This window comes from Patiria miniata, unplaced genomic scaffold (assembly GCF_015706575.1).
Source record: "Patiria miniata isolate m_02_andy unplaced genomic scaffold, ASM1570657v1 HiC_scaffold_26, whole genome shotgun sequence".
In the NCBI taxonomy this organism is placed as follows: domain Eukaryota; kingdom Metazoa; phylum Echinodermata; class Asteroidea; order Valvatida; family Asterinidae; genus Patiria; species Patiria miniata.
The window spans coordinates 3063246-3127647 of record NW_024037065.1 but is presented as its reverse complement, the minus strand read 5'-3'; the positions used below and the strand labels follow the sequence as shown (position 1 = coordinate 3127647).

At 40.0% G+C, this 64402-nt stretch overlaps 7 protein-coding genes and 1 long non-coding RNA gene across 8 annotated transcripts; 6 read left to right on the top strand and 2 right to left on the bottom strand.

The window, feature by feature from the left end:
* Window positions 1–6166: 6166 nt before the first annotated feature.
* On the bottom strand, window positions 6167–7460 carry LOC119734131. Its single transcript, XM_038207487.1, has one exon. It carries the CDS (start codon window positions 7346–7348, stop codon window positions 6284–6286), a length of 1065 nt encoding a protein of 354 aa, XP_038063415.1. The 5' UTR covers window positions 7349–7460; the 3' UTR covers window positions 6167–6283.
* Window positions 7461–8378: 918 nt separating this feature from the next.
* Window positions 8379–11886, bottom strand: LOC119734130. The gene is made up of 5 exons (XM_038207486.1): window positions 11783–11886; window positions 10590–10797; window positions 9994–10070; window positions 9626–9731; window positions 8379–8492 (listed from the first exon to the last, which is right to left on the bottom strand). The coding sequence occupies exons 2-5, from the start codon at window positions 10710–10712 to the stop codon at window positions 8379–8381; spliced, it is 420 nt and encodes a 139-aa protein (XP_038063414.1). The 5' UTR covers window positions 10713–10797; window positions 11783–11886.
* Window positions 11887–25148: 13262 nt separating this feature from the next.
* On the top strand, window positions 25149–25955 carry LOC119733774. The gene is made up of 4 exons (XR_005271973.1): window positions 25149–25183; window positions 25339–25446; window positions 25593–25700; window positions 25854–25955. It is a non-coding gene; the product is annotated as an uncharacterized LOC119733774 (long non-coding RNA).
* Window positions 25956–26067: 112 nt separating this feature from the next.
* Window positions 26068–27332, top strand: LOC119733829. The gene is made up of 3 exons (XM_038207199.1): window positions 26068–26094; window positions 26215–26295; window positions 26863–27332. The coding sequence occupies exons 1-3, from the start codon at window positions 26068–26070 to the stop codon at window positions 27304–27306; spliced, it is 552 nt and encodes a 183-aa protein (XP_038063127.1). The 3' UTR covers window positions 27307–27332.
* Window positions 27333–30056: 2724 nt separating this feature from the next.
* Window positions 30057–31710, top strand: LOC119733828. Its single transcript, XM_038207198.1, has 2 exons — window positions 30057–30380; window positions 30766–31710. Exons 1-2 carry the CDS (start codon window positions 30057–30059, stop codon window positions 31708–31710), a joined length of 1269 nt encoding a protein of 422 aa, XP_038063126.1.
* A 14176-nt stretch (window positions 31711–45886) lies between these two features.
* Window positions 45887–47725, top strand: LOC119733827. The gene is made up of 2 exons (XM_038207197.1): window positions 45887–46340; window positions 46626–47725. The coding sequence occupies exons 1-2, from the start codon at window positions 45887–45889 to the stop codon at window positions 47723–47725; spliced, it is 1554 nt and encodes a 517-aa protein (XP_038063125.1).
* Window positions 47726–47770: 45 nt separating this feature from the next.
* On the top strand, window positions 47771–49876 carry LOC119733826. The gene has a single exon (XM_038207196.1). It carries the CDS (start codon window positions 47771–47773, stop codon window positions 49874–49876), a length of 2106 nt encoding a protein of 701 aa, XP_038063124.1.
* A 15-nt stretch (window positions 49877–49891) lies between these two features.
* On the top strand, window positions 49892–50389 carry LOC119733825. Its single transcript, XM_038207194.1, has one exon. The coding sequence runs from the start codon at window positions 49892–49894 to the stop codon at window positions 50387–50389; it is 498 nt and encodes a 165-aa protein (XP_038063122.1).
* Window positions 50390–64402: the final 14013 nt, after the last annotated feature.

Below are 64402 nucleotides of genomic sequence, written 5' to 3'. Positions count from 1 at the left end.
CTGCCAGATGTCAAGCGCGATGTACGCAAATGGGCTCGTGAATGTTCTCCTTGTCAACGGTCAAAAATTCATCGTCATACTAAAGCACCGTTGGGCACGTTCCAGATGCCTGATGCCCGTTTCCAACACGTCCATATTGACCTGGTTGGACCGATCCCATCATCCAATGGTTTCTCATACCTGCTTACCTACATAGATCGATACACACGGTGGCCTGAAGCAATCCCTATCAGTGACATCACAGCCGAGTCAGTAGCCAAAGCATTCATAGACAGATGGATCTCTGTTTTTTGGAACACCAGCATCCATCACTACAGACAGGGGACGTCAGTTCGAGTCGGCACTGTTCACATTCCTTACCAAACTTCTTGGGAGTACTCGCATTCGAACCACCTCTTATCATCCACAGTCCAACGGTGTGGTAGAACGCTTTCACCGTCAGCTCAAGGCATCTCTGAAGTCTCATCTCGACCCATCTCGATGGACCGAGTACCTACCCATCACACTGCTGGGCATTCGTGCAACGGTCAAGTCTGACATCGGTTGCTCTCCTGCTGAACTGGTTTACGGCACTACAATGCGTCTTCCGGGCCAGTTTGTTGACCCTGCCAAGGATACCACTCTGCTGGATTGCAGCTCATTCGTAGATCGACTACAACATCACATGGCTCAACTTTCACCAGCAAGGACACGCTTCACAGGCACTGCTGTTCACATCCCGAAAGATCTGCAGTCGTGTACACATGTTTATGTCCGCTGTGATGCCGTCCGTAAGCCCTTGCAGCCCCCTTACAACGGACCTTTCCTTGTACTTGGCCGCAAAGACAATTATTTCACCTTGTCTATTTCCAACAAGCAGGAGCAAGTCAGCATTGATCGTCTCAAGGTGGCGTACACAGAAGCTACAATTCCTGATGAGAATACAACCACTTCTAACTCCTCCGGCACTCACCAAGTCGTACAGGATGTTCCTGCACATGCCAACACTTCTTCACCACCACGAGCACTACCTTCACAACTTGCAGTGACACCTCAACTCCCAGCATCACCTCAAACACCACCCGTCACCAGGACAACCAAGTCAGGGCGTCATGTCCGTTGGCCCAAGCGTTATGTGGAAGTTATTGACATTGGCTGAACCTCGCTTTTTTTTTTCTTCTATCGCTGGTTCATTCCTTTTTACCCAATTCACCATCTGGGAGGGGGCTAATGTGGTGCCCCTTTTCAACTTTGACCTTATGCATTTAATGAGCGTGCCTGGTCAGTCATCTTTTGTTCTCGTGTCACCGCGTGGTGAAAGTCCTTCACAGTTATCGGAACTTTCTCCGTGATTTATTCCACCTCGGAACTTGCTGAAAGTATCAGCATTTGAACAGTTGTATCCAGTTTTTATTGTACTTTATTTTGGATCGTGCAGTTGACGATCTTTGAGCGAACTCACCTCGTTTGAGGGAGACTTTTTCTCGCGAAATCGAGAAGCACTTTCGCGGGCCAACTCGCCCCCACGGACTCGCGTGTGCTCGCCCCCATTGGATTGCTATACATTCGCGTATTACCCGGAGTGTTTCGACTTTGTCGTCGGTGTCCATAAAACGAACTATAGGGTGAGTTGTTGCGTTCTTATTTATGTAGCTAACCACTACATATTCATGTCTATTGTCCCTATCAAAGTTATCTGCACATAATAATGCACCAGTTAAACATATTGAGACAATGAAACAATATCGAGAAACAGTTGTAAAATGGACACATTTGAGGAGAGAAAGTCTCACCTGCGACAGCAAGAAGCACGCACGGCAAGAGGCCGCAACGACGTGCCTGGGTGAATCGGCCCGAAACGTAATTATTCCGCCATTCACAAAATATCCGTCACCTATCGACTTATTCTCTCAGGTACTACCAATAAACACAAGTGTGTCTTTGGAATGATATAAACAAGCTTCTCGACAATGTTTGTCCCTTGGAAGAATCCAATAATGCATTCTTAACCAATAACTTGGAACTAACTAGTGAGGCGTAGATATACGACCCCAGATAGGTGTCACAAATAACCTTGCCAGTCCCACTAATTAACCGGCTGACCTTGGGTGTGCTATTATAAAATGTCGTGCCCCTACAATAACATTGGTCGTTGTATTGGTAATCATAATTTAAATAATTACCCTGTATCATGGACGGGTTTGTGGTTTGATGACTCATCTTAGAGCTTAGAACACTATATTGCTGCCAAATTAATTGGGCAAAATGTCCGAGAAATTAGAGGAATTTCAGCTGAAGCAATTATAGTGTATCTTCATTTCCTACAAACCTGTTAAGTACAAGACAGAGGTTGTATAGCATACTATTGGCAGTTTAAAACAACATCTGTGGCATCATTCTTATGATCACAAAACCAGTCAATATGAAGGTAAGCATCTAGTTATTTGCATTTGAATTTGATGGAGAAAAGAAAAAGACTTAATCAGGACTTGAACCTGCCACATCTGGATTACCAGCACTCTACCACCGGAGCTACCCCATGATGATGGCATCCTTGTTATAATAGGTAAAGAAAATATTCCATACCTGGACATTTAGCGACTTAATATCAGCCATGAAAACCAATGACATGTCCTTAAAGTCAAATTTAGCAGTGAAAATATTTAGGCATTTATACTCAGAAACATAATTTTTCAGAGCAGTCTCATAGGGTATGTGCACAGGATGACAAGTATTTCTCGTGTATTAAATTCTGTCCATACTCAAATTTCTTCTTGGATGGGGTGTGCCAGTCAGAAGCCATGTCCCATGATACATGTACGCCATGTGGTCACACAACATCAAAACAAATATAAACCCATGCAATTACTGCAGCTAGAAAAATGGATTGCAGCTATAGTGATCAATTCATATGAACATGAAATGCTTCTGATGTTTCTAAAGAGTAACATTTCTGTGGATTCTCTTTTTCATTTCATCTTAATTCAAATGGAAATCACTGCATCCAAACCTCATTCTTTGCGCAGACAAATGAATTTCCATCCATCTGAGGTGGGCTGGGTCTTTAGTAAGTACTAAACAGTGCAATATCTCCTTGGTAAATGGTCAGTAGAACTCAAATCAAATCAACACAATTTACAAATAACTGAGACATAAATGTATGCTTTATTTTTCCAACCTCTTCAAAACTTGTCAACATCAGCTGCTTGAAGTGTATTCATGAAGAAAAAAAGTCTCTTTGCAACATTTAAGCAACTCTAGTGCACATTTACAACAACAATTGTTTTTGAAAACAGGAAAACAGTATTTTTTTCAAGAAAACATGTAAATGAGAAAGCCGATTTTTGCATGATGGGGGTTTCACTTGTTGAGCACACTCTGCAGCACTTTAGAATTTCTACTGGAGGTAAAAATATTAACAATATAGGTGCAATTGCGTCCATTGTACAATATCCAATCATTAAAGAATGGCTACGCTGGAACATACCGGTATGCCAACCCCCCCCCCCAACACACACGCACACACAAGCTCTCATCAAGTAAAAATGGCTAAACTGTGAAAAGTATGTAAGAATGCCAAGTAATAAATACCCGTGCTTTCTCAACCAGTACAAAAGGCTATGCTGCATAACGACAAACAAACATGGTTAAACTTTCTAGGGATCGAGTGTATGAATGCCAAATAAATTTATGTGGCTTAGTAGTCCCAAGGTCTTTATGAACATAAGTTGGTAAGATTAATTCAGAACCCCGGGAAAGTAAATCTACATCATGTATGCATGACATGGGTTTCATTAGTGACAAGAAGGCCATAATGATGCAATGCAGCAATCTGTCAAAAGTGCATTTCAGGTTTGTGTTTACTTGTACATAGTTTCTATCTTGTAACAATTTGATGTAATTTGAATATACAGTCAAACCTGTCTATAAAGACCACTCATAAGGGAGACAGGAAATGTGGTCTTTGTAGACAGGCGGACAGGTTTGAGATGGCTTTTTTAACCTGAGACCTGCACGCATTTTTTTTTAAATTTTAACTAATGAGGATTAGGCCTTACTTATTTTGTGAGGCCTATTAACCTGATATGTGTCATTTGAAAGCCAATGAACACCACTTTTGAAGACAAGATTTGAAAAAAATGGGGCAGTTCTGGCCACTATACACAGTGTGAGATGGACCACGGGAGACAAAATGAGTGGTCGCTGGTCACATAAGCAGGTTTAACAGGAATTTTGATGGGAGGAAACTTGAATGGACATGTGGCCTTTCTGCGCAAGTGGTCTAAGACGGGTTTGACTGTATTGCACATCCTGAAGTTCTGGAGAGCATGTCTTTTAAATATACGTATGTACAGTGAATGTAAGATATACAGGTAGATTATACATCTAAACATGATTAGTTTTATCAAAGAGTACAGAACAACAGGAATTATTATAATCACGAATATATCAGCAAAGATAATAACTGAACACTGTGCAAATCAGCAATAAACGTAGTTATACATGTATTAATTTTTGTCAGTAATTATTTAGGTTGATGAAGCAAAAATATTCTTTAAAACAAGAACATGTAAGTGACCATACATGCTAAAACCTGAAGTGTTGAATCAAACACATTAACAGTTAACAGATGGACACAAAAACATTGTAGAAAACGATTCAGTACATGTATGTGCAACGCATGAACAGGGGATATATAACAAATGTTAATAATCTTAAAAGAAAATTATCATGTTACATCGCAACACCTTCAAACCTGTTCTACACTATAATCAAGCCGATATTCTATGGGAATTAAACTGGTGAGGAATCTCCAAATGAATCTTAAATGCTTCTTTTGGAAACATCATCATATAGTTATCAGAAAGCTTTTGTTTTATTTTGTTTTTAACAACTTGTAAAAGCAAACAGCAATGATATGTACATGTACATGTACAGAGTACTTTTACATGTGTACATGTCATTCCATAACACATTTTTTTTCAATATTTTTGCGTTCTGATTTGCCTATTCTCACTAGCCAAAATTTAGCGTACAATGGCTTTTCAGAAAAGAAATTTTTTCAATGTTGTATTTCTAACTTTCTGTTTACAAGGTGACTAAACCTTTAAGGTCACAAACAATCAAAAAGTAATGTTGCTATTTCAAGAATTACTGTTTAACTCCAAAATGCAGATATAAAAAATTGTACATTAACCACCAACTTGAAAACAACCACCCCCCCCCCACAAAAAAACCACACACACACATAATCCTGACAACCGCAATGCACACGATAAAACCGCGAAACCTAACCATCAACACTTATTGATTTTAATATGGGCTATGAGATATTCCAGTGAAACTACATTTACTGAAAGTTAAAGAAGTTATTCTGCACCAAAAGGTAAATCTTATTTGACATATTTTCAAATAGTATCTTTTGTCCATGAGAATATTTGCATATCAAATGTACATAACTACATGCATGACATACTGATAGAATTGAATCACAAGGGTAACCATAACCCCAAGCCCCACCATTCAAGCTTGCATATTTTTATGGGTGCATGTCATGTACAATAATGTGGCACATGAATGGAGCTTTGGAAAGTAAGAACCATATTACAAGTATACTCCAGCATTTTCTTTATCTGCCTTCTTTCTCTCAGCTTGGATGAGATTCCATACTTTTGACTTTATTTGGGAAATGGTTCTACCCGCCAAAGCTTTGTACGCTTCCTTTGCGTCCTTACAAGTGTTGTGTTTCGGGGTTTTGCCCAAAAGAAAACTTTGTCTTAAGCCTGGGTGATTTGTTACGGCTGAAAGTTCCTCGGCAGTCCATGCTGTTTTGGTGCATGTGCATTTTGAGTTCTTACATTTCAGATCTGGGGCTACTGTTTTCTTACTACCCAAAGCGATATGTGTTTCACACTTCTTTTTCTTGGCTGCTTCATCATCTAGCACTACCGCATTAGGAAGCTGCGCCATATCATCAAGCACAACTTCATCAGTAAGCCCTGCCTTATCACACACTACCCCATCAGTAAGTGGAACTTCATCATCAAGCACAACCTCATCTAATGTTTTTCCTTTGAACTTATGTAACTTTCCCTGTTCCAGAGCATCCAGAAGTTTCCCCACCTTACCAAGAATCACGGCCTCATGGGGTAGTCTGTAATATTCTCGATGGACGGATACATCGTGACCATGCTTCCTAAGTCTAGTTGAGGTGATTGTTTCAGGGTGTTCAGCTTCACACTTGTGCGCTTGTAAACGTAAACAATCATAGCCCCTATGTGGTCCCAACGAATCTGCACTGGTTCTAGCAAACACATATGGATTTTCTGGTTTTTCCGACTTCCTCACGTGATCCCACTAGAACATCTACTGACTCCCTAACACTAGGAGTCAGTAGAAGCGGCACTCCTCTGTCTCTCTTTCCCCGTATGTACACTACACTAAGTCTTTCGATAGAAAGTCTTTCAGAGAGGGACAGAGAGTCCACAACATCACTATTTGCGTCCATTCCACGTGATTTCTTTTTTCTGTAGGTCTCAACCTTCAGAAATTGTGTCTCTCCTGGGCGTCGTCGATTGTAAACAATCAACTGGGCCAGGGTTAACTTTGCCAATTGTGAAAAGGTCTCCCAACTAATTCCATACTGCTTTGTTTGGCCCTTTATTTCACGCTCTTCTTTGCACATATGTTGATGAAGCTTCATGATGTCCTTTGTAAGGGGAAGCCTCTTTGGCTCATTCCAATTAGAGTTGGCTGCCTGCCGCAAAGCATGACCTGACACCCTTGTTGGCCATTCCAGCTGCATGAGTCTTTTAAACCCTGCACCACTGTTATCAGAAAGCCCCGTTTTTAAAGCCACTGCACAAATTATCTCAGCCATTCTATTCAGTATGTGTCTATGTTTCCTGGCTAGGGATGGAGTTGAAAACTCAAATGTGCTGTCATCAAAGTTTGAGCACTTTAAAGTAGCCTCAACTACTGTATCGAAATTTCTTGGATTGACTAGATCCTTTGCGATACAGATATTGTCATCAAGGGTGCGTGCAGTGTTCAACAAGCGGGCAGCTTCTCTCATTTTCTGAGATACATAGTGGTTGCTGTTATTGGTATGTCCAGCAGCTGCAGCATAGTGTTCACACAATTTTAATATCAAGCTATCATTTCTTGCAATTAGACTGATTTGGTCATGTTCCATTCCATCCAGGACACCATTCAGATGTCTTGTAACATTCTCTGATACTGGCATGAGAGCAGCTCCTGCCCTCAAATGCCTTGTCCTTTTCTTGTTAGGTTTATGACGTGGGCACATCTTTTTGTGCCTGTACAGAGCAGTTTTTTTGTACAGACCTCTACAATCTGAGCAAAACATGTACTGTTTAATATGATGTTTCTCACCATACTTTGGACGTTTATGGACAATAAGCTCCCCCTTTTCACAACCAGCTAGGACATGTCTGTTGTGCTCATAATAACCTGCTTTTCTCAATTCAGCTATGTGATCCCTCCTCGGTTTGATTTTTTTTCAAGGGCAAGTATTTTTGTTATCTCTGTCTCCTCTGAATGCTTGTCTTCACAATGTTCTGTTATCTTCTTATAAGGGTTGTGACAAAAAATACAATAGTGTCGTTTGTCCCACACCCTCTCTCCACTTTTAGATGTGCTTGCTGATGACACAATCCCAGCAGTTGTTGTTTTTTGTGCCATTGGCTTCTTCCCATTACTTCTTTTCCTTCTTTCTGACCCTGAAATGCATGTTTACGTTTGTTGTTTCCAATAGGTGCACTGCAAACAAGGTTACCCTCAGCGGATTCCGAGGCTTCATCAGAGGACACAATGCCAGGTTCAATTTCACTGGGTGTATTTGATCTCCCAGGAAAGTCATGCTCACTGACTGAAATCTCACTGCTCTGTGAGTCATCTTTGCTCCACAAAGAAGGCTCTGTTACCGGAGAATTGCCCATTACAATTGCTACATACACAATATACGGGAAACTCCTCAAAATGTGTACATACAACTCCTCAATAGGTATGCAGTCTTGGGCCAAGACCTAAGTGATCGATAGTTATTTGTTCATATTATTTCACATTCATTTGCAACTATATATACTGCCCAAATAACAACATCATTAGACTAGCACACCAGCTTACACTAATATTTTGGGAATCTTTTAGCAGAAGGGGCGTGGCTGTGCCACATCTGTGGAAAAAGACATTATCTGCTCACTGTTGCAGACAAAGTGTTGGTGTTAGAGTATGGCAGAGAGCACCCAAAAGTGGATGACCAAAATAAAACCAGTAGAGCAAATGATTCTGCTTTTGGAGGCATGGTTACACAGTAAAAAGAGAGGGAATATCTAGGGTATTTTGGCATCCTCATTCAGTCATCTCGAAATAAGATCTCACCTTGATGATGCTGTAGTCTCCCCACTTACAACAGAGATCGGCAGGCATGGCAAGTTGTGGTCCGTACTGGTGGCGGAGATGGTGGTGATGACAGACGTGTGCACATCACTGGAAAAAAGAAATCATCATGTCATTGTAGCAGTCATAGTGTTGGCATTTGTCTAGGGCAGAGAGCATTCAAACCGATGGGTGGAACGGAAACGGCAATTCTCCAGAACAGAGGCAAAATGGTCAAAATCAAATGTACAGCAATGTTTCCAACTGATTCTAGTCCGGAATTTCATGGCCAATCCAAGTCACAGTGACTTTTGGGCACACTAGGGTTGCGACAGTGTGATTTGATCCATTCATGCAACTGTCTGTTCATTGTCAAACAAAAAATGTAATATTGTGAAAGTACTGCACGGAGTTTGAAACCTGAATGATTAAAAGAAATTTCAAGTTTCAATAGGCACTGTAGTTTTCAACATTAGTAACAGACAATCCCTGCTTTGTATGTGACTGAACCTCACACTGTTTTAGGTTTCAAAATAAACAGCAGGCGTACAACCTTTGTGGCTTATTTGTTTAGCAATAAGTAGAGTAATTGAAATAAAACAAAAAAAATGCCCAGGGACAATCAATTCCATTACGAAAATTCAGTCCCACATATTGCGGGGATGCACGTTTTGATTTTTGTTTGTTCTCTCATGAGGGGGGTCTTAGCTTTGAATTCCTGGTAGCCAAAAACTCAAACACATTATCTATGTGATTGTAATATACTCAAAAATGTAGTCAAAAATAATTTCGTTACCGAAGAATTGCCCATTAAAATTGATACATACACAATGCACGGGAAACTCCTCAAAATGAGTACACACAACTCCTCAATAGGTATGCAGTTTTGGGCCAAGACCTTAGTGATCGATAGTTCTTGGTTCATATTATTTCACATTCATTTGCCACTACTGCCCCCAATAACAACATCATCAGACTAGCACACCAGCTCACACTAACATTTTGGGAATCTCTTAGCAGAAAGGGCGTTGCCGTGCCACATCTGTGGACAAAGACATCATCTGTTCACTGTTGCAGACAAAGTGTTGGTATAAGAGTATGGCAGAGAGCACTCAAAGGTTGATGACAAAAAAAAAGTAGAGCAAATGATTCTGCTTTTGGAGGCACGGCTCCACAGTAAAAAGAAAGGGAATATCTGGAGTATTTTGGCATCCTCATTCAGTCATTTCGATATATGATCTCATTTTGATGATGCTGTAGTCTCCCCACTCACAACAGAGATCGGCAGGCATGGCAAGTTGTGGTCCGTACTGGTGGCGGAGATGGTGGTGATGTCAGACGTGTGCACATCACTGGAAAAAAAGAAATCATCATGTCATTGTAGCAGTCATAGTGTTGGCATTCGTCTAGGGCAGAGAGCATTCAAACCGATGGGTGGAACGGAAATGGCAATTCTCCAGAACAGAGGCAAAATGATCAAACTCAAAAGTACAGTAAAGCAATATGATTCTGTTGTTGGGGGTACGGTTCTACAGTAAAAAGAGAAGGAATATAATTAGGGCATTTTATTTGGCATCTTCATTCTGTCACTTAAAAATAAGATCTTACATGTACCTTGATGGTGCTATCACCTGTGTATTGCCAGTCTTGCTGCTACATGTAACAGTGATGTTAGGGATATAAGGCTTCACCTGGGGGCAAGGAGTTGATTGAGCAGATTTTCAATTTTCTCAACCACTGCTATTTTAAGGTTTTTTTTGGTACTGTAATGTATTCCATTTTGCAATTCAATGGGTGTAGATAGTAGTAGCATAGCCAAAAGTTGTTATAGTCCATAAACTCTTCGCATAAGTGGTGAAGGACAAAAATTTCTCGAAGCATTCTGGACAGAAATATTTCACAGATTGACATCTTTACAACATTTTTAAGCATTATCTAGTAGTCCCATATTTGTTACTTTACCAATGGTGTACTCTGCCTTTTAAATGCCCAAAGCAGGTAATAATTGTCTTTCCTGGTGTCAGGAGCAACATTTTTGATTGTTTGTTGTTTTTTTTGTTATTCATTGATTTATTTTATTTTGTTATTCTTTTTTTTAAATGTAGTATTGGTACTGTGACAAATCTCCAAGGACTAGTGCAGCATAACATATTAGGCCAAAGAAAGTTTAAGTGGACCATGCAATCCATGAACTGCATACATGTACAAACCTGATTGCTCTTCCAAGGAAGTTCATTAACTCCATAGTCATACAATATTTCTGATCCATTCACGATAGGCTCGATAGATAAGAGGCAAAGTGCTGGTGTGTTTACATTCATGATGACTCTCATCTTTGCATTATCTTCGTTCTTCTCCCCATGGTTTACGAGGCGTCCTAATCTCTTACCCCTCTGCGGTTCAGCTGTAGCATCAATACTACATTAAATACATACAAACAAATGAACAAACAGCTTCATCAAGTCCTAAGTGATTTTAAATATGAAAAGAGTAGTCAAAATTATTGTTACGTACATAATGTAGTTAGGTTTACAAACAATTGTACACACAACTTCTCAACGGGTATGTGGTCTTGGCCCAAGATGTTGGACTAAGAATTTTACACTGTGCAGAACAAGATTGTGACTTTTCAGAACCCTACAGCTTCATGGTATTGCAGGGTAGGCCATCTGGAGGATGAGCAGGTAGTCAAGAAATGTTGCAATCCACTACAAATCTTCTGGGGAGGTGTATGCATTTTGATCTCTATAAAGGTTGGTGTTGGGACTGAAATCCGAATATTTGAATAACCGAAAAACAGTCGAAGTTACGAACTTGAATTTCGAAACCAAACCGTATATACGAAACTGAAAATAAAAAAAAATCGGGACTTGTCTGAAGTTGAGCGAAAGACATTGCCCCATTCAGCTGACACATCCCAAGAAACACTTTCCGGGGTTTGTTATGCCTCACGAAACGGGCACAATGATAGCCTCAAACACATGTATAGCTTGTCATTAGTGTTTTGTAAACAAACTCTTGTGATTTCATTGATTGTTGAAGCATTGGTGGAATTTCTTTGTGGTCATCACCGTGCGGCAATCATCAAAGAATAGCCATGCATTGAACCTCTTTGTTACATGTAGCACATACACATATGAATCTCAGTTTTTTCTCCAAGGTCCTTCAGGCATGCATATATGATACCATGCGCAAGCTTTATTTGCACTTTTAAAAGCCATTGATAAAATTTAATAACCGAATATTCGCTGCTTATAAAATCAAATATTCAGATTCTTTAAAATGTGTTTTCTGCCAACACTTTTCTGCCATACCTAATAAAGGTATATCACCGAGGTACTTAATTGTAAGTGAGAACATGCCTTTACTGTTTAGTCGCATGTAGATGAGGAACATCACTTACCAGTACTTTTTGTTCCGAGCACTGAAAAAGTACCTGTACACACTTGCTTGTGTCTCTTCTCTTTCATCACCCTCTTCTGCTAATATATTAACTGCCCTGCATATTCCATCAATGCTGAGATTTTGGTATGATTCCCATACAACACACAAGCAACAATGTGGTGACATGTCTTCATGAATATTTACATGTACTTCATGAATATAATGTGAATGGTGGTTGCGGGGGTAAGACGAATATGTTTAAGATTAGCCATTCAATTTTTTTTTTTTAGATTCACATCACCTGGACTGGAATGTTTTATATTAATGAATTTAACTCCTTCACATCAAATGAAGAGGGCGATTTCCTATAGTTCCTAGACCTACATGTATGGTACTTGAACCATTCGGGTGACACATGACTTCGACCATGCGTAATGTCGTGGCGGCGCGGCTGATTCAATAGCCATTTGCTGCCGTTTTATACAACTCATCGCACAATTTTTTGTATGCAAATACACGCGACATCATGATTTGTGTAGGACGCTCACGTGACATGGGAACGCATCACACAACTCCTATTTGTGGACACATAATGTTTTTCACTGTTTGCATGCTAGTCATTGTGCCTATTTTTCTGTGTGAGAAATTTGTATGCAAATACATTTTAATGAAAAAAAAATACAAAATCGGGGCGGCCGTAAACACGGCTGTTTCACTTGTAAAAAAAGTACGCCCTCTGTTGGTCATTTATAGATAGTGCCTAAATCACGTGACTGCTAAGCGCGTCTCATTATTCAGGGCGTGCCGCGAGCCGTTTTTCCATTAGTGGGATTTACATAGCCCGCGAACCTCGCCTGATATCATTGGTCTAGGTCGTGAATAATGCAACAGTGATCAAATAAGGCTTTGGAAGTCTTGAATGAAGCTCTGTCCCCGGCTAGCCGGCTAGAATGCGTGCTTCCCTGGTATACAAGAACTTTCGCCATGTTTTTCGCTCGTGACGCGGTACCAGTTTGTTATGGATCCGCGCGATTTCTGTCGTCGCGTCAGCCGTTGAAAATCGTAAAATTTAAACAGAAATCCGGTTTTCTGAAGTTATATTCATGAACAGATTACTAAAATGATAATTAGTTTTTATGATAAAACTGACAGGGGTTCTAGGACAGGTCGCGTTCATTATGTTTTGGCCTAAGTTTACTGTACATTTCAAGCTGCCGTTCGTCAACAACGTGGTCAAGTCACGCGGTCGCGTCGCGTGCACCATGCACGCAATCCGTTGGGAGCAGAGACAGGACCTTCGAAAAAAGTGAACAAGTGATCTGTTTTCAATTTTAGCCAATTCTGAGAACGTTAGTTGTGTCTTGATATGCATGATGTGCATTTTAATTTTAGTTAAACACAACAGAGCACGAAACAATCACTTGCGCTTACGGAACATGAAACAGTCATGGGGTAGATGCATTGCGCTGAGCGTGTTCGTTTATTTCCCCGGCGCTTACTCGTGCAAGCGCGACTATGTTCGATTTGACTGTCACGTGACTTCACGCGCTTACTCGGGCCTGACCCAAGTGACCGACCATTGATCTCCATATACACAGACTGGATAGGACATCGCGTACGAACGTGCGTCCGCGCGCGCGTTTTTTGAAAAGGATAAAGAACACGATTTCGCATTCGAGTTGTGTACACTTTCGAACGGAGGATTAAAAAATGAAGTTTGGTTTTCTTCGGTTTCTTTGTCATTTTTGAAAATATGAAAGAAACAGAGATCTAAATTGATCAAAATCGAAGAGGAGTATAGTCAAGGTGTGCGCAGCATTAGATTGCTGGAGTCGGGAAGTAAGGAGCGTTGAAGAATAGGACAATTATTCGCAAGTAAGTTTTTTTTTTCAACGAGGCCTATACAACATGGCATGGAGGAATATAAACATAGCAAATTATAATATCGTTAGTGTTGTCGCTCTGAGTTTGAGGGGATGGAGGCCTGTGTGGTAGCTAGCGAGATATTCTGTTCAAATTCCATGCGATCTAGACTTTTCATGCTGGTCGCCGTCCAAGTTTTTTTTAAGACATAGGCCTAAACGTGCATGACTGACCCGGCAATGGCAATGAACAAAAGTTGATTTGTTTAAAATAGTTTATTCGAATAACCTTTATAACTTTTATATGCAAAATCTGATTGAATTATGTCTGCCTTGGCTTTAGCTCTACTCAGTGAAGCGCTGGAACTTCGGTACCCTCCGAGCTACCTTGGCTTAACGCCTACTCCAGAAGTTGTGGAGTTCAATGCAAGTATGTTTATGAGCTTCCAAGATGACTGTCACATTATCGACAGTTTGTATGGTGAAGAAAGCAATGAGTACTTTTACGGTTTGAAATTATGTTGTGTACGCCGTTATATAAGATTACTAGCTATAGCCATATACACCGTCATATTCGCTCACAAAAACGATTCCCATTTCACTAACAAGTAATTATATTTATTTTCAGAAGTATAGCTAAACATTTAATGATAAACAAGACCGTGCGTAGCTTGAATTATTCTTTGACATAATAAGTATAGTACTATTTTGGTTTGTGATTCATCTCCTTTCACACAATATCACAAGAGGTGAATGATGTCATTCCCTGATCAATCTAGGGACGGGAAGAAGTTTTTACTGATTACTTTGTAAAATTAAGGTTTGTTTACCTTTTAGATTGTAATTGATGTATATTCAGGTTTTTAAATAAATATATCAATCATTTGAATGAATATCCATACAATTTCTCGTGTGAGTGTTCAGTTAAAAAAATATGATGTCATTTTAGCATATTATTAATACAATTATTCATTTCGTTGATGGAGTAATTCAGTGTGCTCTAATGACCAATGTGCCAAAAATGAAATGGAAATTTACTTACAATCATTTTTGGGAGGAGGAGGGATTTAAAAAAAAATAAGGGAAAGGGAAAGGGGTGGGGGGTTCTTGAATTTCGAAAATGCATAATAAGAAAGTGTATATCAAGAAAGTGTGGAAAAGCTGTTTGGAGGGATTGAGGGTAACTCTTCATCGTTCAGTTATTTTTTTTAAAGATTGTTTTGGAGGAACGCTTGAACTCCCTTCTGTAAGAAAAATTCCACACAATAGTCCATTTTTCAAAGTAAACAAAGTGAAAGCACAATGCGCGTTTACCCGTCTGACAGTAAACGCGCCGCCATTGTTCGGCCGCGCATTCGTGCACAAACACGGCGCGATGTCCTATCCAGTCTGTGTATATGGAGATCAATGTGACCGACCCGCCGAGCCGGTTACTTAGGGAAGTATCCCACAATACAGTGCGAAAACATGGCCGCCACCGATGCAACAGCGGAGGGAAATTCAAAACAGAAGAAAATATTAGTCCAAATTACCATGACTGATGGACGAAGTTTTGATACGTATGTAAAAAGTTCGTCAGAACTAGCATGGCTACAGTCAAGTAGGTGTCAACTTCAATCCATTTGTTAGTTTAGCCTACTTTAAAACGGGGCTACGATCATGACGATCATTTTTAAAAGCCACTAACGTTAACTTAAAAGTTTAAGTCGTGCAAGTTCAACCATTACCATGGATTCCTCCATGCCATTAACATGGACATGATGGAGCTATAATAAACACATACGTACATAACATAGGCATAAAATTACTGTAACAATACTGCTTGTAGTCCAGTAACAGTACACGAGTAATTTTGGCTGGAGCTCAAAAGGGAAAGATTTCACTTTACATAGGGCCTACATGTACATGTACCCCCACTTTTATTAACCCCATGCACAAACCCTGGATCTCGTCTAAAAGAATCTGTCTTAAATTTTTCCAATGAAGGAATAAGGGTAAAATTAGCGTAGTGGCTATCGTTACGGCAGCCGTAACGCAACCTTCAAATGCTATCGTTACAGCATTGTAAAATCACAATGCGAACGTATATAAAGAACTACAACTCCACATGTTGCTGAATTGTACCGGTGGCTCGATTGGAAGAGAGTTGGACTGATACTCTCGTGATCCCTGGTTCGAATCCGAGCCCATGGTAATTTCTTTTTCCTTTTTTTTTCAAAAAGATTTCTTAAGTCGTAGGTTTTAATCAAATAATGATTTTTATTTAAGTAGATTAAATTTTCTTCCCTTTAATTTCCATGGTTTGGAGGATTATTTAAAAGGCAAATAAAGTCCGATAACCATTTGGTTGATAGTCTGGTTCCCAGAAGCAAACATTGTGATATTGAATACCAGTTAAGTACACGTATTAAACTTTCGGGAAATGATTGCTGGCGCATGGTGCTGGCCACAGAGTCCAAGTTTTGTCTCTGAGTGTTAGATCTATTAAAACACTTTAAAAATAACAGGGTTGATCATGCTTGGCTGTATATCTGACATTACTAGTACTGGTACATATGTGTACTACAGTACTAATAAGTATCATTCACAAATGACCTTTCAATTAATTCCAGATTTGAAAGACGTGGTACACTCATTGAAAACAGCTTTCCCATTTGGTGACCCGCCCACTCATCCAATTGAGCTTTCACTACCTGCAGAGGCTTGTAAGTATATGCCTATACTATACCACAGATTATACATCTAAATGATCTATTGGGTCCGACCCAGAATGCCATTTTCTGGGGGTTAGGCAGCCACTGTCACTAGTCCAAGTATTTGTTTATTCGCAATAGAGTCAGCATTTATTTATTATTATTCTTTTTTGGCATGGATGCATCCCTTTTCAACAAAAGTGTCAGGCCCGTAACTAATAGGAAACCCTTTACCCTTGTAGCCCTTTGCAAAACCGAATCTATTTACATGTAGTTGTTTAAATTGTGCAGTACATAACTAGCACCAGCCCCCTCCCCTGAAAAATACCAATAAAAAAAAAATAAAAAAATGGAATGTTATCTAGCAACTGTATGACTTATAAACACTTTATACTTTTATTTCGAAGCCCTCGCAAGCAGTCCTCATGTTTCCATACCTGTGATCACCCAACAATCTTCCAAGTCTGAAACAAAACCACAAAGCGGTGAGTTTTATTTTCTAAAACCTCTTTCACATATTCATCATTCACATGATGTCCATTTACAAATGTATACTACATATACATCCACTGAAAATCAAATTCAATACATTTCAGGAACACGACATGAGTGGACTACCCTACAGACAAGACGGTTGATCAACACGATCGAGGACAGATTGGAGAAGCTGAAAGCGTCAAAAAACAAACAGAAAATGTGGCAAGATATTGCTGACGAGTTTGATGAATCAACCATAACAGGTGCAAAATGTAAAGATAAATGGAAGAATTTGAGAAAAGGTTACAAAGATTATGTCCAAAAAACTAACTGTACAGGAACGAGTCCCTCCAGGTTTGAATTCGCTGAAGAAATGAGCCAAATAATGGGCAGTGTCCGGCCAAAGATGACCATTGACTCTGATTCCGTTGTTACTGGAGAGTCAGTAACTGATGGATCGGGATGTTGTGACGACGAAGATGATGATTTTGAAGCGGGAGTGACAAATAAAAATACAAGAAAACGTAAACGCTCTGTCAGGCCAGTTGAAAAGATTCTGGATTATATGAAACAGAGGGTTAATACAGTCATGACTGAAATGCGTGCCATGCATCAGGACAATTTACAGGTTCTAAACAAAATTGCGGATAAACTTTGAAAAGTGTGAAATGCTTTGCACCATCCCATCATAATAAGAACTTCTCAACCATTCAAGTTCAAGTGAGATGTGTTTTGAAAAGTTCCGTCATTTTTCTAAATTACTAATTAAAAAACATTTCCAGTTTCACTAACCAATGGAAAGGTATGCCATTTTTTAATTTTTGTATTGTGCAAATATGTAATACTTTAGTAGTACAGCATGCGGTCATCTTGGCCTATTTGGATATTTTTTTTTATTGGTGGGGGGGTTCACCTTGACAAAAAAAGGTAATTCTTCATAAAACTGCATCTTTTTTTCCCCTGGAATCTTAGATCTTTTTGATGGGTTGGGCATATGGCAATTATTTTGAATTTTAAGAATATGAACTGGAATGATCTTAATTTCAAACACTTTACCCCATCTCAAATAGCAAAAGAAATGCTCTCAAAATTCTCTTATAAAAATAATTTGAGAATTGTGAAATAGAAATATTATTTTATATTTTAAAAAGGTTCTATTATTTATTTGGAGGTTCACAGAGATATGTTAAGGTTACATTAAATGTTTTATTATAAATTAACATTTTATGTATTATATAGTTATATATTATTGACTGTATATAAAAGTTCTATTCATGGAGGTTATATTGAGGTTTATTAAGTTATGAATTTGTTGAGGTTATATGGAGGTTTTATCTTAAAAAAAATGTCTGGAATCTTAGATCTTTTTGATCATACGACGGTTATTCGGAAATTGAAGAGTATGAAATGGAATGAACTTAATTTCAAACACTTTACTCCATCTCTTATAGCAAAAGAAATGCTCTCAAGATTCTCTAATGAAATGTTTTTGAGGATTGTGAGATAAAACTAAAAGGTTCTATTATTTATTTGGAGGTTTACAGAGATATACATGTATTAAGGTTATATTAAATGTTTTATTATATATTAACATTTTATTTATTATAAAGTTATATATTATTGACTGTTTATTAAAAGTTATATTCATGGAGGTTATATTGAGGTTTATTAAGTTATGAATTTATTGAGATTACAACTAGGTTTTTTTTAAAGGTAGAGTTTTATGAAATAATTATATCCATATTTAGACAAAAAGCGTGCATAGGAGATAGAACCATTCATTTTGACATCAGCGGAAAACTGGACAGAATTAACAAAACCCTCACTCAGTAAATGTATATGCAAACAAAGAGATTACAAAATATGTCCAAGGTCCTTTTCAGTCTACTACATAACACATGAAGCTGGGAATTGAGTTTCTTATAAATACAGATTCATGTCAGAGCGTGAAATAACAGTCAGACATTAGACACTTTCTGACCACTTATTGTATTTGTCTGACCAAAAGTGGATGTTGTTCAGACCAAATATTCGAACAATGAATGGTTTGAACTAAGCACATGGCAGACCAAAAGCTGATAATGGCAGAACAAAACTGATTGTGCAAGGAACTTTTTGTCCAACACTTTTTGGCCTAATCTCACGCCCTGCATGCTTGAAACAATGGACAATCACTTGCCCTATGTACATGTAATACTTGAAAATTGGGTTACCACTGGATGTTTACAACTTATGTGAAGTACATGTAAAACACTTCTCTGGTATAACACAAGTTATGTGAAATAACACTTTTCTGGTTGTACACAAGTTATGTGAAATAATAACCCTTTCCTTTTTTTTCAGTGAAAAAGGAAGGTACAGTACCTCCTATTTATTACTTTGGAGGTTCAAAATTTGAAACAATATTTAAATGGAGAGTTGTATTGCTTTAAGTTTGAAATTTGATGAAATCTTATTATATGAAGTGTTCATGTAGCCATACATGTACATGTGTACATGTTCGGGTCATCAGTGTCCAAGCCCCAAGCTGGTTTAAAACGTACTTGCTTAAAACCGGCCAATCAAATAGGCCTATTTACAGTGGAACACTGATATAACGAGGTCCTTGGGACTTTACAAAATTCCTTTTTATTACAGATACATGTACCTTGTATTACCAGTATTGAAAACAAAGAAAAACAAAGTGTAAACATATTGGTAAATTAAAAAAAAGATTTTCTATCACATTTAATATCCATTAATTTGTCAGGGTTAAGTAATTAAAAGCATGGTGTTCACATCATTCTTTCTTTCTTAAAACAAACGTTTAGGAAACCACACATACTGATAATGTGCAAGATAATGAACTGGAAGTTATCTATGTAAACATATTATCCATGTGTATATATCATTTCAATCGTTGAAATCATTAGTTGTTACTTTGTTGAGAAAGGCATAAAGTTAATTGGAAACACTAAAATTATTAATACAACAGTTAAACCATTCACGTTTACGCACTTCTGTTAGTTGCAGGTGTTCCAGTATGTCACGATTGTCCATCCACAAATGAGTAAGCATTATAACATATCATTAAAGCTTGACGAGGCATGTACAAACAACACGACATATAGTCACACATACGACATATAGGATTGCTTCAAAACATCTGGAGTAAAAGAGTTCATCATGATTGTCATTAATCACTCTAACAACTCAACGAGCGTGCAAAACAAGCCAAACGCCTCTTCTCTCGTACTTGGGAAAGAATACTGGTCAACATCTCCAATTAATTTGGTCAGCAGTGCCTCAAATCCTGGGGTACATCCGTGTACAGGAAAAGGCTCACAATAGTCAGCTCTGACTTGCTGCATCTCAACTAAAGAATAATGCAGACGCTTCTTGAAATCCCTCGTGCCATAAACTTCAGGAAGGAAGTACATTACATCTGGCTTGCCAGGCGGGCATTCTACATTTGTTTGATGTCTGATCCGATGCTGATTCCACATCTCTGCAACCTCGGAAAAATCACGCTGGATTAGTGGCGTGAAAGCGAATCGTGCACATTCGATGTGAAGATCATTTGAAGTATCAAATACTCCTGCGTCTCTCAAATCCTCGAAAAAGTTTATCCACTCCTGTCCACTTAAACGCTTCATTTGAGACCACCATGCTTCTATCCGTTGATTGGCGGAGGAACGACCGTATATAAAACTTCGTCCGGCCCTGAATGAATCGTTGTGTCGTAAATAAACTCTAAGAAGAAATGTGCAATATTCTGGGATTTTTATTCGAAGGCCCGACTTAAATCCACAGAATCCGTCCAGAGAATCCATCGATTGCAGAATGAACGGATATATCCCAAACGGCTTCAGTTAATCAAAACCGTCTATGTGGATCAGATACTTTGGGCCCTTCGAAATGTAACGTCGGCGCCTAAAGCGTCGGATAGATCTCAACCGGACACCCTCGGGATCAAGGGCTCTTAAAAGGTGTCTGACCGTATGCTGCGAAACACGCAAGTTGTACCGAGTTGTCAAAAGACGCCACATAAAACGATACGCGAAGGAATTTGATGTGTTGTTAAGTACTGAAATCATAACCTCGATGACATCTTGTAGATCTGACTCCTCGCGACGACGTAGCCCAAGTTGTCGAAGAATTCTACGCAAGTGACGTAGACTTATAGCAATGTCATGCCGAATGCAAAGGAATGCAATGATTTCACAAGCAGTATAGCCACTTAAGAAGTAATGAGCAATCAATTCGTCCCTGGTAACACCACCATGTCCAGTTATTTCTGCTGCTGTGTAGGGTATAGCTGGTGCTGAAGCAGTCGCAAATATAGTGAACAAGACGAGCTGTATTGAAATACAAATTAAAAATAAGGTGAAGATCTTCTAGAATGCAAAATGTATTTCTGACTACACCTATGCATGAAAATGTGATACTTTGTATGCTAACGTTTGTTTACGCGAATTTAAAGATAATTAAAAACTGATATGAATTACAAGTGAATTTCATTACTCAGGCATGCAGCTTTTCCTCGTGTCTGTTGATTTCCTCATTTGTTTGTAACGTACTATGAAGGCCATTAAAAATTAGAAAAAAACCACCGTGCACAGTCTTGTGTGAATTTAAATTTCATCAGTTTTCCTTAATTCATAGTCAAGTCTGATAACTGCTCAAGTTGCATCGTGATTGCACATGGATATGGATAGAAAACAGCAAAGTGACCACATTCCGTTTTATGATGATTAAAGCACAAATTTGACTTGATCCCTACTTACCCACAACAAGCAGCAAGACATCATGACCTCTTATCAAATCAGCGACGGGATAAATGCAAGCCACCCGTCCACCTGTGTGTTTTGAAGACGGCTTTAATGCTATCCTTGAAAAATTATGTCATGACGTCGTCATCCTATTTTAAGGATGCCGTCATCCCATCATGAATTATCTCGGGATCTCATCATCCTATTTTTTGGATGTCGTCATCCCATAATGATTTATCTCAGGATGTCGTCATCCTATTTTTACGATGTCGTCATCCCTTAATAAATTATCTCGGAATCTTGACATCCTATTTTCAGGATGTCGTCATTCTATTTTCAGCATGTCGTCATCGCATCATAAAATATCTTGGATGACGTCATTCTATTTTTTGGATGTCGTCATCCCATAATGAATGATCTCATGATGTCGTCATTCGTTTTTCAGGATGTCGTCATCCCATAATAAATTATCTCAGGATGTCGTCATCCTATTTTTAGGATGTTGTCATCCCATAATAAATTATCTCAGGATGTCGTCATCCTATTTTTAGGATGTTGTCATCCCATCATAAATTATCCTAGGATGTCGTCATTCTATTTTCAGGATGTTGTCCTCCCATCATATATTATCTCAGGATGTCGTCATCCTATTTTTGGGATGTTGTCATGCCCTGATAAACTATCTCAGTATGTCATCATGCCAGAATAGATGGTCTTAAGATGTCGTCATCCTGTTTTCAGGATGTCGTCATGCAATATTAAAATATGTCAAGATGTCGTCATTTTGCTTTGAGGATGTCGTCATCCACTAACAAATAATCTCAGGATGTCGTCATCTTGCCTGTAATATGTCGTCATCTTGAGATAAAATAAGTCAGTATCTGAACAAGTCGGATGGCACTTCCAGAGCTCCGTAGATACATCAATGTGTAGACTGTTTTTTCCTTGTTTTCTGGTTGTTTTCATTCGGTTTTCTGGAGAGGCATATGCTACCCAGAGTGCACTATACTTCCTTTGAACTTTGGTGACCTCATGCATGTACTGGGTGTATGGAAGATTTTATTTCAGTTACAATTTGAATCAGCACTGCAATGGGCATAGGACAGGCAGACATGTAGTCAGGAATAATTGCATCAAATTTGTGATTGTACACTTTGTCTTTTGCACACAAGTAGCTGTCAGTATGTTGGGTTGGTGTTATAAACAACTATTAGATTAGTATCTGTCTGGTTTTATAGTCAGTACTCTGAATTTTTGATGTGATCTGGCAAGTCATGGTGCGTGATTTATGCATGGATTGTTGCATGTACAGATATGCATAGAGATGAGTGCAATTATCATCAACCATAGTTGCATGGTAAGTTTCTGTATTTATTTGGATTAGCTAGATAACATAGATTGGGTTGATCTTATTTTTTCTGCCATTTTAAAATGCTGTGGCTATAATCATTACGGCAGCTTGCTTTCACATGATTTTAAACTGCTATTGTTACGGCATTGTACTCGACAGCTAGTTGACTATATGCATGGTTCCCTGACCAGCAATATCCTTAGTTGTTTTTAAAACAACTATTTTTCAAAAACGGTTGTCTTTTAATAAACATATTCGAAAAAGGAATTGTTTTTTAAAATCATTTTTGAAGTAGGAATAAAACGTATTTTATGGTTCAAAAACCAGGTTTGAAACATGTTTTTAAACTGTTTTATTTTTTCCCTATTTTTTTGAGGTGGCGAAATCCACCCAAATAAAACATGTTTTTTAAGAACAGATTTGTTTTAAAAAAACCTGTTTCAAACAGAATCAAAAGATGTTTATTTTCTGTTTGAATTCGATGGGGGTATAGAGTTTGGAACATTAACCGTACGGGAAAGTTTAAACTTCAGTCCCAGAAGTGTTTGGTGACAGGGACATTGTCATACCCCAAAAAAATGAAGAAAGAAAAAAATGACATTGAATCACGTGAAACTTTGTTTTACATTTCCGTCATCCAGCTCGATGAATTGGTGTCGGTGGACAAAGCCGAAAACCATGACTGGTTAACAACATCGGTGAAATGGACAGGCTATGGCTAAGCCGGAGCCCCCACCAGGAAATGCCTGCTTTATGAATAGCTGGGGCAAACACTTTATCTGCAGGGCATACATTGATTGTGCAAGGTATTGGATCAATAGGTTTGCAGCGGGTACTACCATTTCTGATGAGCAGAGTAGGCATGCACTTGTGAAGGACGGTCTTAGTGGGATTGTGTATGGAATTCTTTCCTATATTTAAAGTCTAACACGTATTTGTCCATCAAATTAGTAGACTCTTTTAATGTTTCCTTGCCCGCCAACGCAAAATAAACTACACTCTGTCAGAAATCAGGAAGGAAGACACAGCTAATAAATTTCTGATAAGATGTCTGGATCCCAAGCCACACTCAAGAAAGACTATTTCCTTAACCGTGTCATGGATTCACTAATTAGATTCATGTTTCTGCACTGTATTTTTTTCAGTTACTCACCCTCCTTATAGGCTAATCAGAAAGTGATGCCTTTTTCAGATGTCTAATTTTCGTGAAATTTCCAGATTCGTTTGCACACGTTTTCGTATCAAAATTTCAACATGAAATTTCACGAAAATTAGACATCTGAAAAAGGCAGCACTTTCTGATTAGCCTATAAAGAGGGTGAGTATGCTTCTAAAGCAAAAATAAACTGCAAACCAAGCCTTAATGTGAACATCAAAATTTGACAAAGTTCGAAATGTTTTTGTACATGGTGGACGTGTGGCCTATGTTTACGGAGGTAGTCCAGTAAATTGGCCACATTTATAGGGCTAGGTAGACTCTACAATCATGTAGACTCTACAAACATGTAGAGTCTACTCAGTGCGGGCCATAGAGTAGGGCTATGTAAAAACATGCTTAATAATGTTGAGACCTAGGAATTTATGGCAGTCATGTGACAAAAATACATAGGTCGCCAAAAAAATTGCGCCGCTAAACAAAAAATGAATACGACGCAAAAAACAAATGCGCCGCCTAAAAAAAAAATGCAACGCCAAAAAAAAAGCGCAACCCAAAAAAAAAGGCGACGCCAAAAAATAAATGCGCCGCCCCCCGAAAAAAGGCGACGCCAAAAAAAAAGCGAAGCCAAAAAAAAAGGCGACGCCAAAAAAAATATGCGCCGCCCAAAAAAAATGCGCAGCCAAAAAAAAAGGCGACGCCAAAAAAAAGGCGACGCCAAAAAAAAAAAATGAGACGGCAAAATAAAAATGCGACGCCAAAAAAAGAAAATGTGCCGCCAAAAAAAAAGGCGACGCCAAAAAAAAAAAGCAGTTAGTATTATTTAAAACAATATTTAATGCATCATTTGCAATAAACATTTCCAATATTTCATTAATTCAAACCAGAATAATGATAGAACCCTATTATAATGATATAATTCAATATGCTGAGCAACATACTATTTGAACTAAACTTAGCAAAATTTGAGTCCTGCTGATGAGGCATGCAGTGCCTACATTTTTTTTTTAATTTTTATGATGTACTATCATTTTAGTTTTAATAATTTTGAGGAGTTTTGTGTCTTCTGTAGGCATTACTTGATGGACATGAAGACCCTTGAAGAGGATCGACATAAATCATACGTGGAGGTGAGTTTTTTTTCTTCCCTTTTTGTTACCGATGCACGTATATGGCTGGGTGAGTCTTGATGATGAAGCAGTGCTTACATTGATCTGGAGTTGTTTTTACTGATTCACTCTCATTTTAGTTTAATAATTGTAATGATTTTTTGTGTCTTCTGTAGGCATCACTTGATGGACATGCAGACAGAATCCAACCCCAGGATACGTCTCAGCCGAACACTGAAGACTGCCCCACCCCTGAAGGAGATTGACATAAATCATACGTGGAGGTGAGTTTCTCTTTTTCCCTTTTTGTAACCGATGCACGTATATGGCTGAGTGAGTCCTGACGATGAAGCAGTGCTATCTGGAGTTGTTTTGGTGATCCACTATCATTGAAGTTTAATAATTGTGATGGTTTTTATGTTTTCTGTAGGCATCACTTGATGGACATGCAGACAGAATCCAACCCCAGGATACGTCCCAGCTGAACACTGAAGACTGCCCCGCCCCTGAAGGGGATCGACATAAATCATACGTGGAGGTGAGTTTCTTCTTTTTCCCTTTTTGTTACCGATGCACGTATATGGCTGAGTGAGTCTTGATGATGAAGCAGGGCTTACATTGATCTGGAGTTGTTTTGGTGATCCACTATGTTGAAGTTTAATAATTGTGATGATTTTTGTGTCTTCTGTAGGCATCACTTGATGGACATGCAGACAAAATCCAACCCAAGGATACGTCTCAGCCGAACACTGAAGACTGCCCCGCCCCTGAAGGGGATCGACATCAATCAAATGTGGAGGTAAATTATTTTCTTTCCCTTTTCTTCACGTATGCAGAAATTCCAACCTACCTTTACCTCTGTTCCCCCCATTGTTGAAAGGGGGGGGGGGGAGAGATATGCAACAATGCAAGATATAACCACTGTTGCTCCAGTATGTTTTGTTTTTACTAGTGATTCTCATATACAAAGTGACCTATCCCAAAGAAGAAAAGTGATATTCAGTAAGTTTGTGACACTGTGTTGATTTTCTTTTGTTTATATTTTACCATAGATTCCAAACCATGGGAAACTAGATTCGTACCAGACAAGTATGTCCCATGTTGATGCTAGAGAAACTGCTGAATCGTATGAGGTAAGCCAAATGTTAGTGGCATTTGCAGGTAGAAATGAGTGCAAACTTACATTGCTGCATTGATATTTTCATGCACAGTGAACCTATGTCCTGCTTGGCCGAATCGCAGTGTTTTGAAGACTTAATTGTTATGAAATTGCAAGCATAGTGTGGCAGCACAGCCAGCAGTCAGTAAAACAGAGATGCATAGACATGGGCTGAATACTACTTCAAATATGACGCCACAGGGATAAATTGTACAGTATCTTTGAGACATGTTTAAAAAATAATAAGAGCTCAATCTATGCGCATGGTACAATTATCGACATAAAAAGTGGTACAGTCGAACCTTGATCAGAAGAGCATTGTTAATACAAGGCTCTGCTTGTAACAAGCAACATTTTTGGTCCCAAGGTTTTAGTTTTTCTTTGTTTTTCTTTGTTTCTATTACTGTTAGACAAGGTACCTGTTATAACAAGGTAATTCGTAAAGTCCAAAGGATCTTGTTATAAAGGTGTTCAACTGTATTTTTATCATTCATGCACTGCAGTTCATTTACGTTATGATTATTCTTTCCCATTTGTGCAGAATCGCAAGGCACGAAAAAGAAAATGTCGTCAAGAAGAATGGCAACAACACATCCAGAAGCAAAAAAGAAATTGTGGCAAAGCTTATATCTCTAGAGGTGACAAAAATCAACCTGCTAGGGAGATGGGGCCTCCTTGTGCAGGCAAAAATGCATGGCAAAAATGCACATCACACATTTCTTCCACTGAAAGAGATGCAATATTTGTTCAGTACTGGGCAACAGGTTCATATGAAAGCCAACGAGACTTCATTGTTCAAAACGTGCAGGAAGTTCCTACAGGTACTTGCACATGTAGCAAAAACAAGAAAGGGTCACGTTCAAAATGCGCATATGTTTATCACATGCCACTGAATGAAAGAAAGGTACGTGTGTGTCGGAGGTTCTTTCTAAACACTCTTGGAGTTTGGCAAAAAACAGTGGGCTACACCTTAAAGAAAAAGTAAGGATTCTTTTGCGCCCAAAACAAGAGAGGAAAACATAGGCCAGCGAACAAGACTTACGATGACAACTTGACAGAAATCCGAAATCACATCAAAAGGTTTCCAGTATTGCCTTCGCACTACTGTAGAAGCAGTACAAAATGGAGATACCTCGCCCCAGATTTGAGTGTGGCAAAAATGTACGATTTGTACTGTGATGAAACTACACAACCACTCTCACTGAAGGTATACAGGTTTTCAATACTGAGTTCAACCTCGGTTTCCACATTCCCAAGAAGGATAAGTACAAAACTTGCACTTGTTTCGCCAACGCAGCACCCGAGCTTAAAAAAACAACTTGAGACAGGCCAACAACAACACCTGAAAACTAAAGAAAGGGCAAGAGAGGAGAAGGCTAAAGACAAACATAGAGCACTCATTGATCCATCATTTTCATCATTTACAATGGACTTACAGCAGGTCTTGTTAACGCCTTCAGCTAGCACCTCTGTGCTGTTTTACAAACGAAAGTTATCTTCCTATAACTTTACAGTCTACGACCAGAGCGATGGGGATGGAACATGCTACATGTGGACTGATGCTATGGGTGCAAGAGGATCATGTGAGATAGGAACCTGCCTTATCAAGCATCTGTCGACACTACCTAAATCAGCGAAGAACGTCACAATATTCTCGGATAGCTGTAGAGGACAAAATAGGAACCAGTATATATCGACAGGATTGCTGTACGTAGTCCGAACATCATCTGTCTCAGTCATCGAGCAGAAATTTCTGGAAAGTGGCCACACTCAAATGGAAGCTGACTCCATGCACAGCTCGATTGAAAATGCCAAAAAGAAGGTCCCAACGTATCATCCTGATCAATGGGCCACCCTCGCTTCAATGGCAAGACAGAAGAAACCCTACAAAGTTGTTTAGCTAAGGTATACAGAGTTGCATGATCTCAAAAAACTATCCCAAAACATTCTGCATAACGTCAAGAAGGATACAAATGGTGACACAGTACACTGGATGAAAATCAAGCACTTGTTGTATGACAAGGACTCCCCTCATCTCATCAAATTCAGATACGACTATGATGAAGACCTCGGGGCTCTCCATGTGAGTGCCTCGGGGAGAAAGAAGGGCAAAGAAATGCATCTGGAAAGCAGATACAGTGCACCACTGAAGATATCTTCAGCCAAGAGGGCAGACCTCCTCAGTCTCTGTGACACGAACGTGATTCCACAGGTGTTCCCCTCCTATCGTAATCTGGCCTTTCAAGAAAAGCCTTCTAGCAGCTCCCAGTCAGACGAGGAAGCAGCAATTACTGAAGAATAGAACATTCTTTGTCGATACATATTGCACTTTGCCCTTCAGGGGGACCATGCACTGTACATTGTAATATAATTGTTGAAAATACACAATTGTGTCACATTAAAGCTACAGTCCATCTTTTGCAGCTATCCAAAAAGTAACTGACATAATTATTGTTGAAAAACATACTTGGTTCAAAGATAATAAGGGAACTTAACTTACTGTGTAATGATTCCTTATGGCATGCTGCCATTTTGAAGAAATCGACGAAAGAGGCCTTTCCAACGATTTCTGTTAGTGGTTCGTTATTTTTGGTAAATATGTTTGTGTATTAATACATGGCATGTAAAGTAAGATAATAAGCAACCCTCTTTCACAAATGTTATATATATAACACAATTTGGGTTTTGTTGTCCAGCAAAGTAATTTGTCAGTAACAATAACAATGGGTTGTCCAACACTTTTCATGCATTTAAGAGGAGTAGAAAGTTTAACAAAATACATTCCTACAAAGATTTCACTTCATGACTCGGGACAGTACATCAATAGCTTTTTATTTATTTATGTCGTTTTGTTTAACCAGAGTGGCCATACAAGAACCCAGTTATCACAGTCTATTCTGCCAAGGGGCCATGAATTATGATAAAGTAATAACAAATTACAAGAAATTTAGTTATTTATTTATGTCGTTTTGTTTAACCAGAGTAGCCAAAAAAAACAGTTATCAAAGACTGTTCTGCCTAGGGTCCATAAATTTTGATAAACATAGTAATAACACACACAATTCAAATTAATTTAACCATTCTTTGTGTACTTCTGTACATTGTATATTTCAATTTAATCAAATTTGAAGATGAATTATTGCAAATAAACCAAATTCACAAATATCAATTACAGTAGACAGTGCTTAATATATTTCTGTTTTTGTAGCGGATCATATAGGTTTCTTAACCCCCCCCCCCCCCCCCCCCATCGGATTCAACTATTCACCAACCCTGGTGAGGAGTGCATCCTGCATACACATTGTCATACAAACCAGTCAAACTTCTGAACATAGGTTAAGAAATCATCTGGTGCATAACAGAAACTTGTTATGCCCTCCAAATTTGCCTAAAACCACACTGATTTGTTTGTCTTTAAGCAAAGATAATTCGTTTTATGCCAATAAACACGCTAATGCCCCTACGTATCAACGTCCTGTTCAGACATTCTTCCCAGCAGAAGGGCATATGGGCGCTTACGCCCTTAATCGCGGAAGCCAACGCACCACAATCTTCCCAGCAGAAGGGCATATGTGCGCTTACGCCCTTATGCGCGAAAACAAACGCGCCACATTCTTCCCGGCAGAAGGGCACATGCAGAAAACTGCCTCTATTTCAATGAATTTCAAACATTTTCATCTGATATTGACATAAATTGTTCCCAGAATTATAATCCATACATGTGAAAAATTTCAAATGCGTACGATTTTTAAGACGCGTGGGAGAACGTTCTATGCACCTACATCCACTGCAACGGATGACATTATCAACAACTTCTACTCACAACTACAAGATGTGATCAATTCAAACAAAAAGAACTGTGAAACACTTGTCGTGGCTGGTGACTTCAATGCCAAACTTGGAAACCAGCGCATCCCTCTTGTCATGGGACCCCATGGCTATGATGACAGAAATTCAAGAGGAGACAGACTTGTTGATTTCTGCATGGTTAACAACCTCACTGCCGCACACTCCTGGTTCCCCAAGCGATCTTCTTACAAGGTTACTTGGATCAGCAGGGCAAGAAATGCAAAAAAAGCCATTGATCACATCTTAATTAGCACAGAAGCAAGGAACCACCTGACTGACTGCCGTTCCTACAGTGCTTGCTTTGATACTGACCATCGGTTAGTAATCTGCAACCTGAAGTGGAAACTCCGTCGTCATGCTACTGCACGTGGACTACGACCTCAACATCTAAACGTTGAAGCCCTGAAGTCGGAACAATCATCTGAAGTCTACAAGTCTACAAGACTTACGTGTTACTCAAGGTGACTCTCTTGGTGAGAGTGAAGGTGAAGCTATCGCATGTGTCATACACGAAGCATCTCTCGAGACCTGTGGTACACAAACATCCCAGAAGAAACAGCCGTACCTGTCTGAATTAACTCTTCATTTGATTCAGCGCAAGAGGAAGGATGTAGGCACTCCAGAATTCACAGCTCTGAGGAATGAGGTCAAACATCCATGCCAGAAAGATCTCAACGAATGGTTGGTAACTAATATCAACACATTGAACCAAGCATACCAGAATCACAATTGCAGAGCTATGTTCAAAACTGCTGATGTTCTCCTTCAGAAAACATGTACGCCTGTGGTGAACATCAAAGATGCAAACGGTCTGCTATTGGAGACAGCTGAAGAAGAAATACAGCGTTGGCATCAGTATGCTGTAGATCTATTTGAGTCCAATCGGCCACGTCCACCCCATCACACAACTGAGGTTGAACGAAACCCACCGTCACCGGAAGAGACCAAGGAAGCCATACAGGCACTGAAAAACCACAAGGCTCCCGGAGTTGATTGCGTCAAATCTGAAGCTCTTAAAGCTGCGACACAGGACCCAGAGATATTCAAAACCCTTCATGGGGCCGTGTGTAACATCTGGAACTCTGGGAAGTGGCCACAGTCGATGACCAAGTCAGTGTACATCAAAAATAGTAAACGAGGCTTGTGCAACAACTACAGAACACTTGCACTAATCAGTCAGGCCAGCAAAATTGTTCTGAATGTGATACAACGCAGACTGGAAAGAACCGCTAACATCGAAGTGAGTGACACCCAATGTGGGTTTGTAAGCGGTAAAGGCACAACTGATGGAATCTACCTCCTGAAAGGTGTGGCCGAATCGCACTACGCAGGAAAACGCCCTCTCCGTCTGGTCTTTGTTGACTATAAGAAGGCATTTGATTCAGTAAATCAAGCGCTTCTGTTTGCAAAGCTACGATATCTTGGCGTGGAGGAGGATGTGATGCGGCTACTTGAGGATCTTTACATCAACTCAAATGGCAAGCTCCGGTGGAAAGGTCGGATGACAGACGAGTTTGAGACACCAGTCGGAGTACGCTAAGGCTGTCCATTGTCACCAACAGTCTTCAGCCTCTACACTGAGTGTCTTATGCGAGAGTGGTACAATCGCACAGCAAACCTAACGGCTCCAGATATCAGTGGTATTCCCCTAAAGGAGATCAGATATGCTGACGACCTGGTACTGATGGCGCTGTGCAGAGCTGATGCTGAAGAGATGCTTACTACCCTGGGTGATATATCTGACGGGTATGGATTAGCCATCCAACCTGGTAAGACTGCATATATGATCATCCAGCCAAGAACCGATGACAGCACCATCACATACCGCTCGGCACAAATACCTCGTGTCACATCTTTCAAGTATATAGGAGTGTTGATCGACCACACACTAGGACGACAGCAAGGAGGTTCTGAAGCGGTTAGGTATGGGCAGATCCCCTCTTCGGCAGTGCAAGTATCTGCGCTCCCCCCTGCGTCAGCCTTGAGGTAAAGGTACAGTTTGCTCGGGCTCTAGTCGTATCAAGGTAACTGTATGGTGCCACCACCCTGTCGTTGAAGGCAGCTGACATCAAACGCCTAGACAGTTATGGCCGAACCATTTGGCGTCACCTGCTCAACATCAAGTGGCAAGATCATGTGACAAATGAAAGACTGATGGAGATTATCGGCGACCGGTGGTGCTTCAGCAGTAGCAGTGTGATGGAACGAAAGGCAGCATGGTTGGGCCATGTGGTTCGGCATGGCGGCAGCTGTTGTGGATGGGATGCCAGTTGGATGTCGTCGCTCCGTGGGCCGGCCAAAGATGTGCTGGGTGGACAACATTCGTGAATGGTCTGGGTGTGACACCAACGAACTGAAAGCAGCAGCACACGGCTGTTCCAGCGCTAAATAATGGCGCCCTCTGTCGTTCTAATCGCGCCAATCGAAAATCTCCGTAAAATGACGTCACCGACACTCTTCGTGGGTCGGGCCAAGCGAGTTTCATATCATGAATATTTATATCTGGGAATATTTGGAATGTAATTGGTAGATTAATCGGTCAAAGTTCAAAATGTTTCTTTTTCAAAAGTTTGTTATTTTCCCCTTATTTCCATATATGAATATTAGCTCATGAATATTAAATTACTGAAAACGGCGTCCGTCAAAACTGGTGTTCGACCGAGCTGATTATCGCGGTGTGCGGTCATGTGAAAAATTTGTCACATTAAAAGGTGTTTTTCTCCAAACAAGAGGTTTTCCCCGATGTAAGGCCCACATCAACTTTGTTTTGGAGATACGTGCTGCATATCTTTTGAAAGTGCAAAAAAAAAATATTTGATGCTTCTTTCTGCAGGACATACCAGATGGTGACATCAAAAAGGAACTCCACACCCCAAGAAATGAGCCACCGAAGCTGGTAATCTTCACATCAAACAACAAGCTGCAAGCATCTTTTGTTGTAGCTGATGGAGTCAGTATTATGAGTGAGAAGGGTTCTACTGCCACTGCTGCAATCCTCTTACTCATTGGAGTGTACTACCTATTCGACCTGGAGTACCCAAAGACTTATTCTCAGCTCCTTGGAACACTCCAGAACCATGTTGTTAAGGGTGTGCCCTATGATGGCCAAAAGAGTGCCAAATTCAGAATGTTCCAAACGGCTTTGCAAAGAAAATTAAAAGCTGTTGCTGAAAATTAAAACAAGTTGCAGTAGAACCCTTCTCACCTTATTTTGTCCATTACAAAACATGCTGCTTAAACTCATTAGGCCAAGAAGAAAAAAACATGTTTTCTGTTACAACACAAATATTTAGGGTACTATATCTTTTTTCTCCTAACTGTTGTACTGCGAAATATTAGGGTAGGATGATAATCAGTTATATTTTGAACCCTTGCACTTTGTAACAGTTAACATTTTGTAACATTTAACATGTGAATTAAGTGTTTAAAGAATGTCGTGATTGTGGATACAAACAAACAAAATTACTGAGTAAGCCACTTTTTTTCAGGCTTAGGGGTGGAACAAATTACTGTGATGCCTCCAAATTTCTTTTTTAAATCACAGTTTTATCGATATCAGCATGGTCTTCCAGGTAGGAAGACACAAGTATTTTCTTACTTGACCCTACTGCAGTTTACATTTCTCCAACTTTTGCTTGGATGGGCAAGCTAGATTGAGCAAACTGCATCAGCTAAAAAAGTCAAATGTGTTATTTAGCTTAATTTTTGTATAGCATTGATACATTTAGTTTGTTACTTGTTTCAGCAAGTTTTTATTGCATAAAAGGCCATGAATGTGCACATACATTGGCCCAGTCAAAAGTTTGGAAATAAAAATGTTTAGTACATGTTCAAGTTTTGGTAATTTTAAAGAAATTACAATATTATGTATGGTAAAGAAAACACCAAGAAAACAGAACTTTCATAACCACAGTCTTAACAAGTACAAGAAAACAAAATGTGCAAATAAAGATATGATGCGTGTTATACACTTAACTGCAGCTGCAAACCAGCTTTTGGATTACTAGTATATAAAAATATACAGATTTGAAAAATTAAGGATGTTTTTTTATTTTCTGAAGACGAATTTCAAAGCGCCTTCCAGGTGGTTAGGCCAATAGAGGCTCTGAGTGCTGGGCTATTTTGTTACGGCACTGCCTTTTCAGTGCCAAAGAAGCACGAAAAAACCTTTGAAATTCAACACATGAATAGTAGTAGTGAAGCCCAATGCATATACATGTATTGTTAAACATGTTTCGTCTTATTTAACACTTAAGCACTTATAAACGTGTTAAAATGTTTATAAACCGTTGCAACATGTAAACATGTCAAAGTGTTTATATTTGAACACTTTCTTATACACGTCACAGTGTTTATTTGAATAAACCATGCGTTTAACTGTTAAACAGTGTGTTTATCAGACCAGTTCTTCAGAGTGTTAAACACGTTTGTTTATGTGGATAAATACTCTATTCGTAAACGTGTTAAACTGTTTAAAAAGTGTTGCAAATAAGCATTTATAATGTGTTTAGAAACTAAACACCTGGATTTACAGTGTAGGAGGAAACCTCCTAATGTTGTGCAGGATTAACTGCTAGCGACCTCTAATCTTGCCCAAAAAATTAAGCAAACCTGCTACCAGTCGATGTGCAAGCTCCATGTATTTGTGGTGTTTATTTGCCCAAAATAAGGGCATGCCCAGTTTCCACAGACGAATCATTTCTGGTCCATTGTTCTCACGTTCGGCATCGATGTTGCTTAGAATGAAGAGGCCATGCCAGAGCAAAGCCGTACTATATTCTCTGATGCCGTCTCTTTCCTCTTTCCTACTTCCTGCGTTGTAGCAGTCAGTGGAGCAGAACCAGTCTCCTTCTGAATTAAAACAAGAAGAGTAACGTTGTCACTTAAGCAAAATGAATTGGCTACATATTTGTTACTAAGAAATCAATGAACTTTATGACGTCACTGATTTGAAAATCATGATAAACGTGTATGAAAAAGAATGGAACTGGAAGCGCTTTGCCAAGTGAAACACTGATAATGATATACGCGTGTAATGGTTCAATTTGTGAAACAAGATTTTAAAGGGATGTGTTTGGTAGCCATTCAGTGGCTACCAACCAATTTTTCAGTGGGGGGGGGGGGGCTGGTTCATGGGGGGGGTTCATGGGGGCGTCATGTAGATCAATTATTAGTCATTACACCTATTACTGATATGTCGTTTTCATTCGTGGCTTCAGCTTGCAACTAATGACCTTGAAATTACAAGTACAAAACAGCATGCATGGATAGCTTCGCACTTTTACATTGACATTTTTTATACATTGTACAAACCTGGGCTTGAAGACAGTCCAACACATTCTAGGTGGAACCACCGTGGTCCGCTGCACAGCTGTCCTTGAAAGCGCTCCACTAAAGGAGACTCTGGCTGTACCGTGCGACATAGGCAGAAGATGCTGTAATTTTTGCACTCGTCAGCACACCGCCAATCGTCTTCTTGGCCGACCTCTTCTGCATTCAAGCCGACACAGTTCATGTGATACCATCGGTGCCCAGTGCAGTTTTTCCGCCCACTACACTCAATCCAGTCTCCTCCTGCACAATAACAAAAAATAATCATATATAATTTTGTTTTCATACACATTATAATTTAATTATATCTCCTTAAACCCGTCAAGGTTCCCGTTTGCAAGTTTTGTAATGTGTTCAAGGATAAACCAAGTTTTATTTGTAAGGAGTGCATGGAGTTGGGCGCTTGGAGTTTCTTCGTGTAAGTTGTCTTGCTATTGTGCGTTTAACGTCATTTCTTCTTAATATGATTTTGCCATTATTTGTACATGTATCTTTCCGTAAACATTTTTTTACATGAATATCAATTTGGGATCTCTGTGTAGGCGCGCTGAAGCGCTCTAGGGGGCTGGTCATTATTGATGCAACGGATTCTTCTTACTGATGATTACAGTCATTTATTGAATCACCGTGAAAACTGAGAGAAGATAGATACAGATATAGAGTTCAATGAGCACCAATTAATTAGAGAATTACAATGAAATCAATTGACTATATAAACAACCACTCGTATGAAATGAATCAATGTGAGCGCATATACTCTCTTAACCAGTACGACGTGTCTGCGCTCTAACAAAATACTGAGATAGGCATTAATATAAAGTAGCTAATATAAAGTTATTGAAATAGCAAATGTCATACCGTTTACGCCTTCAGACCAGCTTTACTATATGAGGCTGTGGTAATTCGGCAAGATACTCTCTGTAATGGTATGGACCTGATGTATTTAATTTTGTTTTAATAATGACAAATGAAATTTGACGTGACAACAAGTTTCAGTTATTGCAATATTTCTAATAACCGTCTGAATTTCCTCATTTGATCCCAACTCCTAGATCTCTCTAAACTTCTGTAAATATTATGTCTGTTTTAAGTTTAAAATTGAATGAAATGAACTAAAATGATTTTAAATGAATTGGAATGAAATGAATTCAAATGAAAATGAAATGAATATAAATGGAATAATATTTATGAAATGAAATGAACTAACATTATTTGAAGTGAATTGAAATGAAATGAATTCAAATGAAATGAATTTAAATTAAATAATATTTATGAAATGAAATGATACAAATTTATTTATATATTCAAAAGGTAAAATGACTCCAGTTCGAATGGGTGTGGCCTTTCCTGGCTTGGCATTCTGCAACTTGAGCCATACCCATTTGTCAGTGGTTTCTTCAATTTCAGTGGGAATTGGTGTACCTGCTTCGTGTGTTTCAGCCAAGAGTTTTAGTATACGTGCCGCGTTGGTCGGATTTCAATTTGGCTGCTCTTTCCTTGGACTATCTTTGCATTTTGATGAAGGGGCCACTGATGAGTGTCTTACAGGCTTAACTAGACAGTCATGATGCAGTAGTCGTTGTACTTTGTCAATATCATTGCACCTGGTACAGATTACATTCAGGTTTTCCAGCCGAAACCTTAAGACCCTGGGACTTTCAGTCACATCTTGGAATCTGACCTTTTGATTGCATATGGGGCAGTTTATGATTTCATTTGTTGCATGCCTGTAACACAGTGTCAGACATTGTGCACAGTAATTGTGCTGGCATGGTGTTTGTACACAAGGTTGTCCAATGATGCAGAGGCAGATTCCACATGTGAAGAGTGACAGCTCCCAATCATGACCGATGATGTCAAATTCAGCAGGGTATTCAGTAATCTCTGTTTTCACTGTTACATGCTGGAAGATGTTTTCTTCAATCAGTGAAAAGGGGAGGGGAGGAGAAGGGCATCTACTTTGTGTTGATTTTGGTCTGCCACGCACGGGTTTGCACTGCACATGTGATCCTGCTGCAGTTTGTTTATTGTATAAATCACAGACGAAACAGTTGCCAGTTCTGGTATGTTTAGGCCAAGTTGTTTGAATGTGCTTTGTTTTACTCAAAGAGCTAAACACCTCGTCCCAAATTTACAGTGCCTTAATTTTCTGCAGCACTTTTTGCACAAATTTGACGGATGCTGATCTGCACTGTCCTCCCAGGTACTGATTTCAAAGATGCTGAACAATTCCTTTCTGTACTCACGCACTTCGGGTATTTTACTCCTGGATCCACGCACAAACTCTGCAGATTTTTCCTAGTGCCTCCTGATGAAATTTAAAACTCATAACACTAATCCGTTTCCCGAGTGCATAGCTGGTATCCGCCAACACGCGCGCTAACTTAATGGGTGGATTTGGAGCCAACGCGCGGACGACGTGCGAACGTCTGTGCGGCTATGTGTTCACGGGGTTTCGGGACGAATTTAACAACGTTAAAACTACTATTAAATAAAATATCCCACATTTTTCTTCATCAGAATTGTTTAGCAAATATCATGAACTGTACTGGTAGACATTTTTGTCGCAGGATTGAGCCTTGCTTTATTTTTATGGGTATTTTTTGAAGAACCGGTAGTTATTTACCGATCAGTACGACCGTAGCAATAATGCTTCCAAAAGTCATAAAAAAGCCTTGTGTAAAGATTGAACATAAACATAGGTAAAACATTTGTTGATTGTTAAGTTTTTTTATTTATAGTGTTTTCTAAGTCTCTGTTTGGTTTTTTAAAGTTTTTATTTAATGGGCGCGGAACAGCCGTGTCCAGCTCCGGCCCAGGACAGGTCGCCAGAAGTAGCCGTGGCGTGAATACTTGTATTCCGCCCGCAGGTTGCATTACCGTTGCCGCAAACCCCGGCGAAGTCCTCATCCCTGCCATCATTGTGCTGAAAACCAGTGGCAGATATGCCCCCAACGGCAGTAGTTCCTGGTGCAGACACAACTCCAACTTCCAGTCCACTCGTTGGGAGTTCCTTGTGTCTTGCTCCCTCCGAGTTCAAGTCCCTGATTCCTCCGATCGTTGCTGGTTGCCTGCGGCCGAATGTGGCTCTCGTCCTCTGCCCAAATGGATTGATTGGAGTAGACGCCTGCAGTGGACTCTGCATCCATGCAGCTGCACTTGACTCTCCCGCGTTGCCCATCGAGCTATGCTGGGCTGCTTCCTGCCTTTTCTCCATACTGCTTGCAGCTTGATCCTTCCACCCCTCCGGAACAGTTCCCATCATTCCAGTGAACCCACTTGACGCTACTTCAACGTGAGCCATGGTTGTACCTTGATAGGCCTGAGTAATCAAACTCTTATCTTACAATGCAATTCCTAGGATTTGCACATGTATCCAAGGAATCAAACACAAAACCTGTTTTATCCCGGCAAATCACCCATCACAAGGCCAAAGGCCACTTGAGGTGTGTGCTACTGAGGAAAGTGTGGAAGAACCAGCCCCGCACACCGAAACAAGCCAAGATAAACTAATCTCTTCACAGTATGAATAGGGTTAGGATCCGGGTGGGTAACTAGTCAACTGTAAGGCATTAATAATGACTCTACCCATATTACCACAAATTTAATGCTTCAGACCACTAAGCACGGCACTTGCACAAGTGTTACAAGTTATAATTTGCATGTATTTGTCAATTCGTCGCGTTTTTTCCATACCGGCGAATATGCGTATTTTTTCGAAATTGCGATTTTTGTGGTATTGATGGTTTCGTGACTCATCCTTTTTAATTCCATAATCTGACAGCTTAATTTAAAGTATTTCTTGAGATATGGACTCCGCCGATTGACGAAAAGGCTCAAGAGTCAAAGTCCCTTCTTTTCGATACTGGCGAACCCGTATTCGTCCCTACGTAAAAAATACTCTGCACTGGCCGCGTGTTTTATCATACCGACGAACCAGTTTAAAAAACCTGTAACCCTACATAAACCTCGTACACCTTTCAGACTAGCGCCGGGTACCAGTTGCTGAACAACTAAATCAATTCCATTGCATACTATTGCATTGCCGTTATTTACATACATCGGTACGGTGTAGACCTAGGCCTGACAACGATCGTCTTGTCTTCAGTAAAAATGTAGCCTAGTAACAGGTAAAGACAATGTATTGATATTTAAGACCTGAGTTTCATTTATTCATAAATTTGTGTTTCATTAGCTCAATTTTCAGTGTATTAGATCCCTGTGATTGCGTGTCTTAGGCCTGGCCTAGACCTAACGTTAGACAATGTTAGATCTGTAAACATGTCATGGCGGTAGCTATGTACTGTATGATTATGTAGCGTTGCATGTATTATACAGCTCTATGTATTGTGTGTGTAAGTGGTGCCAGCGTTCACATGTCATAGGAGTATGGCTCATGCAGCATCAACAGCGTAAATTATTGAATAAATGCTCATGTACAAAAACATGCACTGAAAGAACAGCTACTCATCAACATGCTGTAACTGTGAGACATGTTTACATACGTAGCAGTGCTATGGTGCTAAGGAAAGGTGGAATATTTAAAAATGCACCATGTTTATCGATGAGATCCTCCACTGTAAACCCTTTATCTGCGAGGACAACGTCTCCTTTATTTAGAAGAGAGAGAAAACCAAATTTTTCAGTTATTATGCGATCGGATGTTCTGCCCCCTTCCCCATGCATCGCTTACAAATGTGATTAAACCTGTTGGAGAAATTGCAATGAGGAATTTTACGGTATTATGGTGCTTATAAGAACTCCATGTAAGTCTGAGCTGTAACATTTGATGGGGTCTCAATGAAAAGTTCAGTACAATCAATGATAAAGCGGATATTTTGAAAGTTACGGAATTGTGTTGGTAGCGTCTGATTTATAATGTCGGTTGTAGGTGGAGCTAGGTTCAAAGGGGCTAGCACTTTTTCCATCAGAAAGATCCACGTGGTGACTATACGTGAAATATGAGACACAGACATATTAAAACGGTCTGCGAGGTCTGTCAGAAGCAATCCAACCTTTAGTCTCATTAAAGTGGCCATAAGTTGATCTTGAAGGGGGAGTGTCATGTGTCGTCTTACTCCATCGGTTTCTTTATTCCTAGACCCATAATATCTCATCCTGTTAGTGAATGGTAATAACAGCTTAAGCAGCCATACAACTAAAAAAAGTTGGTTCCTCCATAATTATGGTTATTTATGGTCTTTAACATGTCAGCAATGGTCACAGCCAAGTACAGTCGAACACCTTTATAACAAGAGTACTTTTAATGTAAATGTTGTGATATTATATTTGTCTCAAATTGTGTTTGATGAATAAGTGATAATTTGTTTTTGGTAAAGTAAACAAATATACAGGTCCTACAGTTTCTGTGCATAAATAAAGACATGAACATGTATTTCTTGCCATCCAGTTTGCATAATATAATACACTTAGATGTTTACTGTTTTAGGGAACGTTCATGTCTACGGCCTTTTTATGAATTGTTTCCGATTAAAAGAATGACTTAACCCTAACCAAACTCAACCCATCACAGCCCAACAGCAGGTTTTGTTTAAATCTGTTGGGATAGGTACAGTACCCCTAAACTGAAGGTCTCTTATGCTGGGGTTGTCTGCAGACCTCCAGAAACTAAGTCCAACAGTGTGTGTGTACAATTTCCCATGTGGGTGTTGGAATTTGCCAGAATCATGGGATATGGTTCCTAGTTAATTAGGCAGGGGAGTTAGGGCTGATATAACATATATAACTAATAATATATATCAAAAATTATCTAATAATATATATCAAAATATTATATGATGTACAGATCTGGACTAAGCAGTTCATGCAGAATAAAAGATGGCCTCACAATAAATATTATTTCACTAATGCAGCCACTCTGTTAATTCTTTGAAGACAAAAATGTTCTGTAAAAAAAATCACAATACGTGAAGTTTGAAAATTGAATTTGTATCCGTTGTGTTTCAATTAACTCTGAAACTCCTTCAACCGCGCTCCCAGTCGCCATCTTTTTCCAAAACTATGTGTATTTGGTTATTACCACAGGAATTCAAAACATTCTAAATAAATCTGTAATGAAACTGCAACATGTTAATGGTTTGGAGTAATAAGCTTCCACTATAAACAGTGAAAGGGTCATTCAACACAATAAAATCATGTAATCATGCATGGTGATGCATGACTAGTGCAAAGACGGAGCAATGTACATTTCTTGTCCTGCAACTATGCCCAAGGTAAGACTGCTAAAGAGCTTGAGATTTAATGGCTCTCAGCTTATACATTGGAAAATAAATTTATTTAGTATTGAAGAAAAACATAATTTTGGACAAGAGATAAATGGTAAACTTAATTTTCATTTTTGGCCCTGTACTTTACACATAATTTACTCTTCACAATTGCTAGATCTTGTGGATACTTGGCCAAGGAGTTCAGGCAGAATTATTTGTTTGTATGTACATGCTGCCTTTTCCACCATAACCTTACAAAACTTGTCGCCTCATTTGATTCTTTCAATAAACACGTCTTTCAAAGTAAACACAACAAAATCACAATATTGACATTTGGACAAGAACATTTGAGTTTGAATTTGATAATGATAGGGACGACACCTGTCCAGCACTAGTCCTTGATCTTCATCTATTGCATAGGGGCATTTGATTTCTAACACACCCTCCATACAGCACTCACAAAAAAACCTTACCATTAGGGGAAGCCGCAAGGTAGGGAAAGTCAGGGTGCACTATCAGGCCACAAGTGGTAACTCTTAAGCCCTCATGACAATGCTTCTGTTGCCAAAGATACTTCGATCTGGCTGCTGCTTCATGTGTGTTTCCCCACCTAATACTTGGTACAGGTATTTGGATAGAAAGCTGGCCCATGGGGTAGCAGATTGATCTTATCATACTTATAGATGGACTAACTAATTTAGTGTTAATTGCTCTTTTCATGTTGGATGCCGTGATGCGACCGGCCCGGAACATGTTCCATGAAGAGTTATGCGCTTGCCCTCTTGTTTTCATTTCTATGTAGTCTGCTTCCTCTTGGGTAAGGATGATGTTTGGAAACAGTTCCTCTGCCTTGCCCTTGACCTCATCACTACCCAAATCAGCATGTAATGATTTGAGAAGATTCAAATTGCCTGTAGGAATACAAACAGAGTTAATTTACTCAGTGATATCATCATTTACTTCCTAAATTATGTTCTTAAAAATTAAGAGTTTGTACTGTAAATCTCAAGTAAAGTTCTGAAATGATCACATTTTCCAAAAGATTCCCCAACTTTTAATGTCCTGGCAGAATGTATTCCATAAGAAATACCATTTGTACGTAATGTATTTAATGGTGGTTGAGACTTCAACTTCCATGGCAGCACAAGGGGGTTTAGAGGACAGTCCCCAAGCATGGCCTAAACCTGAACCAGGAAACACATCCATCAGCAAGCACTGCCATCCTCATGGCATCTGTGTGTAATGGTGACCGGTCAGAAGGATTCCTCGGGTCATATTCACACTTCACAACCTCATCCTGTGATTCTCCTGTCTCTAAATTGTAAATATGTTGAGACATTAGAACAATGTTATGGGGACGTTGGAAAGATTCCCATAACCGTCCATCACTTTTCACCCTGTGCACAAACCCTATGGGACTAGTCTGAAAGTTTCTAAGTGTTTTCTTAGTAAAAATTAAAAAAAAATGTCACTGCTAATTGTTTTACTTTTAAGGACATGTTATCACTTTCTCATGGCTGATAGGTCTTTTAAGGGGAAAAAAGGTATTGGCCAGATATGGGAATATTTCCGAGACTTCTGCATGGACATCATACGTACACACATGATGTATTTGAAAAAGGGTCTGAACAGATCGAAGAGGATTGTTTCCAATATGTTATCTTTATTGATTTCAAGAATAACATAGTACCTGCATGGAATTGTGCGTTAGAAACTCGGATGTCGTCCAGTTTTTTCATGTCGAGGTTCTTCAAACGTGGCACATTCCATGTTGACTGTTTAGAAGTTTTTGAAAATTGGCATCCCCGCCTTTTGATGTCTTCCAGAGAAAACAGCAAGGCACCCACATGGCTACACTTTGATGCAAGACTATGTAAATAAAACAAAGCAAGAATAAAGGTGATTATTTTTTTGCATTAAAATTAACAGACAGTTGTCCTCTTTTATTCTCATCAATGGTGCAACTAATGGTTTGATTACATGGGGGTGCACAAGGCTGAACAAGGTTACAGAAGTTCTTTTTGGTTTTCTTAATCAAAATTCTGAGTAGGAATAGAGTGGGCACAAATCTCAAGTAAAGGGGCATGTAGCGGCCAAACTCAGATAGATTTCTCATTTTTGTTTTGCCAAGTGAGGGCGCTGTTGCGGGAATACGGGAGCTAAGCAAAAAGCAACATGGCTTCAGCTCAATCATGTCAATGACGACAGAATTTGCAACCTGTGGAATTCTTCGCCCAAAGCATTAACTGGCCAAGGTTTATTAAACGGTTGGTTACTCTTAAATAATTTATATCAATGATTCAGTAATTAATGTGAGATTTAGTGATATTTTGTAAGCCTACAAGTTGTACAAATGTACATGTATTTTCCACGCATGTTATTTTGGATCTTGTTATTAAGCACATGTACAAGTATCATACAGGGTGTACATAAACCCTTCTTGCATTTAGGTCATGGCCGATAAACTCATCTGTCCTTGTACATTGTAGGGGCCTACACATGTGTACGTGTATTTAGCCTTTAGTTTGGACATTTGTGTGCAAGTATTTAGAGTACATGTACATGTAGGTGATATGTAATTCAGTCAGCTGATTCTGTTAATTAGGTTACACAAACTCGGGATTATTTCTTGTAACACATATGTAAGGATGTGCAGGTACCAAAATTCGCATGTTCCCAAATAATTCGCCAAGCGCGGTAAGTGACAGCGCCACCAAGCGGTGACACGCCATTCCCCATCGTGCTGTCTCCCTTGCCGCTGGCCTGCGCACCGCTTGCTTTTAATAGGTAAATATTCTCCTTTTTTATCGAATCATCATTCATGAAACAGTAGTATTTCAATGTATTAAGGACTCTGGCACAATATAATGAGGTATAGGGGTAGAGTATTTTAATGAAACTTAGTGTAAATTAGGATTTTCGCCCCGTTTTCCGTTGCTAACGAAATTTGATGGAGGCCCTCTTGCGTTCATATTTAGAAAGTGTACATGACATGTCGCCCTGAATCGCTGTGTTTTCATCATAATTTCTGGTCAAAGCTTGTCAACTTGTTGTTCAATTGATTATTTTGAGTGTGTTAACTTAAATTACATGTGTGTAAGTTCCTTCACTGATTTATAGACATAACATTTCTAGGTCAGGTCATTGTATTAAGTTGATAAATTCACAGATTTTGAGTGACACAAATCCCAGAATTTTGATGAATTGGATTTAATCTCTGAAATAATTATTGTCTTTAGAGAGAAATCCCTTGCTACAGTAGGTAATTGATCCACAGTCCTTACTTTTACTGTATAGCATAATTTATGTTTAATGGCAGCCTGAATTAATTCCCTGTCATCACTGTCAATTGAGAAATTCTGGTTTTTACAATGAAATTTATGTGTTTCTTGGAGAGATTTACAGTTAAGTTGGGTATTGTGCTCTCACACCTCGACAACTCTTTCTCATAAATTAAATGCTCTCTTAGATATTTATAATTTATGTACAATAAGGTCTCCCTCAGGATTGATGTTACATTATACTTATTGGTTTTCTTTTATTTTTCTCCCTTTTCTGTCATTGTTTGTAATTGTTTAATTGATTCCCCATCGTGCTGTCTCCCTTGCCGCTGGCCTTGCTTTTAATAGGAATAAATCCATGGAGTGACTCGAACCCACGTGTTGGTGTGTCTATTAATTTATTCGCACCCATCACTAGCCCGAGCTGGCCTCCACACATACATTTTATTTTCCATTTTATTTATTGTAGTCAATCTGTGCCTATACCTGAGCCCACAAGTGTACGACTACCAAAACTGTCAGAAGTCGGACAATAAAATCATCTGGATCTGCGCACAGCATATTTTCGTTAAATCTTTGGCAGATTCATCATTGACGTTTACTACCAGGATGGATAAAGGGGCAGAAGACCTTACCACGCAAGGAGCTACATGTCATGACCATGAGAAAGTTGACATGGACAGTGAAGATACTGCTTTACATGAATCATCGAGGGCAAGAATGCACACAGAAAAGGGATTTGCCTTACCAAAAGGACATGAAAGCAAAGGGCGTGTCACAGCTGTTCAGGCAAATAAAGTCGAAAACTGAAAGGCTTGAACTTCTCATGAATGAAAAGCATGACCAAGGTGAAGTACGCGCTGAATATAAGGAATGGATGTCAACTTACGAGGACTTGCTCAAAGAGAACAGCGAGTACTGTACTTTGCTGTCCAAGGAAGAATTACAGGAGTATCTGGACAACAGTTGGGACAGTAGAGATACTTACCTGAAGAACTTCAAGGTGTATTACTCCAACTGGGAAACGGTCCGGTCACAGAAGGAGCAAGATGTCGGAGTTCCACGCCAACGCCATGGCACCACTGACAGCGAAAACCTGACAAGCATATCACGCATCAGTGGAAGGGGCTCAAGAACTTCCATTGCCAGCGCTATATCATCGGCACGACTCAAGGCGGAGCAGGAGAAAGCGGCTTTGGAGGCAAGAATGAAGGCACTCAAGAGGAGACGAGAGATAGAGATGGCCAAGTTGAAATTGAGGTTGGAAGAAGAGGAGCTGAATTTGACCACAGAACTGGACATTGTTCATGCCAAGGAAAAAGTTTTGGACAGTTTTTTATTACAATCAAATGCTGTTTCAATTAGAGATTCAAATTCAGTTAAGCAGTTGAATAATGAAACTTTGTCTATTGTAGCACAACCCAATAACCAGTCACACTTGGTAGACCAGACAAATAGTGGTCAATCTGCACTAAATGTGAATGCTCATAGTTTTACACCAGAAAGTCATAACCAAAGTAGTAGTGTACAAGTACATGGTAAACAAAGTTGTAATAGTTCATCATGCCATAGTGTACCAGTGCCATTGCATGTCAATAATGACCATTCTGTTTCAGCTCAAGGTGACAAGCACTGTGACAGCAACCGAAGTGGAACTGGCATGTCAGGTGACAACGCTCTTCTTGCAGTTGTCAGACAACTAAAAAGGCCTACTCCTGAGATCAAGCGGTTTAGTGGGGAACCAGTCGACTACCGGAAATTCATCCGGCAGTTCAACACTAAAGTGGCAGTACATACTGATAATGACGATGAGCGAATGAGCTACTTGGAGCAGTTCACTACTGGAGAGGCATATAAAGTTGTCTCAGGTTTCAGCCATCTTCCTGCTGAGCAAGGATACCCTGCAGCTCTAAAAGAATTGGCATCTAGATATGGAGACGTGCATCTCATGGCCCACTCCTTCATCAAGAAAGCACTCGATTGGCCATGTGTTCGTCCGGACAACCCGAAGGCACTTGATGACTTCTCAATTCTGCTGGTTGAGTGTGAAAATGCTGTAAAATGCATTCAAGCAGTGAAGGTCCTCGAGTACCCCGACAACATGAGGAAGTTGGTGGGTAAACTACCATTCTGTCTTCATGACAGGTGGAGAAATGTTGTTCGGCAGACCTCAGACAAAGGCGAGACTGTCCAATTTAGCCAACTGGTTCGATTTGTAAAGATGGAGGCAAAGAAGGTGATGGATCCCATGTACGGCAGAGAGGCCCTGAGCCAAGATGTAAAAGGCACAGGGGCAAAGGTCGTCACCAAGCACACCAATCGTTCAAGGGGCAGCTTTGCAACCGAGGTTTCAAGTGGCCAATCCGAGCAGACATGGCGTAACAAAGAAGGAGACAACAGGTCGACAGCAGTAAAGTCTGGCAATGAAGTGAAGAACGTGTGCATATATTGCACTGACACAGGCCATCATACTGACAAGTGCAAGCGTCTGTCCAGTTTGCCTCTGTCTGAAAGAACAGAGTTTGCAAAATCCAAAGGTCTATGTAACGGATGTCTCAAGCGTGGTCACCAGAGTAAGGAGTGTCGCCATAGATCCACTTGTGACATTTGCAAACGTCGACATCCAACCTGCCTCCACGATGAGAACAGAGTTCCCAAGCCCGAGTCAAAGCCTAATCCAGATGGCAGCAGTGGGCAGTGTGCAAACTTTGCATAGTATGCAGGTGGTAATACGAGGGCCGGTCAGCAGGGTCAATGCACCATGGCAATTGTACCGGTTAAAGTCCGGCTGAGATATGGTATCAAGGCTGTACCAACGTACGCATTCATGGATCCTGGAAGCACGGTTTCCTTCTGTAGTGAGAGTCTAGCCCGGCAGTTGGGAGCAAATGGTCCATGTAAGTCCATTACATTGGACACCATGGGTAAGCCCTACTCCATGAAGACGTATCTCATCGACGGGCTGAAGGTCAGCGACTTAGACATGACGAACGAGATTGATCTTCCAGTCATGTATACCAAAGACACAATACCAGTTTCCCAGCACCATATTCCAAAGACTGATGACATCTCCAGGTGGGACCATCTTAAAGACATCAGCTTGCCTGAAATAGATGCAGACATTGGACTCCTGATTGGTAACAATGTGGCAGATGCCTACACCCCGTTTGATCTGAAAACTGGTCCAGCGGGTAGCCCTCATGCTGCAAGAACTATGCTCGGTTGGGTGGTTTGGAAGGTGATGAGAGACGCTGAAGAAGTACAGAGTGACATAAGTTGTAGTTTCTCTGTAAACAAGGCTGAGGTCACAGCAGTAGCAGAGGTAGATCAGCTCAAGCATCTGGATAGATTAGTTAGAGAGACCATCAACATGGATTTCCCCGAGAGGCTCATTGACGACAAGAAAGAGCATTCTCAAGAAGACATCATATTCTTGGCGTCGGTGAACAAGTCTATCACTCACAGAGATGGTCACTACTGTATTGGTCTACCTTTCAAAGCAGAAGATGTAAAGCTACCTGACAACAAGTCAATGGCATTGAAGCGCCTTGATAGTCTGAAACACAAACTACAGAGAAACAGTGAATTCGGCAGTGACTACAAAGAGTTCATGTTCAAGATTATGAGTGAAGGCTACGCCGAAAAGGTCCCACAAGAAGACCTACATCGGGCAGACGGCAGGATGTGGTATATTCCGCATCATGCAGTTTATCATCCCCGCAAGCCCGATAAGATTAGAGTAGTCTTCGATTGTGCGGCTACATACCTGGGTTCATCTTTGAACAACGTCTTACTCCAAGGACCAGATCTCACAAACAGTCTGATGGGTGTACTCCTGAGATTCCGTCAAGAGGGGATAGCTATAATGGGAGACATAGCCACAATGTTTTTCCAAGTAAGAGTTCCCAGTGAAGACCTTGACTGCCTCCGATTCTTCTGGTGGCCAAATGCCAATCTCAAAGAGCAGCCGGTTGCCTATCGTCTGAAAGTCCACCCATTCGGAGCAGTGTCGTCACCGAGTTGCTCAAGCTTTGCTCTTAAGCAAACTGTTGAGGATAATGTTGGTGACTACGGAGAGGCTTCATGTGACATAGTGAAGAGAAGTTTCTATGTAGACGACTGTCTTGTCTCGGTTGGTACAGAACAAGAAGCTGCTCATTTGATCCAGAGTACCACAGCCCTGTGCAAACAAGGTGGCTTTCATCTGACAAAATGGGTGTCAAATAGCCATGAGGTTCTTCAGACGGTGCCAATAGAGGAACGGGCAAAAGACATCAGAGAGTTGTCGATTGAGAATCAGAACCTTCCCAATGAGCGAGCTCTGGGGGTTTATTGGTTTGTGGAATCAGACAGCTTGGGGTTCAAAGTCAGTTTGCCAAAGCAACCTGCAACACGACGAGGAATACTTTCTATCACGAGTTCCGTTTATGATCCTCTGGGTATCGCAGCTCCTTTCGTGTTGAAGGCCAAAATTCTCCTTCAGAGTCTTTGTCGACGAGACATAGGATGGGATGAAGAGATCCAGGGAGAAGATCTTAGAATCTGGAATCAGTGGCTCAGTGAGGTGAAAGACCTGGATCAGCTTAGGATCAGGAGATGCTACAAGCCTTCAGGGTTTGGGCAGGTTGTAAGCTGTCAGCTTCACATCTTTGCAGATGCTAGTGACGTAGGGTATGGTGTGGCTGCCTATCTCCGGCTTTGTGATGAATCTGGGCGCATCAGCTGTTCGCTTGTTACAGGCAAAGCAAGGGTTGCACCTTTAAAGAAGATGACTATCCCGCGTATGGAGTTGACAGCAGCAACCATCGCAGTTAGACTTGGCAAAGTGCTTACTAAAGAGCTGGACTGCGACATACACGGCACCTAATACTGGACAGACAGTATGACGGTATTGCGGTACCTCGCAAACGAGAGTTGTCGCTTCCAGACCTTTGTTGCAAATCGCATTGCAATAATCAGAGATGCCTCTTGCTTGCAGCAGTGGAAGTACGTGAATACCAAATTCAACCCTGCTGATTGCGCAACACGTGGTCAGTCAGTGAAAAGGTTTCTTCAGTGCTCCATGTGGTTTGAGGGTCCAGGCTTCCTGTCTCAGCCAGAAACAGAATGGCCTCAGCAAGATGCCGATCTTACCAAGCTACCAGATAATGATGCCGAGGTGAAGAAGACTGTGCTGATGACAGCAGAGATACCTATCAGTCCGGTTGACAGACTTCTGGAGCACTATTCAGATTGGACCAGGCTGAAACGGGCAGTTGCTTGGATATTGGTTGTGATGAAGCGCCTCCAAGATAGAGTAGCTGCAAGCGAGAGGTTGAAACAGGAGCCAGCACAGCAAGAGTTAGAACAGCAAGAACCCAATGTGTTGCACCGTTCATAGAAGCTGGAATCAGAGCAGAGCAGAGTTAAGCAAACTCTTTCATCAGGTGACAGAGAAAGTCTTAACCATACTCGACTTACCACAGAGAACCTTGAGGCTGCTGAGAGGGTTTTAGTGTACCATGTCCAGCAGAAACATTGGAAGGACGAAATCAAATTGCTCAACGTGACGGAGGGAAAACCATCCTCGGTAGTCAAGAAGTCTTCTTCATTGAGAAAGCTTGATCCTAAGCTGGTAGATGGACCTCTACGTGTTGGTGGTTGGATTGGTAGAGCAGGTCTCGACTTTGAGTCCAGGCACCAGGTACTGATGCCAAGAGACTCACCTGTCTCCAGGCTTATTCTTCAGCATATACACAAGTCAGTTGGACACTTGGGCAAAAATTCCATCCTAGCAGAGCTTCGACGACATTACTGGATAATTGGAGCACCTTCTATCATCAAGGGTATCGTCTCGAGGTGTGTCACTTGCAGGAGATACCAAGCCCCGGCTGAGCAGCAGAAAATGGCCAGTCTGCCACGAGAGCGACTTGCGTTGAATGAACCTCCATTCAGCAAGGTTGGAATGGATTATTTTGGTCCCTTTGAGGTGAAACGTGGTAGAAGTATGGTGAAGAGGTACGGGGTCATATTCACTTGTTTGACTTCGCGAGCTGTCCACTTGGAGTTAGCGCATTCACTTGACACGGATTCATGCATCAATGCAATCCGCAGATTCAGTGCCCGTCGTGGATCATTAAAGAGCATTCTCTCTGACAATGGAACCAATTTGGTTGGCGCAGAACGTGAGATGCGTGAGCAGATGAGAACCTGGAACCAACAGAAAATCCATGACAACTTGCTACAGAAGGGCATATCCTGGCAATTTAATCCTCCAGCAGGATCACATTTTGGAGGAATATGGGAGTGTTTGATTAGAAGCGTCAGGAAGATCCTCTACTCTCTGATGCGAGAACAGCATGTTCATCTGAGTGATGAAGCTCTCCAAACTTTGTTGTGTGAGGTAGAAGCTATCATGAATGGACGACCACTTACCGAATGCCCTAACAGTCCCAACGACCTAGATGTCCTGACTCCGAATCATCTGCTTCTTCAACGGTCGGGCGAGAGTCTGCCTCCTGGGTTGTTTGACAAGCATGATAAATATCCTGTTAAGCAGTGGCGACAAGTTCAGTATTTCGCAGACCTCTTTTGGAACAGATGGTCGAAGGAGTACCTGCCTATGCTTCAAGAAAGGCGAAAATGGACCCACCCCAAGCGGAATGTGACTGTGGGAGACATTGTGTTGGTGGTTGACTCTTCGCCAAGAAACTCATGGGCGCTTGGCAGAGTACTTGAAGTTGTCAAGGACAAGAACGGATTTGTTAGAAGTGTCAAGTTGAAGACAAAAACTTCTACTTTAGTTCGCCCTGTAACAAAGCTATGTCTTCTAGTTGAAGGCAGTGTTGAGTAGTTGTCAGTATTTACAGACATATTGTTATGCGTTGTATCCACCAAGATTTCAAGTGTTAGTTTAAAGATAATAGTAAAGTTTGACCTTGTTTATTGGTATTATGTAATTGCTTATTGATTAATAACCAATTAGAGGGCCGGTATGTAGCGGCCAAACTCAGATAGATTTCTCATTTTTGTTTTGCCAAGTGAGGGCGCTGTTGCGGGAATACGGGAGCTAAGCAAAAAGCAACATGGCTTCAGCTCAATCATGTCAATGACGACAGAATTTGCAACCTGTGGAATTCTTCGCCCAAAGCATTAACTGGCCAAGGTTTATTAAACGGTTGGTTACTCTTAAATAATTTATATCAATGATTCAGTAATTAATGTGAGATTTAGTGATATTTTGTAAGCCTAAAAGTTGTACAAATGTACATGTATTTTCCACGCATGTTATTTTGGATCTTGTTATTAAGCACATGTACAAGTATCATACAGGGTGTACATAAACCCTTCTTGCATTTAGGTCATGGCCGATAAACTCATCTGTCCTTGTACATTGTAGGGGCCTACACATGTGTACGTGTATTTAGCCTGTAGTTTGGACATTTGTGTGCAAGTATTTAGAGTACATGTACATGTAGGTGATATGTAGGTGATATGTAATTCAGTCAGCTGATTCTGTTAATTAGGTTAAAACATAAATTTTATTTTCCATTTTATTTATTGTAGTCAATCTGTGCCTATACCTGAGCCCAGAAGTGTGCGACTACCAAAACTGTCAGAAGTCGGACAATAAAATCATCTGGATCTGCGCACAGCATATTTTCGTTAAATCTTTGGCAGATTCAGGGCACATGCCACACCCTTCAAGTTACACAACTGGATTTGACTGAAGATGCCCCCATTACTTTGCAATTTGTGAACAAATTGCCATAAGGCCGTTTTTTTTTAATTACTTGGATTACGGAATCGCCGCCGGAAAAAATCGGAATTTTGAAAAAAATTAAAAAAATCGCCGCCGGAAATTGTCGATTCTGACTACCCCCCCAAAAAAAAAAAAAAAAAAAAAAAGTGCCTATTGTACAAAAAACTCTATATTGCGCGCTGTCCAGGCCTGTAAACCATAGTATTAGTACTGGTTTGATCGAACGACATGACATACACCGCGTTCCCACTTGATTTGGAAAAAGGCGGATCAAGATCCGGCATTTTGGTGTGATCGTTATCTTACCGCAACGAAACCGCAAGTCACGTTCCCACTTATGCTTGATCCACCTTTTCGTAAGGAAATGTTGGGTCCGAAAGGTCACTGAGTTCGGAATTACGCGCGCTCTGTGGGAGTGCCATTGTTGCATGGTTGCATGCTAGGCCAGGATGGGTCAGTTTTCAAACAGCACTATCAGAATTAACAGACAAAAATTACGCGAATTCACCAACATAAATCACGGATCCGTAGAGGATCCGTGCGTGCATAAATTAAAAGGTGAAATCCAACAGAGCCGCTCACGTGTGACATCACGGCAGAAACCAATGCATCGATAAGGGATTCCCTGGTTCTGAAGCTTCTCATTGGTTAGAAACGGTCACATGATGTACTACGACATCATTTTCCAATTTTCTATAATCAATACTTCAGATTTGTCACCCCCGTACGTACCGCGTTATCGGCACTATTCCCATCGCATACTCGTAAGCTTTTCAATGATTCTGTGCCAAAGTGAAGTCTTTTGGTGAGTGTGGACTCAGAGTCATTTATGGATGGAAAAATAAGTAAAATTTCAGGAATGAAAAAGGTTTAGTAATGGACGAACACGCAACAAAAATAAGGCCTATAGTGTAATTTTAGGATACCACGTGCGCTTTTGCATGCGCGGTGCTAGCCCGTAGTTCAGCGGTTGTTTATTGTGCATGTTGTAAACGCTGGAAATGTCCACATGAGCTAGCTACACGCCTGAAAACGTGTTTCTTCGTTCATGAGACCGCAACATTTTCGCGCCACTCGTGCACCGGGCGGATGTTAACAGGTCAAATTGCCGGATCAGATCCACCTTTTGCGTTCCCATCTGATCGTGATCCTGCAATTGCCGGATCTGATCCACCAATTGGGTGACTGTTCATTCTCGTGCCCGTTTTTGTTTCTTCATGTCTCTATGGGCGCCGCCATGTTGGATGATAGGGCGCCCCCATTTTTTTTTTTTTTTTTTTTTTTTTCATTTCCCGCTCGCCGCCGGAAATGGGGACCCAAAAATTCCGTTATCCAAGTAATTAAAAAAAAACGCCTAATGTTATCAACATTGAACATCAAATGGTGTGGTTCAGACCACTGATCTCTATATAAAGACTGGATAGCGGATATGCATACAACATTCACACAGTAGACTTTGCATATTGACCAATTCGCCCCGGTCTCACGAAGATGGCCGCGTATAATACGAACGTTCTACGCGTAAATACGCGCGCGTTGTATCAACAGTTGACGCGCATTTTGGTCACGTACACATATTGTGATGTTCTAAAAGGGACACATTTCCGTAGTGATTATTATTTCAAAAACGCCGAAAAAGTGATCTGCAGCATTATAAAAGTAACCACGACGTTAGAAAAACTGTAGTTAACCTTGTTCAGTGGTAGCGGCCAAAATATAAGTCAAGTGAGCCGCGACGTTACAAAAGAAATCAAGCTGTCTATAAAGACGGCAACTTGTCCTTTGTAGATCACCAGCCGGTCTCACCAATATGGCGTCAAATTCGTACATTGTGCGGCTCTTTATTAGCTATCCAGTCTTTATAGTAGAGATCAGTGGTTCAGACTCTCAATTAGTATTAAAACATAAGTAAACATTAGCATTGCAAATTGATATACAATTGATTTGCCAGGATAGAGCCTTGTCACAACATGACACAACCTCAATTTCTTTTTAATTTTAAAATGTGTACATGTACGTGTGTATTCAGAGGCATGCAAATCCTGTTTTGCATTGTTTGTTTTTCAATTACTTACCCTACTGGACACTGACAGGTACTGTCAGTGACAACCCCCTGCTCTGTCATGCTAACTTTGACCGTGTACTCTTTGGCTCTCTGGGAGGCTAATACTTTGCAGCAGAAAAAAAGATAATGTTGTTACCATCGCCATCCTGTGATAAGTCATTATTTAAGGGCTAATTTTTATTCTTTTTTTCACATTTAACATGATCCTGAACTGACTGGGAATAACAAATAAGGAAAAATTCCATACTCGATCGTCAATTATCTGCCGCCAAACATATTAATTGTCACTTCAAATACTTCAATTCAATGGCTACTTCAAATACGTCCAAAGATTCATCATTGCAACAGCAATCGTGCGCGGCCAGGCCGCCTAGCGGTTAAGAGTCTCGTGTGTCAAGCACAAGTCCGTGGTTCGAATCTCGATGAAGTAAGTGACTGATTGATAAATAGAAGTAAAGGAAAGGAGAAGATGAAAGTAGAGGAGGGAATAACCATAAAGGACACAACTTTTGGCACTTGAAAATTAATTGAAACAAGTGGCGATCGAATATGGAATTTTTTCCAAAAAATATTTATTGAAAAAAACCCTATAGGCCTTCTCATTCGGCGCGGTCTATTTTTTTGTAATACAATAATACTAGTATTTACTAGTAAACGAAAATTGTCCGATCGGACATAGCGGCCTACCTCATGTATCTTGTGGAACTTAATACCGTGAACATCTCCGGTATCGACGTGTTTTATCGCCCGATCAAACGACTTGAAAGAAGATTTTGTCTCTGTTTTCATGGTGCAGTATTCGTATATGGTTGAAAATGTCAGCTGTGGGATGATACCCAAACTTCCGACATTAACATACTGCTCCGGCCAACTGGTGGCTGACTTGACGACTTTCGGCGGTGTCGGCGCGTTGACATGGTTGAAGGTCAATAAAAACTGTATTAATGACGCCTAATGACGTCAAACTAGTGTGTGTAGTGCAGACACAAAAACTTTAAATTCAACGCAGTCAACGAACAAAAACAGCCCCCTCTCTAGGTTGCAAACGTTTTGCCAACCAGTGGTAGTAACGCGCATGCGCCTGTCCAATTGGCATATTTCATGGGAAAGGTCCATTTCCTGCCAGTAGAAATTAATTTTTTTGAAATGGCCTCACTGGATTTTAAAAAACTTAATTTTCTGTTAGCAGAAATTTAGATTCCACTTTTACGACAATCTCGTTGCCTCAAAAGTGGAAAAGTAAAAATCTTAAATTCTTACATGCAAAAGTTATGATGCTCCAAAAGTGGACAACTGCGTTTTCCCATTTCCTGCTATAGCAGAAATTTATTTTAAAAGTGATGTCGCCCGTTTTAAAAGTGCCATTCTTTTTTGCAAGCAGAAATGTGGATTTTACTTTGACGCCTCAAAGTGCATAACTAAAATCACGGAGACACAGCTAGCACCCCTCTTTTTGAAATAAAAACATTCCCAAAGATATAGGAGCTATGGGTCTGTTTACTTGGGTGGCTTATTTGACAGTCCTTTGTGTAGCCTACTTATCACCGCCAGTTTCCGACACAGCTTCAGTTCACGCGTCTCGCATTTCTATTGGGTTACCCATGTACGGTCATTTCGTTGTTCCATCATCATATTCCGTTTTCATTGGCCGTTTCTTGCAACCGGAGCGAAAAGCTCATTGGATGGCGCGGAAAGAGAAAGGAGAGGTAGTCAGTACAGAACTAGGGATAACAGTGTATCAGCCGGTTGTACCGGCTGATATAAAAAAAAAATAGGATTTTACACACACCACACGAAGTTAGGGTTAACGACTGCGGTGTGAGTAGATACAGGTGATTTTTTCCTCTAGATTTTTCCTCTTCATGCACGTCGTGTTCCCTAGCGTGGCGCACTTCGAAGCTTACCCGACTTTCCTCGTGTGGTGTTGCCAAACCTCTTTGTTGACAAACCTGAAAGTCATGCAGTAAAGTACTAGTACCTTTACCTTATTAATGTTGCTATTTAACCTGTTTTAACAATTTCGGTTTTATAAAATGTAATCCGAAATTCAAAAACGGTGGCGTTCGGAAATTGGGCACAAATTGGCGGAGTGTTCGCTAAAACGGGGCGCACTTGAATAAATCTCAGACAATTCCAACCTAACATTTAAGAATGTCCGTCAACTTTATAAATTGTGATAAATAATTACTATCTTTACTTACATACCCATCCAGATGTTTGTCAGAATTTTTTTCCTCATATTTCGGGGCATTTTCAAGGGGTTTACTTTGCATCGGAAATCACGCCAAAATAAATTTTTCTTCTAACTTTGTTACGGGCAAATAAACTCGCGATTTACAAACAGGGGTGTTTAGAACCTGATGAAATTTCACTTTCTGTGAAATTTCAGTTAAAACTGTTGCTCTAAGTAGGCGCTACAGGCGAAAAATCAAAGTGTGCCACGTTGGGGGCCGCGCCACGTTAGGGTACATCAACATATAGGCCCTACTCATTTTTTGAGGGGGGGGGGGCAGGCGACGCCCATAAATGGTTCTGTGTCGTTTTTTATGCATAGTTGGTTTACACTTCTAAAAAAATATGCAGCTCTATGTTTTGAGTCCAAGTGTATAAAAATCGTCTTTCATCCACTGTGGGGGTCCTAGTAAAAATATCAATCTAATTGATACAATTTGATACAACACAGTAAAAGCCGCACACGCTTGTGGTCACTCAAAGAAGTTTACCGCAGATTTCTCCCAAGTCACGATCTGTGATCTGTGTCAAATGCAGATAGCATTGTACGACCTGGTGTCAACTTGCTGTGAAGTCCCCTGCTGTAAAGATGGATCTGGAAGCTGCTTTTCGTGACAGTGAAGACGAAACCGACTTCGGGTTGCCAACCCCAGGCCCGGAGCTAACCATTAATATAAAAGCCCCAGATAGCGAGCGCATTTTGAAAATTAAACGAGCACAGCTTAACTGCGAGACCTTAAAGAATATCTACAATTTAGACCCCTTGTCGATAGTCTTATACGGCTCCGATGATACAGTTGTGGCGCCGATCAGTTTGGGAAAGTTTCCCGAGATAAGGAGTGATTACACCCTGAACTGGACCGTTTCGGGTGATCCGAGTGTGCCTACATCAGCTCCAATACCAAGCACGAGCTTTCAGTGCCAATCACAATCTGCCAGATCGTGTGCGACTGGATAATAATGAGGACAAAGTAACCATCCACCACTGTACCTTAAAGTTCCACACATTTTACCATTTCTTCAGATATCACCAAGTATCATCGAGTAGTCTCACCAAACGTCAGTATCTATGAGCTTCAAGTACACAAATGTTTTTTTTTCTGGCAAAGGTTACACTAACTCAAATAAATGAGACATCATGACAAATTATTTATATTTAGTAAGAGTAATGCTCCTATCAATTGTTTCCCCCACCCCTCTCCCCACCCCGGGCTGCCCCATTCAAGTCGTGGGATTGTCACTTTTGAAGTGACAAAATCCCCCACACCTCGGGCAAAATTTAAGTGACAATCCCTGACCATGCCCCGACATACATACGTGGGGCGCACTAGTGATTGCCTTTCCATGCAGTAAGCCAAAGTTAACAGTGTAATTTGAGTGACCAAAATCCCCATCCTGGGTCATAAAAAACGTCACCAAATCCTGACATCGGACCTGGGGTAGCGTGGGGGGGGGGACCATTTGATAGGCGCATAACAATGGGGAAAATGAGGTGTCCGTAAATTTGGCTGAAGGTAGGCAGAGGGTCGCGCCTAACTTGGACTTGATGGACAAGTTCAAAAAAATCCCCTAAAATAACATATTATTGTTTACAATAATTTTGTCTCCGTCAAAACGTTATCTTATCAATAATTTTAGAAATGTCCCTAAACTTGGTAAAGTGTCCCCTTTAGGCAACCTATCACCTACTTTTTTGTTTTTCTGGGATAGATATCACAATATTGTTATTGTTAATATACTTTTCCATAACGGCTTAATCGGGAAATCTTGCCAATAAGCAACTTCGTAAATATGAAGCTCATCAATACTGAGGTTTGGCGAGACTAATTGATGATATCTGGAGACAAGGTAAATGCGCGCCACTTTAGGGTACATGTAGTAGCCTTTTTGGGGTCCCCGCCATTTCGTATTGTTACCATTTCCTCATTAAAGATCATAATCATTTGAATTCACCAACAAGGCAGTTTAAGCGGAGTGTTGTTTCAAGGGAGTGTTGTTTACTCAGGAATTATATGTGCACTTTAAAACCAGGGTACTCAGTCGCATATTTGCGCGGGGAATCAGATTCCATTACAATTTGTGGATTTACCATCCTAGTTTAAAGTTATTAACGCGTAGCAAATTTGTTTCACATGGTCAGCTAAAAGCTTCATTACTCTCTTTTCAGAAACACAAGTGGATTGTTCAGTCGAGCAAACGGGAACCTTCACAAACAATGTTACAATCTGTAAAGTGAACAAAGGGGTCCTACAGGAGGCTAAGTCTACAACAATCACCCTCACAAAGGCAGCCTATACAAAAGAAGTTAAACGCCTGCTCATATTGGAAAGTGACCACTTCAAGGGATGTAAGACCGAGTGTGCTATTACTCTCCTAGACAGCAAGGACTTAGAAATCGAAAATACATCAGCAACTAGAGGTAAAAATATCCGAAACAAAAAAAAAGTCACTTGAACCAAATTAAAAGAAATTACACTTTACATCAAATGTTTTGGAGTTAGTTGGAATGACAAAAGAGCATTTAATATTATTAATTATCTCACAGAGTGCATCTATATGCATAATGTAGGTCTGATGGCAACAAAACCAAGGTGGTCTTTTTAAATGTAAAAGAGTACAAGCTCATCGTGTCACTTTCTGTTGATTTCTGAAATTTGTCAATTTTTCCTTTTGAAAAATTACTAAAAATTGTTAAAGGCCTAACATTCATAAGTTAATGTTGTTGGGTCTGTTTTTGATTATTTTTTTTGGGGGGGGGTGGGCATCAAAATAAATGCAGAATGAAGCAGATTTCTAGCAAAATTCTGTGAAATTGTGATTCTGACAAAAAGTTATATCAAATATTAAAGAAAAATGCTTTGAAAAAGCTTCATTTTTTTTCCCAAACCATCACTTGAAAAAGGGAAGTTGGCAGGCCAGTCTAAGCATGGAGGTTTCCTTTTATATGCGCGTGCAAGTATTTAAGTAATATACTGAGACATTTGGGATGCACCAGTTTTTTTATTTTATGCCACTTATTTATTTAAGGGGGGGGGGGTATTTTTTACAGGAAACTTTACTGTATGATTTTTTGCTTGATTCGGGAAATTTTAGGAAATCTACATTACGAGCATAAACGTTTATAGGGTATTTTGTGTAATTCTTGGCGATTTGGCAGATTTTGGTTAATTTTGGCAGATTTTTGAAGTGCATTTGGCAGAATTTTGTCATGACCTTACCGTAATCTTGAGTATCATGTAACAATAACTTTGATTCATTTGCAAAGTTAAATTTGGGAGACGCCATCCATCGTCGTGTTTATGGACTTCACAAATATGCATCCCTCCCAATCAAGGAATAACCATGCTTCCGCTTATGTTCTCTCAACTTGCCCCATCTCAACAAAAACATTTTCAAGTAGATTGATCAAAACTTTAGAGTTGCGTGATATATTTCGTCTTGGAGCCAACACTTCTTTACTACTCTAATTTTTTGATTGTTATTTCAGGTCAACCTATAGTCAGCGAGCAGTTTGCAGTAGTTTTATCAACTGTTTGTTTCAAGTAGATTGAGACGTACGACGTGTACAGTACATGCAGGTTTTACTGATCATCCATGTACATTTATAGTGTACATTTTATAGTGTACATACTGTACAATGTACATGTATGGCATATATTTACATGCGCAGATATACACGTACATGTACACACGTGTAATTTATTGTGTCTGTCGCCCTGCTAAAATGATAGCCCGTGAAGAACGCTCTTCCCTCTAAAAGAAAATGCCTCCTCCCCCCACTCTCACCCCTCCCCAATCCAGAATGAGATGTCGAAAGACTTTTTGTACATGACTATACATGCTTAAAATTTGCTAATTTTGTTCTTTTTTTATTTGCCGGGAAGGCTTTTTTTTATCCAATAGAAAGGTCAAAGCTGTTCAGACCTCAGAATGGGTGCAGCTCAAGAGATGCAAGCTAACCCTTCCGATTCTGTCTGCATCTTCTTCCTCAGAAAAAGACATCGAGAGTGGCACAACAGGTGGAAACAAATCGGAACCTCACGGACAGAAAGATCGCCTCACTCGTATTGAAGAGACGCTCAATACTATCCAAAAGAATTTTACCAAAAATACTGGTGCAAAATATGTTTCGAGACGGCACAACCCCCAATCATGGTTACACAATGTTGCCAGAACGTTGCAGGGTGCAAATCTTGTATCATCAATTGCAAACAAGAAAGATGCTTTTTGTGTAGATCATCAGTAGACAGTTATGATGTGCTTTATGCAGAGATAATGCCCATACGTGGCATTTATCAACAGGCAGGCATAGTCTCAATGCAATCTTAACTGAAAAGTTGTGAAAGAAGGGTCTGGTTGATTTTTTTTCTTCTTTTTTTGTGCGGGCGAAAAGGGGAGGTGGGGGACTATCATCAATGTGTAAGGTGTTTTGAGGTGCTCCAAAAGTAAATTAACGATACAAGTCTTCATGATTACGCTTATATTCCATTATATGTACAGAAAGTGTTGGGTGTACAAGTGTGTCCCAAAAACCATATCCCGAAAGGGCTTCAAAGTAACAACGTTGACCGATTTCGAATACTGTAACTCAGAGGGCATATTATACGGAGTGCTTTCCATAACTCACCAGAAGTAAAGTCATAAGATTGAAAACAAACATATTTGAAGTTGAACAGGAATCAATGTCAATGAGCAATTCCACAGTTACTTACGTTACATTTTTGATGTACTTTTGAGATTCCTTGGGCTGTAATTTACCTTTCTGAAAAGGTTTAATAACTGTTATCCCGGTGTTAGATAGAGTAGACCTAGACCTACCTAAGCACCAACGATGACATCCAGAAAATGTGTTAAGGATGATAAACAAGACACACAAATAAGTTACTCACATTACGAAAATAGAGCGTGAGTAACCGATTTTGAGTGTCTTGTTTATCATACATAACACATTTTTCTGGATGTCATCGTTGATGCCATGGTAGGTCTAGGTCTACTTTATCTACCATGGGGATAACAGTTATTAAACCTTTTCAGTAAGGTAATTACAGCCCAAGGAAACTCGAAAGTACATCAAAAATGTAACGTGAGTAACCGTGGAATTGCCCCAATGTATAATTAATTCGGCTTTGAAAATGTGTACGTTTGATGGCCCAAAATGAGATTGCTTACTTATAAGTTGTTCAGAAGTGTTATTGTTGATTTTTGATACGAAAGCGAACTGACATTTCCTTTAGATTTTTGTAACCCAACTAGAATTTCGCACTTGGTCTTCAGTGTTTAATTTGTATAATTAAAGAGATATTGCTCAGTTTAGCCAGTACAAAAATGAGTTCGTAAGTTGCATTTTGCATTTGGTGTGGAGTGTTTCTGTTATAATGAAAATGATACTTTACATCCAAATAAACAGTGTTTTTCATAATTCAACATAAGTAAAAGCCATTTAATTTAAATTAATTTGAGAACAAACATTTTTGAAGTTGAACAAGATTCACCATCAATGTATAAATATTTCAACTTTGAAAATATGGCCCCAACATGAGATTGCTTCACTTCTTGATATTGTTGATCTTTGAAATGGAAGCCAAATGAGATTTCTTGTTGTAGAATACATTATGTACTCCGACTGGAATTTTGGATTTGGTGTTCAGTGTTAACATAATTAAAAACATATTGTTTCAGTCAGTTCACAAATGAGTTTATTGGTGGCATTCTCCATTTAATGTGAGTTTTTCAAATGACTAGATTGTGATGTAGTATTCGACACCGGGACGCGCAAAACATTGATTCATCAAGAAACAAAATAGACATCAAAAATAGAATTGCTTTAGATTGAAGTCTTTCACAATTTTTAAAGTGAAACACTTCAAATAAAAAATGGTCATCTAGGTAGGTTCAAAGTAAACAGTAGAAAGAAATTTGAAGAACAATTTAAATTGGAAAATGATCTATGAATAACACAAATCGATAAAAATGGAAAAAGGAGAAAATACATAACATAATATGTTTATTAGTCTAAAATTATTGAAATGACTTAAAAACGAAAATATACATGATTTGATTTTGCTTGTGATTTCAGAAAACAAATCGCCATGTCTGAAGTTTTGAGAGTTTGTAATTGCTGGGAAAAACTATCATTTCTTTAGGTCTGGTTCTATAGGTCAGCGTGTTGAATCGTTATGGAGCCAACCTCGTCCCCGGGTGTCGAGCAGTACGCGCCCACCGCTACCTGCTTTCTCACCTTGCATTTAATCAAAATTTTGAGAACAAGGACGAAACCAGATCAGACTAATTAACTTAAGAACAGCCCGAAAAGCGCGGAGGGTGGGCGTGGCCGTCACCCCCTTCTTTTCCTTTTCGCTGATACCGTTGCGTTAACGGTAGAGGAGAAAATTAAATCAGTTTTTATTGATACCGTAACACACATGGAATATAAAAATATAGCTTAAAGAGTGGTTTTAGAGCGGTGGGAAAAGCGCGGAGGGGGCGGGGCCTCAACCCCCACCACGTACATTTTGGCTTCTATCGTCGCAATGCATTTGTAAAATCCTGCCAAGTTTCTTTCACAGCTGTTCTGATGTCTTGCGGATATTTTGACACCGAGTTTATGAAAAAAAGAGTAAAACTTCCGTCATTAAATGTCTATTTTCCAACACTGGTAGGCTTGAATGTTAACTTTTCCCATTGAAAAGTATATGCACACAAAACCGTGCATGACAGTGCTGTCTAACATACTGTGCAAAATGTAAATGTATACTGCGCAAATTAAATTGGTAAAATGAAACCACTTTAATTGATGCTTTGGCACTTGTGGAACATAAAAATATAACTTAAAAGTTCCTTTTGGTTAGACTTATTAATTTAAGAGCGGCGCAAACAGCGCGGAGGGGGCGGGGCCGCAACCCCCCTCCCAGCACATTTTGGTCGCTATCGTCGCAATGCATTTCTTTAGTTCAGCCAAGTTTCTCTGACAGTTGTTCTGATGTCATGCGGTTAATTTGACACCAAATTTATGAAATAAGGCATACCTTCGCTACAAACTTTTTAAATACCAAAACGGGAATAGGCTTAAATGTTAATTTTTCCAGTGTGCGTGTATGACGTACATCGGAGGGCGCATGGAGAGTACCGACTCCTTAAAATATTTTAACAGGTGTAATTGAAACTTTACAGATGTCGATAGATGTTCGGGAGTCGTTTCATTACAGATATCAACTTCTGCTTAAAATAATAATAATAATGCGAAAGCACGGGTAGCATGAGCTGGCAATTTTAAAACAAATTATATAGTACATATCAGTTTCCGGTTTGAAGCTAAAGATTTAATTGAATCTCAAGGGGCAGTGGGTATAGGCTGA

What these genes read in the sequence shown, in the direction of transcription:
- LOC119734131 (XM_038207487.1), bottom strand. Translation starts at nt 7,348, where the DNA reads ATGTTTTGCTCAGATTGTAGAGGTCTGTACAAAAAAACTGCTCTGTAC.
- LOC119734130 (XM_038207486.1), bottom strand. Translation starts at nt 10,712, where the DNA reads ATGAGAGTCATCATGAATGTAAACACACCAGCACTTTGCCTCTTATCT. An exon ending in CAGGTGATAGCACCATCAAG is followed by an intron (nt 9,732 to 9,993) that starts GTACATGTAAGA and finishes CTTTTTTTCCAG; the next exon opens with TGATGTGCACACGTCTGACA. An exon ending in GGGAGACTACAGCATCATCA is followed by an intron (nt 8,493 to 9,625) that starts AAATGAGATCAT and finishes TTTCTTTTTTCC; the next exon opens with AGTGATGTGCACACGTCTGT.
- LOC119733829 (XM_038207199.1), top strand. Translation starts at nt 26,068, where the DNA reads ATGCAAGATATAACCACTGTTGCTCCA. An exon ending in ATATAACCACTGTTGCTCCA is followed by an intron (nt 26,095 to 26,214) that starts GTATGTTTTGTT and finishes ATTTTACCATAG; the next exon opens with ATTCCAAACCATGGGAAACT. An exon ending in AAACTGCTGAATCGTATGAG is followed by an intron (nt 26,296 to 26,862) that starts GTAAGCCAAATG and finishes CCATTTGTGCAG; the next exon opens with AATCGCAAGGCACGAAAAAG.
- LOC119733828 (XM_038207198.1), top strand. Translation starts at nt 30,057, where the DNA reads ATGCGTACGATTTTTAAGACGCGTGGGAGAACGTTCTATGCACCTACA. An exon ending in AGGTTACTTGGATCAGCAGG is followed by an intron (nt 30,381 to 30,765) that starts GCAAGAAATGCA and finishes CATTTGATTCAG; the next exon opens with CGCAAGAGGAAGGATGTAGG.
- LOC119733827 (XM_038207197.1), top strand. Translation starts at nt 45,887, where the DNA reads ATGTCAACTTACGAGGACTTGCTCAAAGAGAACAGCGAGTACTGTACT. An exon ending in CAAGGAAAAAGTTTTGGACA is followed by an intron (nt 46,341 to 46,625) that starts GTTTTTTATTAC and finishes ATTCTGTTTCAG; the next exon opens with CTCAAGGTGACAAGCACTGT.
- LOC119733826 (XM_038207196.1), top strand. Translation starts at nt 47,771, where the DNA reads ATGGCAATTGTACCGGTTAAAGTCCGGCTGAGATATGGTATCAAGGCT.
- LOC119733825 (XM_038207194.1), top strand. Translation starts at nt 49,892, where the DNA reads ATGACGGTATTGCGGTACCTCGCAAACGAGAGTTGTCGCTTCCAGACC.